At 42.2% G+C, this 72,089-nt stretch overlaps 1 protein-coding gene across 1 annotated transcript; it reads right to left on the reverse strand.

Moving 5' to 3' along the window:
- Positions 1-21,168: 21,168 nt before the first annotated feature.
- On the reverse strand, positions 21,169-22,485 carry LOC145407517 (uncharacterized). The gene has a single exon (XM_080278440.1). The coding sequence runs from the start codon at positions 22,483-22,485 to the stop codon at positions 21,169-21,171; it is 1,317 nt and encodes a 438-aa protein (XP_080134566.1).
- Between the last annotated feature and the right edge of the window lie 49,604 nt (positions 22,486-72,089).

Below are 72,089 nucleotides of genomic sequence, written 5' to 3' on the forward strand. Positions count from 1 at the left end.
CCAGTCCCCATATCCACCTTTGTCACCCACATCCACACTCAGCCTACCCCAATTCCCTTCTGACTGCCCATATCCACACGTGTCACCCAACCCACACCTACACCCACACCCACACTCAGCCTCCCCACCACCCCCAACGTCCATCAGTGTGGGGTCCTAGCCTACCCCAATTCCCTTCTCGCTACCCAGTTCCACACCTTCATCCACACCCACACTCAGCCTCCCCACCATCCCCAATGTCCATCAGTGTGGGGATGGATGGGGTTGGGATGGGGTGGGGTGGGGGCAGTGAACCTAACAGCTCAAGTAATCCCACATTTTATTGGTTTCCGGATGTTGTCGGTAAGGACCCGCCTGGGATCACTGCACAGACGCTCCCACACCAACGACCGTATTCTCGTGGGTTTCGGGAGGGTTGTAGCACCTCCTCCCTTGCTATTTATCTTCTACATCCTCGTATCCTTTTATGTTTATGAATTAAAAAATCATCATCGTACTACACGCATTCAAACTCGTGGTGTCAGGTTTAGTTTTCCTTTATCCCTTCATTATATGGGCCTCTCAAGCTGGAAATCCTCAGGTGCCAAAAGAAATACTCTACATATGACCTCCTTGGGTTGAACAGGTAAATACAAATCCAACTATAAACATTTCACAGCAAAACCAGGGCGAAAATTTACCACCCTGACATCACACCCTGGACATCCTACAATTCTGAAGGTCCTATCTCGGTGACACAGGTGACTTTACATCGTTTCTTCAGCAACTTATCCTGCATATTACACCATTTTATGCTCGTGTACGTTACTGAGGCAAATTACGAAGATTCAAAATATATATAAACAAATAAAAAAGAAAATATAAGGGTGAAAAATATATAAAACAAATTTATAAGAAGCGAGTGCCACAAAGTCTCCTATCTCAACCAGTATGTAGTGTCCTTGAAGATTTCGTAACAACTACTGCAAGGGGATTTATTCTACAATTACATCTGAACATCTCCCTGTGGCTAAGTTATTACCACAGACCATACATTTAATGCTTTATGTTGTTTTTCCTTCCTCGATTCATGTTCTGTAATAATAATAATAATAATAATAATAATAATCGAATAATGTGGTGAAGGATGTAGAAAACTTTAAATATCTGGGAACGATTGTATCATCTAATGGATCATTAAACAATGAAATTGAGGAGAGGATTAGACAGGCTTGGCGAGCTGTTGGAATGTTGAAATCTGTTTGGAATAATAATATGCTTTCGGTACATACTAAAGTGAAAATTTACAAGTCCATGGTTAGACCAATTTTAATTTACGGGCATGAGTCATGGTACAGTACAATTGCAACAGATCAGAAAGTATTAGGATTTGAGAATAAAATACTGAGAAGGATTCTTGGGGTAAAGTGGCAAGACAGAGTTACAAATGAAAGAGTAAGGGATATTACGAGAGTGGAACCAGTTAATGAATATGTGAGACTGTCTCGCTGGAAGTGGCTGGGGCACATATACAGAAAAGAAGGTTGTTTAATACAGGATGTGCCAGAGTGGATTGCTAGAGGAAGAAGAGGTAGAGGTAGGCCGAGGGAAACCTGGTTGAGGACAATGAAAAAAGAAGCAGGAGAGGAGTGTTGGTGGGACCTGAAGGAGATGGCAAGAGACAAATATTGGTGGAGAGAGTTCATTGAGGCCCTATGCATCCCGTGGGGTGCCACAGGAAATGATTGACTGATTGATTGAATCGACCTATTCTCGTCGTTTAAGGAGGCTCCCTAACACCTCTACTTCAGCGACTTATTTTTGGATCAGGCTGGTTAATGTAATTTTGCACCTTACTTATATGCAGAATATGGCGATATTCGAATTATTTAAGCCTCACAAAAGACGAACAGCAACGAATAAGCAAAATAAATAGTTTAGGAAAAGATGTTAGGGAGCTTCCTTAATCGACGAGAATATGGGCCCAAGACTCCCACGTATTCTCGTCGGGTAAGAAAGCTCCCTAATACCTCTTCTCTAGCGATTTATTTTTTGATATGGCTAGATAATAACCTTTTGCACGTTATCTATCTGGAGTATGGCGATATTGGATGGATTTATGTAACACAGAGAAGGACAGTAAGGTGTAATAACGAAAACAAGTCGCTTAGAAAAGGGTGTTAGGGAGCTTCCATAACTGACAAAAGAAATGAAGCCCCTTAACACCTTTTCCTAATCGATTTAGTTTGCTTATTACACCTTACTGTCCTATTCCGTGTTACATAAATCCTTCAAACACAGCCATACTGTGCATAAATAACGTACAAATGAATATTAACCAGCCGTATCAAAAAATAAATCGCTAAGGAAGAGGTGTTAGGGAGCTTCCCGACGAGAATATGGGCCCTAGTGTACCGAGAGCGAGCGAGCGAGCGAGCGAGCGAGAGAGAGAGAGAGAGAGAGAGAGAGAGAGGCTATCTTCCCCTTCCGTCTACAGAAAATTTACAACTGACGAAATACAATGAAAATCCCATCTCTATTCGTGTGTGTTTCAGATGGTTTGATTTTTCCGCTCTGTATCCGTCAAACTTTGGAAAGATTCTCTCTCTCTCTCTCTCTCTCTCTCTCCCTGCGCCCCAAATGACCGTTCAGAGAATACTACTAAAAAGGTACTTGCGGTCTGGGAGACTCATTATACCAACATGTACCGCCATCCACCCAAGGTTCCACTCTTAGCTATCCTATCCTCTCTCTCTCTCTCTCTCTCTCTCACACACACGCACACACACACACTATGACACTTACACTTCCTTAAAATACAGGTACATAATACACAATGAAGTTCAAACACACACACACACACACTTCCCTAAAATAGATACATATATAAACAACGAAGTACACACACACACACTTTCGTATCTTCGCAACATCATCCAGGAATCGCCTATCAGGGAGCTTTACAATTTTGCACATAGGAACAAAAATGATGTAGATCCATAACTGATTCCATTTTACACGTAAGCCCATCACTTAGGTAAACTTCACTGCCAAAGAGGTGTGTGTGTGTGTGTGTGTGTGTGTGTGTGTGTGTGTGTGTGTGTGTGTGTGTGTGTGTGTGTGTGTGTGTGTGTGTGTGTGTGTGTGTGTGTGTGTGTGTGTGTGTGTGTGTGTGTGTGTGTGTGTGTGTGTGTGTGTGTGTGTGTGTGTGTGTGTGTGTGTGTGTGTGTGTGTGTGTGTGTGTGTGTGTGTGTGTGTGTGTGTGTGTGTGTGTGTGTGTGTGTGTGTGTGTGTGTGTGTGTGTGTGTGTGTGTGTGTGTGTGTGTGTGTGTGTGTGTGTGTGTGTGTGTGTGTGTGTGTGTGTGTGTGTGTGTGTGTGTGTGTGTGTGTGTGTGTGTGTGTGTGTGTGTGTGTGTGTGTGTGTGTGTGTGTGTGTGTGTGTGTGTGTGTGTGTGTGTGTGTGTGTGTGTGTGTGTGTGTGTGTGTGTGTGTGTGTGTGTGTGTGTGTGTGTGTGTGTGTGTGTGTGTGTGTGTGTGTGTGTGTGTGTGTGTGTGTGTGTGTGTGTGTGTGTGTGTGTGAGAGGGGGGGGGGTGAACTGTGGCCGCGGTTCGAGGTGTATGACCTGGGTGTGGCCGAGTCTGCAGAGAGAAGGTGAAGAGAGGGAGACAGAGGAAGAGAGAGGGAGGGAGTCAGAGGAGATGGGAGACGGAGACAAGGGAGAGGGAGAGAGGAGAGGGAGACAGAGAAGGGAGAGGGAGAGAGGAAAGAAGGATTGCAGGGAAGAGAAGAGGGTAGAGAGAGGAGGATGGGAAACGATGAGAGGAAGGGGAGGAGTAGAAGATGGTGAGCGAGAGAGCACAGGGGGGATGATAACGGTAGCAAGGCGAAGGGGGGAAGCATGAATAAAGGAAGGATGGAAAGGAGGGGAGAGCAGCAGGGTGGACGGGGATAATGGAAGAGGTGGTTAGGGGGAAGAGGAAAGGGAAGAGGTTCAGTAGGAAGGAAGGGAAGGAGGGACGGCAGGGAGGAAACTGGCGAGGGTTGGCAAGGAAGAGGAACGGTGAGGAGAAACAGGTACAAAAGAAAGCAAACAGCAACAGATCTAATGGTCCTTTCGATTCTGTTTGTGATAGGGAAGATTATAACAAACAAAAATATTCTATGAGTTAAAGGTAAGGACAGAGTAGCAGGAGAGGAGGCTGGGTAACTAGAAGGGGAAGGGGAGAGGAGGCTGGGTGATTAGAGACACTGGGAAGGGGAGAGGAGGCGGGGCGACTAGAGAGAGAGGGGGGAGGGGGGGACGGAGGCTGGGTTGACTGGAGTGAGGGGAGGAGAGAGGAGGGCTGGTGAAGAGAGGGGTGGGGAGAAGTATAACAAGGAAAGGAAATATAATGAGAAAATGGAAGAAGGGGAAGGACGAAAATTGGAAATGGGTGGGGAGAGTGCTCGGAAGATGGAAGGTGGATGAGGGAGAGGTGACAGACGCTAAGAAGGGGGAGGGGAGGGTGGAAGGGGAAGAAACGAGGTACGGTGAAGAAAAGCAAGCTGAGAAAAAATAACGGGGCAATGATGCGTGAAGGAAGGTGGATGGGGGAGAAGGCTGGGAGATTGGGGAGGAAAGAGGTGGACGGACATGAAGGAAGGTGGTGGATGGACGACAAAGATAAATGGGGGACAGTATAAGAGGAAAGGTGGACTGGGAGGGGAAGCAGAGAAGTTAGGTAGGTGGAGGAAAGGAGAATGAAAGGGGGTTAATGGAGAAGGGAAGGTAGTGAATGGATGGGGGAGGGGGGAAATAAAGAAGGGGCGGCACAGGGGGAGAAGCAGAGTTGGAGAGAGAGAGAGAGAGAGAGAGAGAGAGAGAGAGAGAGAGAGAGAAAACAAAATCCATGAAACAGGCGACAAAAATATAGGACAGAGAAAGAGGGAATGTATGAAGGTGAGTAAGAGCGATAAGGTAGAGAGAAACAGGGAGTGACAGCGAAGACAGGAATGCATTTGTCCACTTGCAGATACGGACGGAAATGCAAATGGACTTTCCTGGCGAGGGGAAAGGAGGAGAGAGAGAGAGAGGGAGAGAGAGAGAGAGAGAGAGAGAGAGAGAGAGAGAGAGAGAGGGAGTAGAGCGAGAGAGAGGGAGTAGAGCGAGAGGGAGAGAGTGACTGTGAGGGTGAGGGTCGACATGAGGGTAAAGGTAGAGCTGAAGCCTTAAGACAAATCGTGGGGAGGGTGAGGGTAAGGCTGAGGGAGAGGATAAAGAGATGAGGGTGAGAGTACAGTTGAGGGAGAGTAAATCGGAGGATGTGAGTAAATTTGAGGGTATAGGTAAACTTGAGGGTGAGAATTAGGGCCATATAGTAAGTGGATTATGAGGCTTTGTAAAACCTTTTCCTCAGCTGCATACACTGAATGGGTGAGGAAGAGAAAAAGACAGAATGAGAAGCAGAGACAAAAAGGAAAAAAATTAAGAAAAAATGAAGACTTAACATAAGGTAGGAAAGGAGAAATAGAGAGAAAGCGAGGGAGGGGAGAACTGACTCACAGAAAGAGTGAGAGAGCGTGGGAAGTTAACTGATACAGGGTGAGAAAGATCGTGGAAAGCTGGGAGACAGAGTGAGCGAGAGAGACTGGTGATTAAAAGACAAAGTTAGAAAGTGTGCGAGGCTTAGGTAAACCGAAAGTGAGAAACAGTGTGATAAGTTAATAGAGGGTGGGTAAGATTGTGGTAGGCTGAGACAGAGGGTGAGAAAGTGCGGGAATTCGAAAAGACGGAATGAAAAAGTGTGAAATAAGCAAAGAAACGGAGGGTGAAAAGGTGTGGGAAGCTGAAAAAGAGGGTGCGAATTGGTCGTAAAGGATACCAAGAGGGAGAGACAGAGTGCGAAAAAGTGTGGAAGTTAACGTAGGCACGGTGAGGGAGAGATTAGAAAGCGAAGAGACCCGGGTGCCAAAGTGTGCAGGCAGATAATAGAAAAGACAGAGGGCAATTAAGAAGAAGATGAAGAAGAAGAAGAAATTAACAGACTGAAATAAGAAAGGGGTGGCAAACTGAAGATAAGCAGGAGGAGGTGGGAAGCTGAGGGCAGTGGGAAATTAACCCCTTCAACTTCATGTAATTATATTCAGCTTAGGAAGACTATTCGAACTGGAGGGGTTAGACAGCGGTATACCTTTCCCTAACCAGTCAAAACTAAGAGGCCCTTCCTAAGTTACATGTAAATGGCATTGTCTGGTGGTAGCCTACGTAAAGCGAAAAATATCTCAAAACAGTGAAGGGGCTAAGGAATAAGTGAAGCTGGATGGCAAGGATGAGGAGGCTCGGAGACCTGGAGAAACTAAGGGATGGAGGAAAAGCTGACAGAAGGGGAGGGAAATTAAGGGAAAACTAGGAGAGAGACAGGAGAAACTAAAGGATGAGGGAAGAGCCGACCGAAAGGAAGAGAAACTATGGGAAAACTAAGAGAGACAGGTGACTTGATGGTTCAGTCAGTCTCGAAATTACACTGACTGCCATTGGACCCACCAACATGCTAAGGTCAGTCCACAACAATCAAGTACCCAAATCTATACCATACCATCATCTGCTACGCCTCTTCTGTAACTTATCGTATGTCGTGTAATTTTTCCTACTCTGCTCCTAACCACCATGATTTTTCCTGATGAAAGGATGAAGAAAGGGAAAGGGAAAATATGAGTGAATGGATAAAAAAGGAGAGGAAAAGATGTGGGATAAAACAATTAAAGGATGTGAAAATAAGAAGCACGAGAGAATGTGATGGACAAGGGAGGAGAGTAAGGACTAAGGTGGGGAAAATGAGTGAGGTAGGGTCGGGCTGAGAGGATGTGTGTGTCTGGGTGAAATAAAGGGTACGAGGAGCGTGGGGGAAGCAGGAGGAAGATGATGGAGGGAGAGGGAGGGGAAGGAAGGTGGGGAAGAGAGAGGGGAAGATGTAAAGGGGGTGGAAAAGAATACGAGAATGAAGGAGTAAAAGAGTATATGGAACTGGACTAGGATGAGTGTGGGTATGGTGTAAGTAAAAGTGAGGGAGAGGAAGGAAGGATGAGAGAAGTGAGAAGCAGGGTGAGGGTGAAGGACACGTTGGGAGAGTAAAGGACAGGGAGAGACTGGAAGAGTAAGGGACAAGGAGAGACTGGAAGAGTAAGGGACAGGGAGAGACAGAGTACGGCAGGGGGAGAGACTGGAAGATAAAGGGAGAGGGAGAGACTGGAAGAGTAAGGGAGAGGGAGAGACTGGAAGAGTAAGGGAGAGGGAGAGACTGGAAGAGTAAGGGAGAGGGAGAGACTGGAAGAGTAAGGGACAGGGAGAGACTGGAAGAGTAAGGGACAGGGAGAGACTGGAAGAGTAAGGGAGAGGGACAGACTGGAAGAGTAAGAGAAGTAAATGAGAGAATGGAAGAGAGTGATATACGAGGAGAATGAGATAAGGCATGTGGAAGAATGAAGAAAAATATAGAGAGAGAATGTGGATGGCAAAGATAAAATGTGGGGAACAGGGGAGGGAAAGATGAAGTAGGTAGTGAGACTGGAAATTACAGAGGATATGAAAAAGTATGATAAAATTTGGAAGTTAGAAAGAGAAGGAGTAAGATAAAACGTAAGGAGAGTGGGAAGGACAAGATGGAGTGGTGAGTGGGACTGGTAAGGTGGAGTGGTGGATGGGAAGAGAAAAATGGAGTGGAGATTGGGTAGGTAAGATGGAGTGGAGAGTGGAAGGGTAAGATGGAGTGGAGAGTGGAAGGGTAAAAATGAAGTGGAGAGTGTGGGTGTGTGGGTGAGAGGCGAGACGAGAAAATTGATGACATCAGAGAGAGGGTTCATGGAGCTCACAGCCATCCACCTCGGCTGCCCTGCTCAGGTGAGAATGCAGGTAAGAGGAAGAAGGAAGCAGACAGCAGGTGAGAGTGGGAAGGAGCAGACAGCAGGTAAGGGACAGTGAGGAGTAAGAGGTGAATAGAGAAGGAAGGAGAATAGAGCAAGGAGGCAGACAGCAGGTAAAGGAAGCTGAAGAGTACGAGGAGAAATGAGTAAAAAAGAGTCAGGACGCAAACAGAAGGTAAGGGAAGCTGACACTAAAGGAGTATGAAGCAGGTAAACGAACAGGAGGATGCAGAAAGTCAATATGAGGAGAGGAAAGGGAGCAGACAGCAGGTAAGGGAAGCTGTGACACATGTGAGGAAGGGGAAGGGAACAGAAAGCCGACAGGATGCGGGAGAAGGGGGCAAGAAGCAGGTAACACAAGAGAGGGGGGAGGAAAGCAGACAGCAGGTAGGACAAGAGAGAGAGAGAGAGAGGAAAGCAGACAGAGGTAGGACAAGAGAGGGAGACGAACGCAGACAGCAGGTAGGACAAGAGAGGGAGTGGAAAGCAGACAGAAGGTAGGGCAAGAGAGGGAGAGGAAAGCAGACAGCTGGTAGGACAAGAGAGGGAGTGGAAAGCAGACAGTAGTTAGGACAAGAGAGGGAGAGGAAAGCAGACAGCAAGTAGGAGAAAAGAGGGAGAGGAAAGTAGACAGCAGGTAGGACACGAGAGAGAGAGAGAGAGAGAGAGGAATGCAGACACCAGGTAGGACACGAGAGGGAGAGAAGAGCACACAGCAGACAATACAGGAGAGAAATGATTAGACAGCAGGTAAGACAAGGGAGAAAGAAACAGACAGCAGGTATGACAGGAAAGCGAGAAGGAAGTAGACAGCAGGTACGACAAAGAGAGAGACGGGCGCAAGTAACAAGTACGACAGGAGGATGGATAAAAAATGCAGACAGCAGGTAACACAGAAAGCGAAGGGTAGAAGAGAGCTGTCATTAGGAAGAAGGGAGGAGCAAAAAGCAGACATAATGAAGGAGAAAGGAATAGAAAGACAATAAGAGGAGTGAGAAGGAAGCAGACTGAAAGTATGTGAAGCTGAGGGGAATAAGGGTGGAGAAAACATGAAGACTAAAAGAAAACAGGTGCAGAGAGCAGTTAAGGGACGCCGAGGAGAATAAAGGAGCAGAAAGCAGGTGAGATAGGAGGGAGGAAAATGGAACAGGATGCAGATAAGGACGAAAGCAGGAAACAAATATGAGGGAGAAGGGAGTAGAAAGCAGATGGGGGGAAAGCAGAGCAGAAAGTAGATAAGGAAAAGGGAGCAGACACCAGATATGAGGGGGAGAGATGGGAGCATAAAGCAGATGAGGGGAAAAAGAGGCAGAAAGCAGACACAAGGAGGTGAAGTGAGCAGACGGCAGATATGAGAGAGATGGGAGCAGACAGCAGACATGACGGGGAGAGAAGGGGGCAGACAGCAGATATGAGAGGGAGAGATTGGAGCAGACAGCAGACATGAGGGGGAGAGATGGGGGCAGACAGCAGATATGAAGGGGAGAGAAAGAAGCAGACAACTGATACGAGGGGGAGAGATAGAAGCAGACAGCAGGTATCAGGGGGAGAGATGGGAGCAGACAGCAGATATCAGGGGGAGAGATGGGAGCAGACAGCAGATATCAGGGGGAGAGATGGGAGCAGACAGCAGATATCAGGGGGAGAGATGGGAGCAGACAGTAGATACGAGGGTTAGAGAAGGAAGCAGACAGCAGATATGAGGGGGAGATGGGAGCAGACAGCAGATACGACGGGGAAAGAAGGGAGCGGACAGCAGATATGAGGGGGAGAGATGGGAGCAGGCTGCAGATGAAGAATGGCGAATGAAGAAGAATGCAGACATGAGAGGGAAAAGGGAGCAGAAAGCAGATATGAGAGAAAGAAAGGAGCAAAAAGGGGTAAGAATGAGAGCAAAATAAATCACCTTCATTCCGGTGACGTATATTTACAGGTTAATTACTATCGAACCTTAAGACGATATTTTCAACAAACGAATTAGAGAAAGCATTTATACCTCCTTTATTATTAGAGGTCTGTCCGAAGTTGGAAAAAAAAAAATCGTCCAGTAAGAATAAAATATCAAAAATATCACAGGACTGATGGGGTTACAGGAGAGATGAAGGTGTAGGGAAGACGGAATAATAAGAGTAAAATTAAAAAGAAATGAAAACGATGAGAAATGGAGAAGTACGAGGGAGGCATATGTGCAATTAATATTCAACAGAAAGAATGACAGTCCAAATATCATGCCTATGGACTCTCTCTCTCTCTCTCTCTCTATTTCTCAGGATACAGAAGTTTATAACCCACAGGAACTTTAAAAAATATATATATGCAGCCTCTTAATGAACAACTTCATTATATGGGAATAATTAATATATGCCGAAGGAAAGGAAAAGTACAAGCAAAACATAATGAACCACACCCAATTTTCCAGCGGAGAGAGAGAGAGAGAGAGAGAGAGAGAGAGAGAGACAGACAGAGAGAGAGAGAGAGAGAGAGAGAATCCTGCTAATTTGTGTAACCAGTAATTTCATGAAATCCCTAGGGAATTCGTGAAATGAGTTTAGATTAGGATGGGTTAATTAAGGTTAGGTTAAATTAGGCTGCGGTTAGGTCAGGCTGGGATAATCAAGGTTAAGTTTAGGTAGGTTAGGTTAGGTTAGGTTAGGTTAGTTAGGATAGGTTTGGTTAGGTTAATTTATATGAATGATAAGTTTTGTCAAGCGTTCATATAAATTAACTTAACCTAACCTAACTAATTTTAACCTAGATTATCCCAACCTAACCTAACCACAGCCTAAATTAACCAAACTTTACTTAACCCATCCTAATTTCAACTCATTTCGCGAACTCCAAAGGGATTTCATGACATTACTGATTACATAAATTCCCTGTAACATATACGAACAAAGGAGTCAAAGTTTGCAATATCAAAAACCTGGAAAAAAAAAAGGGGGGGGGGATACGATGCCGAAAACGACTGAAAACACGAAGTAACCCAAGTTGTGAAAAGAGTATAATGGTTTCTGGAGCAAAACTCGTGTCATGCAGTGTCCCAAACTTTTGCAGCTGACTGTACCCAAAACTTTTTTCTGTTTCTGGTCACCAAACTTTTGCAGGCTCTCTACCTGTGTTCCTCCCCCATTAAGGCGAACACGCAACATCGTTTAGCTCTCTCTCTCTCTCTCTCTCTCGAACTGTCTGCCTCAGTTTAACATTCTCATCTCTCTCTCTCTCTCTCTGGAACTGCCTGCCTCAGTTTAACATTCTCACTGGCTAGGATCTCTACTTCAGGCATACCAGAATTAATGGATCTTGTCTTTTTGGGGGTTAGTTTTCTTTAGATGGAAAAAAAAAAATGCAGCTTCAGTCCTGGGTTCCCTCTTTTTTGCAGAGAGAGAGAGAGAGAGAGAGAGAAAGATGGGGGAGGGGGGGAACCGGAACTGTACTCTCCTGATTGTCAATAGAATCTGTGGAATAATAGCAGGTGTGGTCGAGTGTCACCTGTTCTTAGCTGATGAGTAAGGAGGCAGTCATGCATTCTCAATACCCTCGAGATTAAGTCATATTTCGTTATAGTTTTTGCTCTGTGTGTGTGTGTGTGTGTGTGTGTGTGTGTGTGTGTGTGTGTGTGTGTGTGTGTGTGTGTGTGTGTGTGTGTGAACGGTCTGTAAGCGTTCGGCAGGTGTAGGTGTGTGGGTGGGAGGCTGGGTGTATGTGTGGGTGGTCCGGTTCCAAGAGAAGGAGGCGAACAGTGGGTGGGATGTGAAAATGGAAGCTTGGGAAGATGAGAGCGAGCCGCGGATAGAATGTGTGGATGAAATTATGCAATATCACAATAGATGGACTAATAGATGCAATATTATAACAGGTGGATGAAGAGATGCAATAACAGAACAGGTGGGCGGATAAATGCGATAGATGCGATAATGAGGGGTGTGTAGTAGACAGGACAGAGTGCCAAAGGATAATAAAAGGTTAGTGAGTTTAAGAAGTGGCAGATGAAAAATTGTTAGTCACTAGTGTAATGATCTGGCTTTAAAGGCATTTGTGTACGAGTAAAAAAAAAATGTGTGCTCGTCTTTAACACCATCAATACGATGTCTTTCTGCTTTGTTCTTACTAACACCCAACCAGGTACACATTTTATTTTTTAATTTGGGGAGACCTTTTTGCTTTATATACGCACAATAAATTCATATGTACAAACATGTATATACCATATATATACTGCACTAATCAGCTCATAAGTAAATGGTGACAAGCATCTGATTAATAAGATAACTTTATTATCATTTTATTCGTAGTAAACCAGAATTACTTTATTCCAAAGGTGTTTTTATTTCTATATTACTTTTTGCAACTACTATTATTCCCTAACGCTGATCCAAATGCAATAAAAAAGAAATGTGTGAAAATTATGTCTTGCAGGGGTGAGAAATTCAGTTGAAGCGCGAGGGTCTGAGAGCAGAATATGTAGGTAAAGGAGGCCTGTGTGTGTGTGTGTGTGTGTGTGTGTGTGTGTGTGTGTGTGTGTGTGTGTGTGTGTGTGTGTGTGTGTGAGAGAGAGAGAGAGAGAGAGAGAGAGAGAGAGATTGTGCACTCCTGATAGTTTTCTTCTGTACTTCCTGCTCCTACTCTTGAATCCTTTCCACGCCAAATAATCCGCTACCGATGAACCACGTCATATAAAAGGCCACCATGATGATAAAGATTTCTCCAAGAACAAAATGCTAAGCACGCGACGCTCTCACATACTCACCACCTTACAATCGCAGGTAAAAAAGACGTCAGGATTAAAACGCATGGCAGTTCCAGCTCTGAAGAAGCAATGTCATGACTTGTAGCCATTGATGCGGAAATTTTAATGTTCGTATCACTTGGGTTTTACTTCTGCTTGCATTTTATGGAGCTTACTCACCCCATGTAGGAAGATGATGATGATGATGATGATGATGAATGGTGGTGGTGCTTTTGCCTGCGTTTTATGAAGCTTACTCACCCCATGTATGAAGATGATGATGATGATGACGACCACGACGACGATGATAATGATAATGGTGGTGGTGGTGGCGGTGATAACAATGATGATGATGATGATGATGACGATGATGATGATGATAGTGGTAATGACGACGACGACGACGACGACGACGACGACGACGACGACGATGATGATAGCGGTGGGGGTGATAATAACAATGATGATGATGATGGTAGTGGTAATGACGAAGACGATCATGACGAAGATAACACTGGCAAGATGACACGGCAAACAACAACAATGCGGTGTGTAATAACGGTACCACTTGAATCACGAAACTGCAACACATTTTTACCTCGCACATTTCAAAGAGCCCTACGGAAGCGACCTGCGAGTATAGTTGACTCATATAACCCTCAAACGATAGGGACAAATCTAGTATTCTATTCCAGCAGACGATTTTATTCAGCAGAGTCACAGTATCTGAGGCCCTTATACTCGTCATTTATGGAGGCTCGCTAGCACTTCTTCCTTAGCGATTTATCTTTTTTTTTTTAAATTACATATTACTATCCTATTCTGCTACATAAATCCTTTCAGTATCGCCATACTCAGCATAAATATCGTATAACAGGATATTAACCACCCATACCCCAAATTAAATCGCTAAGGAACAGGTGCTACGGAGTCTCCTTGATTGACGAAAATACAGTCCACAGGAGTCTGTCAGTGTTGATACAGCACTTCTTAACTTAAATAGGTCTCTCATGGGATGATTAAAAGCCACATGAAAATAGCAAAAACAAATAAATATAAATAAATACAAGATCGCCTGGAAACAGCAAATAAATAAATAATAATAAAGTAAATAAATGATACTGAACAGGTTAAATCCATGTCCAACCCGTTCACTAAAATGGGCATCTATGAGCTAAATAAAATCGTCTGGTGTTAAATGCAATAAAGTAGTTCTTGAATTTCGACCAGAGAGAGAGAGAGAGAGAGAGAGAGAGACAGACAGACAGACAGAGAGAAAGGGGGGGGGATCGTATATACTGTAGTAAGAATTAACGGAGAAGGAAAATGAGAAAGTGAATGAGAGTAAGACGGCAGGGGGGAGGGATAAGGAGCGTATCCATGAGGGTGAAATGTGGGATGAGTGGCCGAGTGGAGATGAGCGTGAGTGTACCCTGAATACCAATCCTGAGTGGCCGCTTGAGTGGTTGGGGTAGGTCACTCACTCCAACACTGCCAAATCTCCCAGTCATCTCCGAACCAGATCGTCCACGGAATGTCACCAGCTTTCACCAAATTACATCATATACCAATTACTATCTATCTATTGCCAGACACCTTAATCCCGTAAGGGGTGGCCACAAACAAATCGCCTCCATGTAGCCCTGTCCCCCGCCATTTCACTGCCCTGCTCCCAGCTCACACCCCCGTCTCTCATATACCAATTGCGCTGCTGATAAAATGCTTATCTTACTATTAATAAAACGGTATTTTTATATTTCACCAGATTTTAGCAATTTATCTGGTTCCATATTATATATTTTTTTCCCACCAGTTATGAAGCTTTTACCAATTTTCCCTGATATGATGACGAATTTCACCATCTGGCAAGGCTGACTCATTCAACTCTCAACCCTCTACACACAAGCACACACACACACATTCCTGAAACACACTTGCCTATTTTACGTACAGCCAAGGACGGAAATTCGCCTATTTCACCTCTCCTACCCCTTACTTTCCTAATCTTTCTAAGCAGAGACAGACTTGCTATTATAAACTGCCAATAGATGAACTTTGGTTTGGATCTGGGAGGATAATGACGGACAGGAATTAACAGAGAAATGGACGCGGTGAAAGAATAGATAAACTTTTGTCCTTAACTGTACATATACGCACTTATCAATGCTAAAAAATCCACAAACACACACACACATTCATAATACGCATGCTTACACGTACCATGGCTATCCACAGCAACCACACACCACACCCACACACATTCATAATACGCATGCTTACACATACATAGCCATCCACAGGACACACACACACACACACACACACACACACACACACACACACACACACACACACACACACACACACATTTTCATAATACACATGCTTATACATACTTAGCCATCCACAGCACACACACACACATTCATAATACACATGCTTAGACATACATAGCCATCCACAACACAGACACACACACACACACACACACACACACACACACACACACACACACACACACACACACACACACACACACAATTTCCATTCATCTCTCTCATAATGCCTCCAGCTTATGCGGTATCATGTAATAAGCAAATTAAAACGATTATTTACGATTACAAAGAACAAACCACTAGAAGGAAATCGCATCTCTGTAACAGAAGGGCTAATTCGGTATCATAAATTAGTATATATAATTAAGAAGCGGTTACATATATCCAATTAGCCTAATATATAGTCAGGTTAATTATGGTAAGATTAATATTAGCTCGTTAAAATGTTTGTGTAATTGAGTTCAGATACAGAGAATAAATTTTACTTTCAGTGGTGCTCTCTCTCTCTCTCTCTCTCTCTCTCTCTCTCTCTCTCTCTCTCAGGTTAACATTGTATTTGCATCATTAAACAATTCAGGCCGCGACAATATTTACTCTCAGCGGTTTTGAGGCACTGCTTTACTCTGCTACAATTGTTCTTATTAATTTCGAGATTAATGAACTCTCCATGAATACCATTGCCTCCTCACTGCCACTTTTCCACCACTCTGTCCAGAAAATAATATTGCATTGGTGTGGGATCGCTACAGGGTGTTTATTATAAGATGACAAAAATCCCCTATCCGATAACCTGGCAAACATCCCTAATCCGTTTCAAAACAAATTATATCCAAGTAAAGCCAGAAAGTCAATTCGATTAGTGACCAAGAAGACTGATTCCTACCTCATACCACTAGGTATTCACGTTGCAATGACCCAGTTCCGTCATATAAAAACAAACCGACTTCATTAAGTTTATAAGATATTCGATTTTAATCACGTCACACCCTCTCTTGGCCCCAACACTTGTCACCCGCTGTCAAACTGAAGCGCGCATGACGTCGACCAGATGCGGTGCTGTAGTGCCCGGGGTAGAGCACGGTGCGAGAAGTTTATTTGATTTGCGTATACATTAACACACACAGAAGGTTGTGATTCATACGAGGCGGTTCATGTTCTGTGTATGTGTGTTTGTGTGTGTGTGTGTGTGTGTATCTGACATCCGTAACCCTTCTCAGCTAAGTCAATCGTCAAGTGTACTCAGACTGGAGTGTGGATTTGACCAGTAACCAAGGAGACTCATTTCTACCTCACATGGCTAATCGAAATTTATACAACTACGACTTAGTATTGAGGATGACAAGGAGGGCCAGTCCCGTCAAAAATAAATAAATAAATAAATAAAAAGTATATGAAGTTTCCCTGACCTACAAGAACATGACTCTCTTGTTACTCACCTATGACGTCACTGATGCACCTATACGACCCCAGTTACTCACCTGCAAAATAATAAGGAATAACGTTAGTGTTACAGTCATGCACCAAGAAATGTTTGCTGATCAGAAATATCCGGAACAGAACGATATAAAACAAAAACAAAAAAACAAGAAAATATCTTCGCTAGATACAGAAACATTTGAACACCAGCATCATCATTTTCATCATTACCACCACCACCACCACCACCATCATCATCATTTTAATTCAATATTTTCTACGAATATACGGGGTAGACAGAATTCAGAAATAGGACCAGGAGAGCTCAACATTATAAAAAGGTAAAGGTGGTTGATGAGGCCAGGGCTGAGCTGAGAAACAGGTGGATGGTGGGGCAGAGAGGGGACAGTATGTATTATGATGATGAATGTCATAGGTTTGCCTGTATGAACGTGATGATGATTTCAGTCAAACTTCTCTCCAAAAAGAAGATACCGGCAGTAAGTACACAACTCTCTCTCTCTCTCTCTCTCTCTCTCTCTCACACACACACACACACACACACACACACACACACACACACACACGTTCCAGAGGTAATAACCAGTACTCCTATGTTTCGCAAAAATGAAAATAAAACCAAAACTATTAGAGTAAACAGTACAGCGGGTCATGACAAAAGAATCCGTCCTCATACGTTGTTCAGGCTCAATCCTTTACTTGTGTTTGCAGAGAAGAGCATATTAGTGTACAGTGAAGCGTGGCAAGAGTTCATCCATTCCAAGTGTCATTGCTTTTACGGATTATACGTGCGTAACATCTGATTTGGTTTACATTTTTTCAGTTGTTCATTTAACACTTTGGGTTCTCAGCTAAACTCCCCTCGGAACGATGTCTGTATTTTATTCCTCTTTTCACATAGACGATTTTACTGACCTAAGGGGGAGATAGTTTTTTTTTTCTTTTTTTTTCTTTTTTTTTATAATCATTTGACAGCTCAGGTCCTCCCAGCTTAAACAAGCCCCTAAGAACGACGTCCATTTTGTTCCTTTTTTCATATCAGACGATTTTATTCAGCTTTTTTTCAGGGGGGATTTTTTTTTTTTTTTTTAATGTCAGCTCTGGTTCCCTAAGCTAAAACAACATCTAAGAACAGGGTTTGTATTTTACTCCTCCTTTCACAACAGACGATTTTCTTCAGCTAGGGGGGAGATCACACCTGTTTCTGCCAATTATTTGACAGCACAGGTTCTCTCAGCTAAAACAACCCCCTAAGAACGATGTCTGTATTTCATTCCTCCCTTCACATCAGACGATTTTGTTCAGCTGAAGGGGAGATCACATTTGCTTTCCTTTATCATTTGACGGATCAATTTCTCTCACGTAAACAACCCCCTAAGAACGATGTCTCAATTTTATTTCTCCCTTCACATCTCCTGAAGATATTAAAGGGAACCACAACCATAGATCATTCATTTTAACCTGGCCCAAATTTTCACCCTCAGCAGCTCGTAGCTCAGTGGCAGAAAATGACAATACTGTGGTTCTGCACCCTTTCTATTGCACTTCCTCGTGACTAACATCTTTTCTAGTGTTAATCTATTGTTATAACTCTGCATTCACAGATAACAATTTCAGGGCAAGGTAAAATGAACAGAGTATAGCAAAGTGAGAGCCACATATGGTAAGGAACACGGCTGGCAGTAAGTCATAAAATTCGATGACAAAATTGTTTAGTGTATTCTTGCTACCTCCACACGGTTTTATTCAAGCTGTACAGGATGGTTCAGTTTGTTCTTGCTACCTCCACGTGGTTTTATTCAAGCTGACCAGGATCTCAAGTAAATAGAAGGTTATATTTAAACCTTCCAGTGTCAAGCCTCTCCAAAACAGAATAAAACAGGAGACATTGAGTAAAAAAAAAAAAAAAAAAAAAAAAGAATTAAAAAAAAAAATAAAAAAAAAAAAATAAAAAAGAATAAGTCAACGTCCTGAACGATTTAATTATCAAAATAACTATCATACCCTTTATACTCGTAATCTAACGTGGTCTAAAACTGCCCTCACTTCTTGAATACTGAGTTGTAACAACAGATTAGCCTTACAACATGATGCCAGTCATAATGGCGTGCTATGGAAAGAATGTGGAACTACAATGATAGGTTTCTCTGCCACTGAGCTACATGAAATGAGCTGCGAAAGGACGAAAATCGGCGCCAAGTTAGTGTAAGAGAGAGAGAGAGAGAGAGAGAGAGAGAGAGAGAGAGAGAGAGAGAGAGATTATTTAACATTAAACTGTTTGCACCCAGGTGATAAAACACAAACTTGATTTATTGTTTTGCATAATGACACTTAAGCACACTTACTTCCCCCTTTGTATTTGCACACTTCTGCCGGCGCCCTGGTTAACAAAGCCCTTCAGCAATATATACGAGTAGGTAATGATAACGCATAACGGTATATATGGCACAGTTCGTCCTCATTACGATATATACTGCCTTTATTAGCGTTATTTTTTTTTTAAGTGCACAAGAATATCCATCCATTCATTCATAATCCAATCCTATGTCGCCCCACAGAAGAGCGTAGGAACCCGGGGTTAGGCAAGTTGGCCCTGACACTTATGATAACAATAATAATAAAAAAAAAAAAGTTCCATTGCTAGCTATACTGCCAATTCGTCTTTTTCCCCAATTTATAGTACAAATTTACAGGGAAATAATGTTATATTTTGGAACAGTCATCGACATAAATCTAACAAGGATGTGCTGTACTTCATACTATACATCCTTCTTCATCAGTATCATCATAACCAACACCATGCATACTCTATCTCCCAATTAGTATAAACAGGGTGAGTAGTATCCTGAAACAGAAAAGAAATGTACCGTAATCAACCTTCCATATGACAATTCTTTTTATTCCACTCTTCCTAGCACCAGGTGAGTTTATTCAGCTTCGAAACTGAATAAAGAATAATTTAACCTAGAAACTCAGAGCCAGATATTACGGCATGCACGGCTGAAGGATCACAATAATCATTAGCAAACATTTTGATTTAAACTGTCTGCACCCCAGCGATAAAACATAAACAAGGCATATTATTTGGGGCAGCTCAACCATTCAACACAAGCCTTCTTCTTCCTTCGCATGTTTGCACGGTTCTACAGCCCTGAACATGACCTTTCAAAAACCTAATTATACACGCGTACGTACCGGTAATATACGGTACATATGTTTATCTATATATCTAGCCAGACGCCTTAATCCTGTAAGAGGTGGCCAAAAACAGATCGCCTCCATGTTGCCCTGTCCCCAGCCATTTCGATGTTCTCACCCCAGCTTACATCCCTCTCTCATATACTTTTCTACATTCATCATTAACATCATCATCCCATTTTCTTGTAACTAAACAAGTAGCTTAGTAGCCTATATAAGTACTAGACAGAGAGGGAGCTTTCAGGACCCTACTATGAGGGTTCGATATACAGTAATCTACGGACGGAAAACGTAAGCTTCAGGGAGCTAATATGGGACCTCGCAGAAATCGCTAAAGTCTATGGGAATAAGGCACCTTGTTTCCGAAAACTGATAATGAGAGGCAGAAGGATATGACCGCTTCTTGAGATGTTCTTGCGTAAATGATGAGAGAGAGAGAGAGAGAGAGAGAGAGAGAGAGAGAGAGAGAGAGGGAAACATGCGCAACACCCAGTAAGATTATTTATGACATTCTTGATAACGTCTGAAGATTTTATTCATCCTAGGAAAGCAACTATATAAAATCTTAACCCGCATATTGACAGACTGTTGTGCTCCATAAAAACCCAGCTGGCAGCCTCACAATCAAAATATTCATTATATATTTTGTTTTAAGCTGTCTCCACTCCAGTGAATAAATGCAAACTTGGTCTATTGTTTGGGGTAACTGAGCCTTTCAACACAGGTCTCCTCCTTCGTGTATTTACAGTTCTACAACGCTGAACAAGACCTCAACAAAACAGAATCGGGCCGACACACAGACAGACAAAAGCACAGTCAAACGAACGGACAAACAGACAGACTGGGGCAAAAATCTCATGAAAGGCTGACAACCCCTTCAATCTGATGATGTATTACTTTTATTCTTGTGATCGGTGCTGGAGTGGGACGCCTTCTCGCGATGGCACTGATACATCCGGTAGGCTCTACTGTCCTATTACAAAAATGTCCCTCAACTCTATCCCTATCCCCCGAGAGGATGATGGCCGGCTGCATGAGGGCAACTTCAGCCTGCAGTCCACTGAATTCACATTCAGATTAGCCTGGGGCTGCGACTACAACTATACAGGGTTCACTTTATCTTGGCCAAAAATTGACATCCCTCCATCGTGAATGCTAAGTTATAACACCATATTAATACTAGAATAAGATACTATAAAACCAGCCCGCTCTCCATCCTCGCCCCTTACTCGCACTCTCTCTCTCTCTGAAAAATAGTGTACTTCCGAATTTTTTTTCCTCTCTCTCTGAAAAGTAGGTAGGTAGGTAGGTAGGAAGGTAGGTAGGTAAGTTGGTAGGTAGGGAAGTAGGTAGGTAGATAGATAGATAGATAGATAGAGGTAGCAAAACACACACACACACACACACACACACACACACACACACACACACACACACACTTCCGTATTTTTTTTTCCTCTCTCTCTCTCTCTGAAAAGTAGTGTATTTCCGAAATTATTTTGGCTTTTTTTCCATACCACCATTGAGGTAAAAGTCTAGGCGCGTTTTTTTTATAGAGGTTTCCCCATGAGGCATAACCCTCTCTCTGATATTTAGTCCGAAAATTCATCGGAGCTTTCTGAAATGTGTATGATGAATGAATCCACATACATTTCAATTGCTCTGTCTTGCTTCGTGTCGTGTTCCTGAAGTTCTTCGGCATGTCTGACTGCTTGTTTCCAGTTTTCTGGAGTGACGGCACTTATGGCTTCTGTAACCAGAGGTTTGAGGTCAACCATTTTAAAGCTGTTCCTTTTCGCTATGTAGCACTTCACTTGAGCCCAGATCAGCTCTATGGGATTATATTGGCAGTGGTACGGTGGTAATCTCACGACGCGATGGCCTGCTTCTATAGCAATTGTATCTGTCACATATCTTTTCGTGTCCGTACGGTAAGTATTTGTCAGCTCATATAACTCAGCTTTTGACAAAGCAACACTGACTGCAACTCCCTTTTGCATCAGCCAGTTCTTGATGTCGGCTTTTCTCCATGAAGATGTAGGCAATTTCTCCACTTGTCTGCTATGGTACGATGCATTATCCATCACAATGACTGAGTTTGGTGGAATGTTGGGTAGCAGCTGCATACAGAACCATTCTTCAAAAACTGTAGCATTCATCTGATGGTGGTAATCACCATCATTTTTTGCTTGAAACACCAGCTCACCATTATTGATGAAACCGTCTGCTGTTCCAGCATGGAGAATAATCAGTCGTGCTCCTTTTCCTGTGGGCGGCTTAACTCCTGTTGCTCCTTGAGATGAAGTATCAGTCGAGCACTTTCCAACTGTGTAGTTTTGGTTCACCCAAGTTTCATCAAGGTAAACAAAGGTGTGGCCGGACTGTTTAAGCTGCCGCATTTCTCTTAAAAATCTTGACCGAGCTGCAGCGACATCGGTTCTTTCCATAAGGAATCTTCGGCCATCAACCTTTGCAAATCTGAATCCTGTTTTGAGCAGGACCTTGCGAAGGGAAGTTTCGCTACCACAGTGGCCGATTTTTTCACTGAGCTCTTCTTTTATTTTGTACACAGTTGGAATTTCTTTCCTCTCATAAAACCCCAAGACAGTTCTTCTCAATACACACTTGTCAAAGTCATCAAAACCTGTAACAGGTTCAGCACGAATCTTCTTCTTTGGTGAGGTGAACGTGGGTTTCTGTGGTGCAGCTTGAGATGAAGAACAAATTCTTCTGACTGTTGATTCGCTTGTCTTGGTGGCCATAGCTGTGCGTGCAACTGCTTTTGAGAGTGGCATTAAAGGTGCTCCATTTTCCTTTTCTTCTAAGAAGAACCTGCTTACGTTGTAGATAACAGCCTTAGCTTGGCTGTGAAGGTGGCCATATGGCGAGCTTGAAACAGAACGATCCATAGCGAGACTGTACTTGTCTGAGGGCAGGTCAGTTCTGGCGAGTGTATACTGTAATTATAGGTCAGGCGGAGGTATCGGCAAGGCCGCACTCCCCCGCTCATATGCCACATTTAGGAGGGGGGGGGGAACCTTTATACAGAAAACTCTCCTTGATTTTTACCTCAGTGGTGGTGTGGAACAAAAGTCATAATAATTTCATAATTAGTTTCGGAAATACACCAGTTTATATAGAAACCGAGAAAGAGAAAGCCAGAGACACAGGGTAAGGATCATGGAGCGGGGCTGCAGCGGTGGCCGATGGTCGGTGACATGTGGATATGGCTACAGTGGGGGAATCCCCGGTCATCCCGCCTGCCCCACCACAGCGTTCATTTCTCGCTGCGGCTACTATAGCCACGAAGAAGTGATATGAGAAGGAAGGAAAGACAAAGGATTCCCTTTTTCTGCCACACAGCTACGTGAAATGAGCTGCAAAAGAATGAAAATTTGGGTCAGGTTAAGGTGCTTGAACCATATTATTGTTGCAAGCTTCCTAACAACTATCTCATATGGGAATCAACCTTCGCCCCTACTAGAATCACAATAAATAAATAAATAAATAAATAAAAAGTCACCTCCATTTCTAACCCATTCATGTGAGGCAAGGGCGTCACTCCGACCGGCGCACTCTAACCACTATACCACAGCATGTCTAACAGTAAAACATGTCATAAAACCAGTGACACTCTATTTAGGGCCGGGTGAACATGTGTAACTGCAAGACCTTCCCAGCGCTTATGAGGGAACCTGACCCACAAAGCTCTCTCTCTCTCTCTCTCTCTCTCCCTCTCTCTCTCACACACACACACACACACACACACACACACACACACACACACACACACACACACACACACATCGACAGCCTACAGAAATGAGGTACCAACGGGCAAACATACGCACGTACGTTCAAACACATAAACATGCACAAATGCAAACACGTACACACATGCATGAGTACGCATTCATCTTTAAGTACGAAGACTAATTCCTGCTACCGTAAACGATTTTATTCAATTCAGAAAAGATCTAACATACTGTGGAAGACATAAATAATATCTATAAACATCTTCGGTACGACAAAAGGATACCGCCTGTTTACACCTTCCTATTTTCATCAACTAAAGTCACAAAGTTCCTCCCTTCTTCCTCCCCCTTTTGAAAAGTACAGCAAAAAAAGTTATCCTCTTCTCCCTCCCCCCGTGAAAAAAAGGGGGGGGGCACGTGCCAGCCTAATATTCCCCCTTGGTGATGATTCACACTCCATTTTCCTACCAACGCTACCTCTCGAGCCCCCTCCTTCCACCCCTCCCGCCTCTGTGTGTGTGTGTGTGTGTGTGTGTGTGTGTGTGTGTGTGTGTGTGTGTGTGTGTATCACTTCCTCACTCACTTCACCCAATGTCCTCCCCTCTCCCTTCTTATTCATCCCATCCCTCATTCCCTCTCCTCCCTCCCATTCTCATTCCTTGTCTTTACGTCGTTCATCCCCTCCCCCCTCCAACCTCTCTCACTCTCCTTCCCTCCTAGCTCATTTTCTCTCCCTCCCTCCCTCTACAGTGAGCAACTGGAGCGTGGCGTAGACAAACAAAAGATAACCACGTGAGCCTCCCCGTCTCTCTCTCTCTCTCTCTCGCGCACACACACACACACACACACACACACCGCTAGCTGGTGCAGTGGTAACGTTCTCGCTTGCCAACTGGTGGACGGGAGTTCGCGCCTCGCTCAGGTTGCGAAAAGTTTCACTGACGAAGTAGGTGGTTACTGTCCCCGCTGAGCAAGGGGACGGGTGTGTGCGTATGTGAAGGTCACAGCCTTGCCCTTAGATCGAACTATATGAGCTCTCAGCTCCTTTCCGGGAGGGTAAAAGCTGACGATCACGACCATCAAGTGATCCTGACCGACCCGGTGAATTACACACACAGATCCACTTACACCTACCTACCTTCTTACCAATTCACACACAGACACACACACACACACACACACACACACACACACACACACACACACACACTCCAGGCCACAAAACTGAGCAGCAAACGATTACAGGTATCCATAAGCGAACCGTAAATTACTCTGAGCTCCAAGACACTGAACTGAACCGATAATTACTAAGGCAATTTATCTCCCGCATGTCATTAACGTCTTTAATAATATGACGTCTTTTTATTTTATTTTATTATTTACATTTTATTATTGGTACCTCCAGGCTACTCTACTCAGCTTACGCGAGACTCTTATGAACAGAAGGGGTAAGATTTTTCCTTCATTAATCCTTTCACAGCCACATGTCCTCCCAAAACTGAGTGAAATTATCGGAAGGCAACAATAAATAAATAAATATCACTGGATTCAAGGGGTTAACTATCTAATTATGGTGACGTCTTAAGTTTCATACTTTTCTTTACTGCCAAATGATAACATCCACCTAAGGAAATTATCTGCATTAGCATCTTCAGTAATGTGTCATCTTTCATACTAATCTCTCTAATCCAGGTCAAATTATTCAGTTATGGAAAAACCTCTGCTGTTGTAATAGTTTTAAAAATCAATATCACTTAACTCATTCTGTGGGTGGACGTGGTATATATTTATTCTTGCTATCACCAGGTGGCTTTATTCACTTCAGAAGCCTCTATACTTGTTTCACTATCACAACTGGCAAATCTCCATCTCGAAAGATGAGTATAACGACAGATTAAAAAAAACTTATGATGCTAATAACGAAGACGTGTTATGGAATGGATGCACAGCCCGCGTCCATTTCTGTCACTGAGCTACGTAAAATATGCTGCGATTGTGCGTAAAGATAAGCCAAGTTACGGTGAAAGAGCTACAGCAGTGAAATGATCAAAATACAAGTTCTATGAAGTCTTTCATAACCAGAATGTATTTTGTTCTTGTCACCAACAGCCTGCTTTTCTCAGCTCACGTATTAGAAACAACTTCCATTCCTTTCGTAGCACAACGGGGCAAATCCGACCGCTGGAGGCAACTCCAACCGGTAGTGAAAAAAAAAATGAATAAATATATTCTTTTTAAAGTGATCTCAATTTTCAATGCTTTTTATATTTATTCTTTATACAGTACTCTTAAATTTTTCAAATCGTTAAGGGTTGCCCCCAGTAGTCAGATTTGCCTCATTCTACGGTGCCAAGACTTCTTATTTTTACAAATGAGTCGACCAACAACTGTGTTGGGATTTCAATTTACAGTGAGAGACATAGAACAGTAAGGCTTGGATCGGTTTTAACACGATTCTGGAATATTTAAATTATATACAGTCACTCTCTCTCTCTCTCTCTCTCTCTCTCTCTCTCTCTCTAAACACACACACACACACACACACACACACACACACACACACACACACACACACACACACACACACGAGGGTGTTTTACGGTACGATGTTTTTTAACCTGTCGTTAATATGTAAACACTCCTCGTACTGTTGCTGTTGTTTCCCCCCAGCTCATATGGACAGGAACCCGGTCGTCTGCAGGCTGAAGATGCCTTTGCCCTGAAGTCCACCATTCTCCTTACGGGGAATAGGGAGGGAGTACGTGAGGGACATTTGTAAAACGTGGAGGGTCCATTTGTCTGATCATTTTTGTGCCACCACGCGAAGATGTCCCTCTCCACCACCGACCCGTCGTATTAAGGAGGATTAACGCATCCATTAGCGACCCATCAATTACCTCGGCTCAAAAGACATTAGACTGCATCGATAATTATGATGCCAATTTATCCTCCAAGTAATTAAGGAGTGAATTACTACAATTTGAGAGAGAGAGAGAGAGAGAGAGAGAGAGAGAGAGAGAGAGAGAGAGAGAGAGAGAGGAATGGAAATGAATGGAAGTCTAGGAAAAGAATGTGAAGGAAACGTGAAATAAAAATAGGGTGATTTAATGAAAGAATGGTTTGCCAGAAGGACGAACCAGACAACAAAAGGGATGGAATAGAGGAATGGGATAAACAGAATAAACTTCGGATGATGGATGTAAGGCTGGATGGATGGTTGAATGGAATGTGTAAGGCTGGATGATACTGGATAAATGAATGAATGGATGGATGGATGGACAGATAGACAGACAGAAAGATGGGTGGATGGACTGATAGATGGATGGATGGATGGACAAACTGGCTGATAGACGGAAAGATGGATGAACGATAACAGACGGACTGGCTGACATTAAAGATTAAACAGATGAGGGGACAGAGAAAAGAACTGCATAGAAAGACGCAAAGGAAGGATGGGCAGTCTGACAGAAACGAACTATGATAAAAAGCGGTTGGATGGATGAACAGATATACTGACAAGTGTAAAGACGTCATGCAGTGGAATTTTAAGGGATGATGGTGATATATAGAGTGACAAAATGATTCATAGATATACTGCAGACAGACGAATGGCCCGTAAGGACAGAAGCGAAAGAAGGATGGATAGTTTGGCAAATAGATGAACTACACAAGATGGATGGATGGCAATGGGGTGAGACTGAAGAAATGGATATAAGGCTTGGAAAATAAATGATCTGTTGAGTAAAGATAAATGGATCACAGGATAAGAGAAAGATATGGAGGGAAGGTGACGTGAGAAGAGAGGAGACAAAAAGAGAGGGAAAGACAGGAGAGGAGTAGAGGAGAGGGAAGGGAGAACTGAATTAGAGAGGAACAAAGGGAAGGCAAATAAAAGAGAGGAATGGGTACTGAGGAAAGACTGGGTGATGGGAGGAGAGGAAGAAATGAGGGTGAGAGGGAAAGTTAATGAAGTTTCAAAGCACCAGGGAGGGAGGGAAATGAAAGAGAAGAAAAGTGAAAGAGTTAAGGAAGGAAAGGTCAGGAAAAGAATGTGGACGGAAGTAAAAGGGAAGAATTGGTGAGGGGCGAAGGAGGAGATGAAGGAAGGGAAAAGTGAAGAAGGCATCAAAGTGTGAAAGATGGAGGGAAGCAAGAAAATAAAATAAAGGATAGTAAGGGAAGGATACAGGAAAATGAAGGAAAGCATGGGAAAAGACTGGGCGCAAGAAGGGAAGAAGGAAGAAGGTTGGGAGGGAAACTGACGGAGGTAACAAAGTATGAAGGATGGAAGGAGAGAAGAGAGGGGAAAGAAAAAGGAGAAAGGAAGGCAGGACGGAAAGTAAAAAAACGATAGACACGGAATGCGAAGGGAAGCATGAGGAAATACTGGCTCCAGGCAGAAAGAGAGCAAAGTAGGAGTTAGGGAGTGAAAGTGACGAGGAGACTAGGGGAATGGAAGGATGGGCGGGATGAAAAGCAGTGATGGGAACGGAGGGGAAAGGAAGGGAAGGATGTACGAGATGAAAAACAGAAGGGATGGAAAGGAAAGAAAGGGGGAGTAGGAGAAGAATTGGGAAAGTATGAAGAGAGAAGACGTGAATGGAAGGATAAACAGCAGACAACGAAGAACATGGTCTGGTTCGTTCCTTTGGCAATATGTGAACAATAAACCCAAACCAACCCTTGGATTCAAACCTTTTACGGACCACATCCAGCTGGAGAGCCTTAACCCACAAAACCACCACTACCCACCTGGCATTTCTTTCTTATAGTTATATGGTTACTACCCAACGTAAAAATGGCATCCTGCAACTTTTCACTAAGCGCTGCGTCACCTGAAGATGGCACTATACATCGAGCAAGCAGCAGACGCCCCCACGTACGTAAGAGTTATTGTTATTTCCTAGTCAATAAAGAATCGCCTTGTTCTATACAGTCCTTGAATTAAAACCGGTACTTTTCAATATTTCTGGTATTCGGATTGACAGGGGGAATGTCCTTAGAGGAAGATCGAAATGGGGGAAACCTGGTTATATGTTCACAAAACCCCGTGAGAAAGTGTCATTTATACGCGGTCTACAATATCGAAGAAAAACGCTGGAAGAAAATAAATAAATAAATAAATATGGGTGGAAGAAAAGCAATGGTGTGGAACGGGATGGAGAGGAGATTTTGATGGATGACTGAATTCAAGAGAAGGTGTGAGGATCGAGAGGAAAAAGAGTAAGCAGCATGCAAGGAGTGAAGGAAGGAAGGAAGGAGAAAATAGAGAAATTAAAAAATGAAAGGATGGAAGAAGCACACGAGAGAGACCAGATGGATGAACAGTTGACTGGAAAGAAGACAAGGATGAAAGAAAATGAGAGGTATGAGACGAAGGAGGAAGTAAGCATGGATGACAGATGGATGGACTGACGATTATAAAGAAAAGGAACGAAGAAAAATGGAAAAAAATATGAAACAACAAAGGAAGCAACGAAAGACTGATGCATGTAGGCTATGTATGATAAGAAAGAAAGAATGGAAGGAAGAGGAGAAGACGGGAAGATGCTGACAGACTACTGAATGCAAAGAGGAGAGGGATGAAAGGAAACAATGACAGCGGCATGAGAGAGATGGAGGAAAGGAAGGAAGGAAGGAAGGAGGAAAGAAAACAGGGAGATGGAAGAATAAGAGGAATAGATGGATCAAAGGTACAAGACTGGAAGGAAAGAAGAGAGGAGGAAAGATCGTGATGGATGGCTGAATGCAAGAAGAGAAAGGGTGAGGGATGAGGGGAAATGAGAAGCATGTGAGGGGTACAGCAGAGGGAACGAGGAAGGAAGGAAGGAAGGAAGGAAGGAACGAACGAACGAACGAAGATAAAGAAAGACGGACAGAAGGAAGGAAGGAGGGAGGGAATGGAGAGAAGAAAGGAGAAACGGAAGGAAGCGAAATAAAAAAATAAAATGAAAGGATGGAAAAAAGGAGGTCCAAAAGACGGAAAGAATGATGAGCGAAAGATAAAAACGGTAGGAAATATAGACTGACAAGATATTCAGGAATTAGTAGTAGAAAACTGCGTAAATGAGACACTGAAAAAGATATTAATACCACTATAAACAGGAACAAAATATGAAAAGATGATTGAATGAGTGGTCAACAGTAAGGAACATCGGTAGAGAAATGTAGGGGGAAAAAAAACTGCCAAAATGTTCAATAAAATAGCAAGAAAAGGATAGAAAATTAGCTGGAGGGAAGGAAAAACATGAACTACCAAAAAAAAAAAAAAAAAAAAGGTGGCTACATCAATAAAGAATAGTTACTGAAATAATAAAAGTGAAGTATGATGGGAAAACACCAAAGATACACGGAAGAAAATGAAGGAGGGCAGAAAAAAAGGGAAAGGAGTGGGGAAAAAATACAAGCTAGCCCAAACCAAGAGAGTAGGTTAAATGAGGGAAAGGAAAGGAAAAAAAAAAATGAACAGAAAGGCAGCAGGTAGGGAGCGAGGGAGGGAAAGCAGCAAAGAGGTAGCTAAGGAAGAACGGAGGAAAGGATGGAGGGAAAGGAGGAGGAGGAGGAGGGAGGGAAAATGCAGATGGAGGGCCGAACACATGACTTGAATAAAAATGGGGTGAAGAAAGCCGACGAAAGAAGAAAATGTTAAAGAAAAAACAAGAAAAAAAAAAAAAGACAAATACTCAAATGAATACCAGAAAGACAGATTTATTGATTTTTGCGAGGACGAAACGGGAGGGATGGACAGAAAGAAAATGAAATATAGAATGGACTGAGAAAGACATAAAGAAAATAAGGAACGAGAGGTAAGGATAACAGGAAATGGAGGATGGTTAGAAAGATACATATACTGACAGCGAGAGAGAGAGAGAGAGAGAGAGAGAGAGAGAGAGAGAGAGAGAGAGAGAGAGAGAGAGTGTGTGTGTGTGTGTGTGTGTGTGTGTGTGTGTGTGTGTGTGTGTGTGTGTGTGTGTGTGTGTGTGTGTGTGTGTGTGTGTGTGTGTGTGTGTGTGTGTGTGTGTGTGTGTGTGTGTGTGTGTGTGTGTGTGTGTGTGTGTGTGTGTGTGTGTGTGTGCCAGCAATGTAATTATTTGGGTATTAGTACTAAACTCATATAATCCTATGTAACTATCTACTTATCTACTGTGCAATTATCTGGGTATTAGACTTCACATGCTGGTGTTCATCCCCCTCCCTCTTCAGCCACACTTCCATATACCACTCCCCTTCCAAACCCCTCGACCCCTTCCACTCCTTACCTCCCTAACCCCCTTCTCCCTCCAAACCTCTTCAGATGTCTCCCTCTATACTCCCATCCCCTTCCAACCATCTCTCTCTAACCCCTCCTAACCATTCTTACCTTGTTCCTCTAAGTCTAAATTCTCCCAATCTTCTCCAACCTCCTCCCTCCAAACCCCTCCACCCCTCTCTCTCTAAACCACCTCCATCTAAGCTCTCCAACCTTCTCCCTCCAAACCCCCACTCTCTCTAACCCCACCTTTTCCATCTAACCCCTCCAATCTTCCCCCGCCAAACCCCTCCGCCCACTCGCTCTAACCCATCTCCTCCATCTAACCTTTCCAACCTTCTCCCTCCAAACCCCTCCCCCCCATCTCTAACCCCCACGCTCCTAGCCTCTCAGTCCATTACCTCGCTCAGCCACTCCTCACACCCTTTTTACCCCCAGCAAGTAAGCTCTAAAGTAAAGTAAAAGGAAAGAGGCGCTTCCATCAGCATGAGTGTAAACGTAACAGAAAATAAAAAAAGACTGAATATATAAGTAAAATGAATGATATACCTGAAAATAAAGAACATACCCCCATTGAAACCCGTAACGCATTTTATCAGTTTATTCTTATCTCCAGTCGATTTTATTCAGCTAAAGAAAAGATACCACATAATGGACTGATGAAAGTTGTATTCAACGTTGGCTCCAACAGTTTCTCCTACATTTAATAATATTCTGTAATGGTAGCTAGAATGAAATATAGAAACCTCACCGCATTGAAGGAGTTTATAGCAAGAACACAGAACTTAAATAATAATAATAATAATAATATAACAATAATAATAAATAATAATAATGACGATAACAGCAACTATAATAATAATAATAATAATAAACACATGGTCTTTCCTGAGCTAAATTAAATCGTCTGTAGCTGGCAAGAATAAAACAGAAAAAAAAAAATTGGAGTGAAGTGTTTAAAGGCAAGAATGATCAGTCGCCAATCCCTGAGTGGCATTGTGTGACCAATATCTCATATCCTTAAAAAGAAAAGGATATGGGGATCTATTTTTGTTTTGCATGCGTGAGTGCTGGGAGGTGTGGGGGTGAGGCGAGGGTGTAGTAAACATGAGTGTTAGTGTAAGGTGGTGTGGGGTGAGACGGTATGGGAGTGGGAAGATGACGGTGTTGTGAGCATCTGTGTTGGAAGGTGAAGGGTGGGAAGGTATGGGTGTGTGGAGGTGAGGGTGTAGTGAACATGAGTGTTAGGCGATGTGGGATGAGAAGGTATGGGGGTGGGAAGGTGAGGGTGTTGTAAGCATGAGTGCTGGAAGGTGTAGGGTGGGAAGGTATGAGGGTGGGAAGGTGAGGGTGTAGTGAGCATAAGTATTGGGAGGTAGGGGGTGGGAAGGTATGAGGGTGGGGAGATGAGGATAAGAGCATGACTGTTGGAAGGTGTGGGGTGGGAAGGTAGGGAGGTGGAGAGGTGAGGGTGTCGTGTGTATGAGTGTTGGGAGGTGGGGAGTGGGGAGGCGAGGGTGTAGTAAGCATTTTTTTTTTTTAATAACAGAACGGAGGAAGGAAAAATAAATTATTAAAAAAAATAATCCATACACCATATTACTGGTGTCCTCTGTTCATAAAATATCTGTAACAATTAGACTTGAACAGCTGTGGGTTGAAATTTGAATTTTGGGTTGGGAGGGAAACAACTCTAGGGAAGCGAGAGATGCAGTTCGGGGAATGAAAGAATTCTGATAGGCAGAAGTTCTGCAATATGGCTGAGTGACATTCCAGTCATGAGCGCTACCAGATGCCCGTGCAGCACGAGGGAAGGCATGGAGAGGTGGCACCATGGACGCAACTTCGTCTAAGCATTTGCCATAAAAATATCTGTAAAATAATGCAAGGGGGGCAACAATCCTACTTACTTGCAGGGGAGGTAGTTTATTTGTAATGGAAGGTAGTTAATAATTCTAACAGCTTTGTTCTGAACTTTGTCTAGTTGTTTTAATGCAACCTCTCCACATCCATCCCACAAGGGTGGGCAATATTCAAGCTGAGAGCGCACATGACTCTTATAAATCATAGCTAACTGCTCATCAGCGAAGAAGTTACGGACTCTGTGCAATAATCCAAGTTTTTTTTAGGCGGTTTTAGCAAGTGACCTAACATGAGAGGTCCAACTGAGGCCATTGTTAAGTGAGACGCCAAAAATTTCAATACTTTTGGAGATGGGAATATTAGTAGCACCGAAGGTAATGTACGAATCTGGCAATATCTGTCTATTAGTAAATTGTATATATTTAATTTTACTAGCATTAAAAGAGACAAGGTTGTTTTGTCCCCATTCACTGATCGTAGATAGGTCTTGATATATGGAGATGGCTGTACTGAGTTGAGAGGTAGAGATATTAGACTTTGTAAATGGGTGTCTGAGTGTGAATGAACTATGTTTTTGTTGAGTCATTTGCGTATAAATGGATGGGACTGTGGGTGACATATAAGAGATCATTAATATGAACCAGGAATAGGGTTGGCGCCAGAACTGACCCCTGCGGCACGCCGGCGTTAATTGAGTGACAATTGGAATATACATCATCTACTTTTATTTTCCTGTCACTAAGATATGAAGAAATCAAAGGAACAAAAGACGTTAGTCCACAGCAAGGGAGTTTGGACAGCAGGGAGGCGAAGTGAGTGCCGTATGTCGGAGTACCTAATCAATTTTGCCTCAAGATGAGTAAATTTTGCACACCTCATTTCAACTCCAGGAACCCCAGTCAGTAACTAGAAACATTACTGTGAGTGAAATATGCCTGATTCTACTGTATATAGCATTGTCTCAGGCAGCAAATCAACTTTCCATTACAAAAAAAAATATAAAAGTTTAATTATGGCAAATAATAATATATCCATCTTGCTGGGTTAGTATCCCAAGTTGGGGTATGGGTGTGGGTATATGCGTGGGTGTCGTGAGCATATGCAGGTGAGTGGGTGTCGTGAGCATGTGCAGGTGTGTAGGTGTCGCGAGCATGTGCAGGTGTGTAGGTGTCGCGAGCACGTGCAGGTGTGTAGGTGTCGCAAGCATGTGTGGGTGTAGTGAGAATGTGTTGGCGTAATAGCTTGTATGGGTGTAGTAAGTATGTGTGGGTGTAGTGAGCATGTGGGAGTAGGCGTGGTGACCATCTAAAGTGTATGGGCGTGGACATGTGGCAGTGGAGTTTACGAGTTCTACTTAACACAGGAATGTAAGGGGGGAAGGGCGTGGTGAGCATGTGTGAAAGTGTAGTGTGTTTGTGAGAGAAGGTGAAGCCAACATTCGCTTATACTGATATGGGTGTTGGTAAACGTGGATGTAATTAGCAAGTCTGGGCGTAAATCTGGGCGTATGGCGTACATTTGGGCGTACACATGTGGCACCAGCGTCTGTGAATTCTTAGGTCCCTTGTTAGCTGTGGTGCTTCAGTGGCGATGGTAGAGTCCACATCCCGGGGCGCCTGACCAGCCTGACCCATATTCCCACCACCACCACCTCTCTCTCTCTCTCACTCTACCATTCCCCAGACCTATCGATTCTTCCACCGCTATTCTCCAATCACATTCCATTTTTTCCCTCCATTTTTCTCCTTAATATCTTCCCTCCACATCCTCACTCTCTTTTTTTACCCCCATCTTCCTTCTCTCCATTTCGACCCTCACTCTCATCCGTCTCTCAGATTTCTTGATTTGTCCATCCTTTTTTCTCCCTCCCGTCTCTCACCTCTTCCTTCCATCCTCCACTCCCTTGTTTTTCTTTTTTTTTACCTCCACCCTTCATTCCCTCCACTCCATTTTCACCCTGACCCTTATCCGTCCCTCTGACCTCTCGATTCTCCCACCCCTCTTCTTCCTCGTCGCTTTCCTCCCTCTCCATCCTTCTCATTTTTTTCTTATTTCCTTCTTCTTTCCCTCTCACCCCTCCATTTCCCCACCTTCCCTCTCCTCGACTCCTTCATCACCCTGACTCTCAACATCCCATCTCGTCTTTCGATTTTGCTATCCCTTTTCTCCAAGCCTTCCTCCATTCTCCTTCCTTTTTCCCTCTCCCTCCTCCTCATCCTTTTCACCTCCTTCCCCTCCCTTCTACTCCCGCTTCATCCTAACTCCCACCTTTCCCTCGTTATTCTGCCTCCCCTTTCTCTCCCAGTTTCCTTCCTCCATCCTATTCCCTCTTATTTCTCCTCTTCCTCCTACCCATCATTTTCCTCACTTCCCCACCCCTCTACACCCCCTTCATCCTAACTCCCACTTCTCCCTCTTTATTCTACTACCCCTTTTCTTTCCAGTCTCTTTCCTCCATCCTATTCCCTCATGTTTCCTTCCTTCCCTCCCTCTCTCGCCCTGTATGCCATCCCCTGTGTCCACTACCCATTATTTTCATCTACTCTTCTGGACTCCTCTGAGGTGCGTTGAATAACCTGTACCGCTTTTATTTTAACTTGGTCTAAACTTGCTTTATCTCCATCTTGAATGCTGAGCTATATCGACAGAGTAAAACAAGAATATGGTAGTCACGAAGGGGCGTTTTGTAAAGGATGTAGAGCCGAAATATTGTTTTTCTGCCACTAAGTTACATGAAACTGCTTGAAAAGGGCGAAAATCAGGGCCAAGTTAAGGTGAAAGAACTATAGCCTCGAAAAGAGACAAAATAATACCTGCAGAATCTGATGAATTCTTTTGGTTTATTCTTGCTATTTCTAGATGATTTTATTCATCTTTGGGAAGTGAAAGCTATATACAGTATAACCCTTCTAGGAAAAAAAAAAAATCCTTAAATTTCTCTCCTAAACTGAATAAAATCGTCTGCAGGTAAAACGAATGAAATAAAAACTACGAACGAAATAAAAAACTGTCATCGGATGTGAAGATGTTAAAGCATTATGATCTCTCTCCTTCACCGCTCCCAAACTATCACCAATCCCTCCACTTCACACATCATTCTTCTTCAGTCTCTTCAGTCTCTCTCTCTCTCTCTCTCTCTCTCTCTCTCTCTCTCTCTCTCTCTCTCTCTCTCTCACCTCGCTGGGTCTCGGGTGGAAGCGTTTTTACGACCAGTCATCCTTTTTCTGACATCCGTGATCGCAGGGCAGGTAGGTGGGGAAGGGGAGAGGAAAGGGGGAAAAGGAGTGAGAAGGGAGGGAAAATGAAGAGAAGAGAAAAAGGGGAGAATGAGAGGGACAGGAAAGGGGGAGAATGGAGGAGAGAGGAGAGGAGAGGTGAGGAGAGGAGAGGGACAGGAAAGGGGGAGAATGGAGGAGAGAGGAGAGGAGAGGTGAGGAGAGGAGAGGGAGGTGAGATGGGGAGAGGGTGTGCGGAGGCAGAGCAAATGGAGACAAGGGGGAAAACGGAGGGAGATGTGGAGGGAGATGGGGGAGGAGGTGAGAGAAGGACAGAAGGATGGGAGAGGGGGCAGAGGAGATGGAGGGGTGAGGGGAAACGGAGGGAGGGGGTTGGAGGGTGGAGGTGAGGGAAGGTGTAGGAGGATGGAGGTGAAGAGGAGTAAACTGAGGAATGCAAGGGGTCGAGGGAGGCAGATAAGTGAAAGAAAATACTGGATGGATGGGTGGTTGGGGTGAATGTGAGGGGGAAGAGGAGGCAGAGAAGGGGAACACAGGAAAAGGGAGAGAAGGGGAGAGCAACGGAGATGACGGGGAGGAAATTGGGAGATGAAGTGGAGGGAGGAGTAAGCGGGGATGAAGGGTTAGAGGAAGATGGACGGAAATGGAGGGGAGAAGGGGCGGAGATGAAGAGGAAAGTAAGAGGAGGGAGAAGATTGAGGGAGGGGACGGGGGAAGCGGATATGAAGTGAGAGAAGATTATGGAGGATTGGGAGGAGGAGAAGCAGGTACCGGGAGGGGGGAGGGCGAGGTGGAAGGTGGAATATGGTGGAAGGGAGGGGGAGAGATGGGGGAGGGCAAGAGGGGTGGTGGACAGGGGGGTGGAGGGAGGGGAGTTGCGGATATGAAGAAAACTGGAGGGAAAATAAGAGTCTTAAGAGAAATAGGAGGAGGAAGAGGAGGAGGAGGAAATCGCCGAAAAGGAGTAAGAATATACATGAAAGAACAAGGGAGGAATAGGAGGTGAAGGGGAGAGGAGAGGAAAGACGCGTGGGAAAAGGGGAGGTAATAGGCAGATATGAAGTGGGAGGAAAAAAAAAGATGACATAATGAAGGGAGGAAAGGGAGAGGTGATGTAAGGAAGAAGCAGAATGGATTGGGAAGAAATCGGGAGGAACGGGAGGGAAGTGAAGACTTAGATTAATGAAATTGGAAGGTAAAAATATTTAATTATGTTCAGCTTAAGAGAGATTTCTCATACTGATGATTCCTTAGTTTTGTTTACTATTTACTTTTTTTTTTAATTTATATATATATTTATATATATATATATATATATATATATATATATATATATATATATATTTTTGCCAGTGACGGGGTTTGAAACAGACCATGTATTTGGTGACCGAGTTAGAAACAGACCATTTTTGCAGTGTGGGGGTTATAAACAGACCATTTTATAGATGCGCGGTTAGAAACAGACCATTTTTTGTAGTGACGGCTCTAAACAGGCCAATTTTTGTAGTGACGACTCTTAACAGACCAATTTTTGTAGTGACGGCTCTAAACAGACCATTTTTTGTAGTGACGGGGTTACAAACAGAACATTTTGTATTGACGGGGTTAAAAACAGACCATTTTTGTGGTCGGAGTTAGAAACAGATCGTTTTGCAGTGATGGGGTTAGAAAAAGTCTCCATTTATGTCTTTGTAACCTCACTTCTCTCCCTAAACTGAACACAACCGTCTGGAGGCAGCAAAATAAATAATTACGTGAAATAAAACAATGTTACCAGATTCAAGAGGTTTAATCAGCTCACTTACTGCAAGAGTTAAAGTCGAAATTAAATCGTCTGGAGACAGCACGATACGAGAAATGCGCCACCGGGCTAAGGGGTCAAGATGCCAAGTGGTAAGTGGCTTATGGCGTCAGTTGGGGTGGAGGCAGGCATCAGTGTCACCCTTAAGTGGCAGGTTTCTCAATTATGTAACACCTGTGCAGGGGGCGTATGTTGGACCCTTAACGTCAAAAATTCCGGACTATATTAGCCATAGCCCTTAAACCTGCCATTGGGTAATATAAATCTGAATGTTACAGTTATCAATGTATTTCTTATTTTCTGTGATGTAGAGCCAGGATTCCGGGGGACTGGTTGATTGTGTGGCATTCACTATGGTCAGGTGGCTTAAAGTTCTCCCCCTCGTGCTTTATTATTAATCTGTTTATAAAACCAACCTCACCTCATCTTCAGGTGAGAGTCTGGGTGGTGGTGATGGAGGCGGTGACAATGATGGTAGTGGTGGTGGCGGTACAGGCTAAATTATTTCCACTATTCGCTCCACACACAATCTGAACACACTATAGCCTAACCCTGGACTCCTCAACTCCACAAAAGAATTACCATTTTATTTTTAACTTTCTTTGTTTCCCAACCCGCACATCCAAAAGTAAAAGAGGGAGCAATAATTTTTGAAGCTGATAAGCGTCCGAGGTCGTAAAGGGTAAGGAGAGGTGTGATGGGGGTCTTGTGAGCAAAGATTGGACGTGGATCTCTCTCTCTCTCTCTCTCTCTCTAAAGTAAATCAATAAAACATAAAAAGATACAGTAACTTCCTATTATGGAAGACTTTCTCTAGCTCACCTACGCATCTATTCTATCTACCGCGTACCCTGGACCCCCCCCAAGACGCAAGAACAAATAGTGTGTATGAATCAATTACACACACACACAATTTCTTCTTTTATAACTCAAGCAATACAACAGTCTCCAATTTCTAATCCGTATAAACACACCAAAGCTTAGCGGTGCAACCTTTAGCTTCCTGCTCCCAATGCTTTAATATTAAATGTATGCCAGGTAGACCAGCTTGGGTCCTCCACGGTGATCAATAGAAGCAAGCTCTTGACACAACCTTCTAGCCCTCACCCGTGCACACCCAAACCCATTTACTGGTGAGAAAAAGCAATCTCCTTAGCACCTTTCATAAATTATCTACAGTATATTAACCCTAGGCTATTACCACCTTTCATAAATTATCTACATTAACCCTAGGCTATTATCTATCTCTCAGTCATGAAATTTTACTAAGGCATAATTATACTGCCTTAACGTTTACTGATGCACAGAGCTGTCGAAAAAAGACTACCAATCCCTCTCTGTGTTACCTGTTTTGAAGCACCAGAGGGAATCGTAACACAGATAATTTACAACATAAAGAGACATCCTGCCGTCACTGCCACTAGTTTACAGCTAAATATCCGGATGGCCCTTGAATTCGAATCATGTCAGGCGAGAATTAGTCCAGACACCTATCCCACCTACATCACCCAGTCATCCACCTCCATACCCCATCACCCACCTCCATACCACATCACCCACCTCCATACCCCATCACCCACCTCCATACCCCATCACCCACCTCCATACCCCATCACCCACCTCCATACCACATCACCCACCTCCGTACCCCATCACCCACCTCCATACCACATTACCCAATCACCCACCTCCGTACCCCATCACCCACCTCCATACCACATCACCCACCTCCGTACCCCATCACCCTCCTCCATACCCCATCACCCACCTCCATACCCCATCACCCACCTCCATACCCCATCACCCACCTCCGTACCCCATCACCCACCTCCATACCACATCACCCAATCACCCACCTCCATACCACATCACCCAATCACCCACCTCCATACCACATCACCCAATCACCCACCTCCATACCACATCACCCAATCACCCACCTCCATACCCCATCATCTACCTCCATACCACATCACCCAATCAGCTACCTCCATATCCCATCACCCACCTCCATACCACATCACCCACCTCCACATCCCATCACCCAATTACCCACCTCCATATCCAATCGCCCACTACCATACCACATCATCCACCTCCATACCACATCATCCAATCATCCGCCTCCATACCACATCATCCAATCATCCACCTCCATACCACATCATCCAATCATCCACCTCCATACCACATCATCCAATCATCCACCTCCATACCACAACGTCCATCTACACACCGCATCACCCATCCATATTCATCACCTATACATCACAATTCTCTCTCTCTCTCTCTCTCTCTCTCTCTCTCTCTCTCTCTCTCTCTCGCATACCTCACCCAACTGCATATGACACTCATTTGCATACAAGTTCTCCCTCTCTCACTCTCTCCTGCATACCTTACCCAACTGCATATGGCATTTGCATACAAACTCTCTCTTTCTCTCATTCATACACACACACACACACACACACACACACACACTTGCCCTTTTAGACTTTTCACACTCAATTTGTTGCCACGTCTGAGGAGTATGGGATATTTGCCAAACGAAAATGAAAGAACGCAAAGTAAAGCACAGAATGTTTGTCTCTTCCTAATACCGATAAGTGATCTGTCAACTTAAACTGGTTCAGATTTTCAACCTTTTCTGGCTTATTTCACGTAGCTCAGTGGCAGAAAAAGGCAGTGCTTCGGCTCTATATATATCCTTTCCATAGCACTTCTTCGTGGCTAGTATCATAATCTATTGTTAATCTCTTCTTACAACTCATTCTGACGGAGCTGGAAGACTTAGGCCAAGTAAGAGAGAGAGAGAGAGAGAGAGGATAACACGAATGAATGTCAGTCAGTCTGCTTTGATCATGTTTAACACCTAGAATTAAATCATATATTTTTTATTCGTACAATGTCCAGACGATTTAATTCACCTTGGGAAAGACCTCTCTTAGTGAAGGGGTTAATGACGACTACATCTAACCCCTATAATTCGATAAATAACTTGGAAGCTAAATAAAAATTGTCCATCGGTAGCAAGAATAAAGCAAGCACGATATCCCAAAGTTAAAGCCTCCCCAAAGACGATTCCATTTGCACTAACGTAGGTCATTCACTCTCCTAAACTGAAAGAGAGAGAGAGAGAGAGAGAGAGAGAAAATACGTCAGAGGAATGAAGGAGCTACCACGAAGCAGGTAATGCTGACTGATCAACACCTCCAAGAACTGGGGTCGGTGAACGCAGCCAGCGAACCCATTCCTCACATTATATGGCCTCAAACTCATATCCTGCCCACACCACACGTACTTAACTTTACACTTACTATGAACTACATGTATTTATCATATTAATGTATAAATCCCATCAGACATAATAACTATACACACACACACACACACACACACACACACACACACACACTTTTTTTCCCCCCCCCTTTCAAACTCACGTTGTTCAAAGACAGTTTGAGAAGAACGACCTCTGGTTTCAGTAACCATATAATTTTTCACAGTGCGAGCTCACAACAATGAAGGGAACATGTTGCTGAAAGCAAGACAGGGTAGTTTAACCACTCCAGTACGAAGCTGTCTTATTATTTCCTTTCATTCAGCCACTCCAGTACGAAGCTGTCTTTTTATTTCCTTTCATTCAGCCACTCCAGTACGAAGCTGTCTTTTTATTTCCTTTCATTCAGCCACTCCAGTACGAAGCTGTCTTTTTATTTCCTTTCATTCAGCCACTCCAGTACGAAGCTGTCTTTTTATTTCCTTTCATTCAGCCACTCCAGTACGAAGCTGTCTTTTTATTTCCTTTCATTCAGCCACTCCAGTACGAAGCTGTCTTTTTATTTCCTTTCATTCAGCCACTCCAGTACGAAGCAGTCTTTTTATTTCCTTTCATTCAGCCACTCCAGTACGAAGCTGTCTTTTTATTTCCTTTCATTCAGCCACTCCAGTACGAAGCTGTCTTTTTATTTCCTTTCATTCAGCCACTCCAGTACGAAGCTGTCTTTTTATTTCCTTTCATTCAGCCACTCCAGTACGAAGCTGTCTTTTTATTTCCTTTCATTCAGCCACTCCAGTACGAAGCTGTCTTTTTATTTCCTTTCATTCACCCACTCCAATACGAAGCTGTCTTTTTATTTCCTTTCATTCAGCCACTCCAGTACGAAGGTGTCTTATTATTTCATTTCATCTGTTGACTGTACACAGCACAGGAGAGCCCTCTATTTGTGACGTGGTTATTGAAAGTTATATTGAATCCTTCCAGTGTGTCTAAGTAAACTAGTCCGGAAAAAAAAAAAAAAAAAAAAAGATAAATACATACATCATCGTAGGAAATAGTTAAATTATTCTGAATGACGTTGTCCGTATGGGGTAGGTTAGGTTTAGGAATATGCTAAGTATTAACTATTTTCTCTACATGAAGAGCGTAGAACTAAACCCAAACTTGAGTAACATTTTAGTAAACCTAATCTAACTAACTTTCAGAAGCGGCGATCCTGGATAATATCTACATAACAAACGCTAGTTTCCACACAAATACAAGGACGGACGTATTGAAGTGAAACCAGTACGACTTAGACATGAAAGTAATGCTTAGGAATGGAAGAAGGCATGGCTGATGGCAAAAACTTTATAGTCTTACCTAGAAATACCCGTTTTCTGCCACGGGAAACACACTCGATTTCTTCGTTACAGTCGAGCAGTAGCTTACCTGTTCAGGGAAAAACAGAAAAACATTTAAAATATTCATCTTACGGGTATAACTGTGCCACAAATACTGTAACCATTTAACTTTTTTGGATTACGAACAACACTGGTAAATTATCTGAAATACTGCCCTTTTGGGTTTGGCCAGGTTTAGTTAGGTTAGGATGGGTAAGATTATCAACTATAAAAAAAAAAAGCAGTACAGAACCTAGCACAGCCTATACTACATACCAGCATCCCCAACCTACCTTATCCTAGTCTAACTGTTGGGGGCAGCGCTGTTAATTACCAATACCAGCACACTAAACAAATAATTTACGGTTATAAGTAACACTATGGACTGTCAGGAGAGTGGTATCTGGTATTATCTCTTTCACAACAATATTCACACTTGGCCATTTCATTCTCAAAACAGCACACTCACCTAACAAGACTTCCAACTCCTTTTTATCTGGCTAATGGTCAAGAGTTTGTTAGACTGAGGGGATGAATTTATTACGGTATTCAAGAAGACCGATTCCTACTACATAATTATGATTCACTTTCACGCATCCACAAATTAATATTCAAATGGCTGGGGTGCCCTAAATCCGACAGATGAACACAAACTGACTACCTATAATCGCGGATGATTAAAACCTTTCCACGGCGCTGTTGGAAATTTGGCAGTTTATTCTGGGTAACGCCTGATGATTCTACTCAGCACAAAGGAAGCCTTAGTCAGTTATTAATACTCGTATATTTTACTAGTACTTCTGCTAGGGTACTACATCAGCGGCAACAGAAGCAGCAACTATAAAAGGTGTAGGTGAGTTCCAGAAATCAATCTATCTATCTATTGCCAGACGCCTTAATCCTCCAAGGGGTGGCCTCCATGTCGCCCTGCCCCTGCCATTTCGCTGCCCTCCACCCAGAAAATCAGAGCTATCATCTGAGAGCGAATGCACAGCCAGATATGTAAATTAACAGTAAAACATACATTTGGTGAGTGGTAATTAGGACTGCAAAGGATTAACATCTTTACTACAAGACGCGTCTCCGAAACTGAATAATTATATTTATCTCTGGGAGCGGGGGGAGGGGGGGGAACTATAAATATTACTAAATGGGGAGCTTCAGGACCACCCCTTCAATCCGATGACTTCTTTTGTACTTTATTCTTGCTAGCACCAGACGATTTCATTCCGCTTGGGAACTACTTCTATTAGTGAACTGAATGAAGATGGCTTTATCTAACCCCTCTGGTTCAAAAAGTCTACCCTTTAATAATAATAATAATAATAATAATCTGGAGAAAGCATGAACAAGCCAAAAATGTCAGCAGGTTCAAGTTGACGGTATGGTGTGGCATGTACTGTGGCGTCGCTAAAGTCTACAGGAATAAACCACCTCGCATCCGAAAACCGTTAGCGAGAGACAGGATGACAGAGCCGCTCCTGTAGATTCTCCTGTACCTTAAGGGCGAAAAAATCTGAAGGCTATCGCTCCCTGCATTCATGTTCACTCGACCATATTCTTTATGATGGAAAACACGGATGAAAGGACTTCCATTTTCCTCCCGTGAGCTGTCTCTTTTTGCATTCGGAATGGTCGGATTGTCACTTCTGATCACACACACACACACACACACACACACACACACACACACACACACACACACACACCTTACTTCCACGACGCGATTTCCATTTAGTCTTACTCCTTCCAGACGACTTTACGTAATTTACAGTGCTGTCGAGCTGGGGAGGGGGGGGGGGTTACTGTAGACAGCCTTCATTCACCTGTCCAATACAAGAAATCCTTCCTATGCTGAATAAAACCGTCTGTGGGATGCAAGAACAAACTGTCAGAACGAGGGCAACGTACTGACGCGGCTAATGTCAATTCCCTGCAATAACTCGATATCTTCCCCTACAAAGAACAAGGAAAATAATTGTCCCTCCAACTAACATGCATAAAAAAGACGTCTTATATACTGTACATACGATTATATTCGGTCTAAATGAGATCTTTGGTAGCTTAAGTATTCACTGTAAAATAGGCGCCGTGAACCGAAGTGGTTACAATACTCCTAGTGTTGTGTCGCTGTGGAGTGAGGGTAGCTTATTTAATTTTAGGAAAGCAGTGTAGTGAGGTGTAGAGCAGTGGTATTGCGGTGTAGTGTAGTGTAGTTTAGTTTAGGGTAGCAGTGTAGTGTAGTGCGATGTTGCAGTGTAGTGTTGTGTTGGTTATGTTGTAGTGTAGTGCAGAGTTGTAGTGTAATAGTTTCGTTTAGTGTAGTGTTGCAACGTAGCTTAGTATAATGTAGTTTCGTGCAGTGTTACAGTGTTGTCTAGTGCATCAGTGTAGTATACTCGTAGCAGTGTAGTGGTGATGCTGGTTCGTGAGTCAAGCCACCCACAGTCACGCCTCATTCTCCCTTCACTTAACTTTCCCCACACCGAGCACTCGCCGCCATAAAACCACAAAGGAATTTCCGACAAGGCTACATTAGTGTTAGAAGTTGGAAGATTTTACCCTTTCAATCGGATGACGTATTCTGTATTTTATTAATTACTACCATATTATTATGTTCATCTTAGGAGAGATTTTTCAAGCTGGAGAAGTTAAGTATTGCTTTCATTAAGCCTTCACCACCTGAGGCCTGTCCTAAGCTCAGTGAAATCGTTAACTGATAAATGATGATAACAGAAATAACAGTAGTAGTAGTATGAAGAAAAGAAAATAAGCTGATAATAATACTACCATTATTATTACTATTATTATTATTATTATCATTTAGTCATCCGATTGAAGTCTTAACCCGTTCAATGCAATGTCGTCTAAAATTGGGTTTATTCCAGGATCCTCTAGAGTATAAACGATATTATTCTGTTCAGGGATGACTTAAGTGAAGATTATTATGATGGTTATATCTATCTGTTATGAAGGCTAGCGAAGGTTATAATGAAGGCTATATCTATCTGTTATGAAGGCTAGCGAAGGTTATTATGAAGGCTATATCTATCTGTTATGAAGGCTAGCGAAGGTTATTATAAAGGCTATATCTATCTGTTACGAAGGCTAGTGAAGGTTATTATAAAGGCTATATCTATCTGTTATGAAGGCAAGTGAAGGTTATTATGAAGGCTATATCTATCTGTTATGAAGGCAAGTGAAGGTTATTATGAAGGCTATATCTATCTGTTATGAAGGCAAGTGAAGGTTATTATGAAGGCTATATCTATCTGTTATGAAGGCTAGTGAAGGTTATTATGAAGGCTATATCTATCTATTATGAAGGCTAGTGCAGGTTATTATGAAGGCTATATCTATCTGTTATGAAGGCTAGCGAAGGTTATTATAAAGGCTGTATCTATCTGTTACGAAGGCTAGTGAAGGTTATTATGAAGGCTAGCGAAGGTTATTATGAAGGCTATATCTATCTGTTATGAAGGCAAGTGATGGTTATTATGAAGGCTATATCTACCTGTTATGAAGGCTAGTGAAGGTTATTATGAAGGCTGTATCTATCTATTATGAAGGCTAGCGAAGGTTATTATGAAGGCTGTATCTATCTGTTATGAAGGCTAGTGAAGGTTATTATGAAGGCTATATCTATCTGTTATGAAGGCTAGTGAAGGTTATTATGAAGGCTATATCTATCTATTATGAAGGCTATATCTATCTATTATGAAGGTTAGTGTAGATTAATATTAAGACTATATCTATCATAAAGACTGTATCTTTCTCCTCAGCTGATAAAAAATCGTCTGAGGAGAGAGTAAAATCGTCAACGTATTATTACCCTTTCTCTACTGCCCTACTCTGACAATACGGACTCTTTTGTATGTTATTTATGTAATTTTAATATCGACACAGTTTGTATCAATGGCATAAAGGAAGGTACTGAGGCTTACTGCGAAAAATAAATCGTTAAGGAAGATATGTTACGAAATGTTCGAAGACGCCATTTAGAATACCGTCCTTTCCTAATAAATAAATAAATAATAAAACAATTTCTATCAACCAGTACAACTTCCATGGCAGGACCAGACCATATTCTTAGAGGGAGTTAGGCCTGTATTCTCGTCGGTTACGGAACTCCCTCCTAATACCTATTCCTAAGCGATTTATTTTGCACTTCACATTGCTGTCCTCCTCTACATGCGTTATGCAAATCATTCAGATACCAACATACTCTTCCTACACAACGTACAAAATTCAATTAACCGTAAGTATCCAAAAATAAATCATTATGGAAGAGGCGTTACGGAGCCTCTTCAAGCGACGAGAATACAGACCTTAGCCTTTAAAACCACCGATGTCAAAAAACACCATTGCTAATACAGTTACCCCATTCCTAAAAGAATCACTCCTCGTAAGAATTCGGAACTAACTGTATCATTATTTTTTCTTTATGCTAAGAAGAAGGAACCAAAGGCCGCGAGCCCGCAATGATCGTTCCCTCCAAGAGAAAAACAAAATACAAGAGAGAGCCAAATTCAAAATCCGATCATTTCGAGATGCCTGGACACACTGCGTTTGAAAGACTGGAGATCATAGCTAGCAGGAAATACAGACAGAAGGAGACAGTTCCAGAGAAGTGGCAAAGTGTGAATGTGTGTGGCAAGGTACGGGAACGTCTGAAACTGAAGGGCAGACTTGTCAATGCAAACTGATGAAAATAAAATACAATAAAAAAAAAAAATAACCCTTACAAACGTGGTAAAGTACCAACAGGGATTGTGTCTTTGGTGAGATTAGAATGTGAAAACCGGTATGTCGATATGTTGTACTGGCTGTCTGTTCGACTCTGTACAGGTCATCAGTAGGCACCAAAAGGGTGTGAACATAAACATACAAAACGAACCATAAACTACCAGCACTGACTTTGAAAATGGTGAACACGAAACAAATAAAATAAATAAATAAATAAATAAATAAACAAACTACCGTGCTGAAGGAGTAAGATGCATTTCTGACCCCTGAACTACGAGAAAGATCTCCCCAAGGCCAAATGATTCTGCTTGTGTGCGGCAAGAACAATATCGAAAAGGTGTCAACATACTAAAGAAGTTAACATTCCACAAGACCACGAACATAACAGCATATTATAGCACAGGAATTTCTGAGCGGACAATAACACGGGAATTTGAGTGAACAATAACGCAGGAATTTCTGACAGGACAATAACGCAGGAATTTCTTAGAGGACAATAACACAGGAATTTCTGAGAACAATAATACAGGAATTTAAGTGAACAATAACAAAGGAATTTCTGAGGACAACAACAGGAATTTCTGAGACAATAACACAGGAATTTCGGAAAGGACAATAACACAGGAACTTGAGAGGACAATAACACAGGAATTTCTAAGGACAATAACACAGGAATTTCTGAGAGGACAATAACAAGAATTTATGAGGACAATAACACAGGAATTAATTTCTGGGAGGATAATAACACAGGAATTTCCGAGGACAATAACACAGGAATATCTGAGAGGACAGGTTTATATCCAAGGGGTGGTTGGGGTCTATTGCGCACGTAATGCCACTCAGGGATGAATGAGGGTCACTCTCGTCTTAAATGTCAGGACCAACTGCCTAGCCCCGGGCTTCTACGCTCAAGGGGCAACGTAGGATTGGATGATGGATGAATGACAATAACACCAGACTTTCAGAAAACAAAAGCAAAGGAATTTATGGGTACAAAATCCAGTGGTAACCTGGATGCTTAACCGCGTTCATTTATAAACAATAACCACCTACAGTATCTTAGTTACGGTACGGATATCATCGTAGGGAAATAATCGTAAATGTGTTTATGAATTCTAGCTCTGGTACAATGCATCCAAATAATTAACACAAACACACACACACACACACACACACACACACACACACACACACACAGGGGAGGGGGTAGGATAGGCGACAGGGCTTCTGATGCAGACTGTATATGAAGGAGGGCAGCTTAGTATGACAGGAAGTCATGTAGAATCACTAATATACTCTTCACTCTAACCTGGTCTAAAACAGCCATCTCCAGCCTGAACGTTTGAGCTGTAACAAGAGATTACCACTAAATCATAAATTACCGTATAATGCTAGTCAGGAAGATCTGATATGTAAATAATGTACCGTATGGCTTTTCTCTCTCTCTCTACCAGTGCCACGTGAAATAATTCGCAAGATAAAATTTTTTGGCCAAACCAAAGATAAATAGGGTTAAGATAATTTCGTGGATGAATTTTTGGACTTTGTTTAGCAATGAAAATTCTGCCGGCACCACATTTGGCTAGGAAACAACAAAACGCACCTAACAACCAAAACGGTCATACACGGATATCGCAACCATATCGTGACCAGAGTAAGTTTAATCTGACCACACACAGATAATCAGTTGCACTATCTTTACGTCACAAAAACTAGGATTGTTACTTTTAACTCTTCTGTGCCCATAGCCGTAGAGGATGGCGTTGGGTATTGTCGAATGTAAAACTAGTTAAGGGGGGAACTGTAAAGTATGGACCGACGAACTTCGAGACCATAAGCCAGCAGGCAAAGGGCAGTACGCCTAATACTTTCCTAACAACATCCCTCCAGCCGCAACCCTAGAATGTAATATGTTGAGGGTGCATGAAAAAGCAATTGGAAATATTAAATCAAGAAAATATAAACCTCACTCAGAAAAATACGTTTCGATAATCATACAGATATGACTACACTTGGTACAGTCTGTTTTCATCTGATGGAACTGGGCCACTTCCACTTCAATATTAAGTCAACGTTGCACAAAATCAATCAGCCTTTGTGAAGCAGGTGTGAGTCTCCTAGGTTACTAAACAACCTTCCATTCTGACTACATCTAGACTGAAAAGAGTTAAGGACCATTGTCAGATTAGAATAAGCACGCAATAGTAACCATCATCACTCCCTAAACCCCTTTCACTATGAATACCACTTTATATTTTATTATGACGAGTCCTAAACTATTTACGCTCGACTCAGATCTCTAAACGAAGGAGTTAGCAGTTCTCCACTAACCACCTCGATAGGATGGAGGTTTTATGTTAATGGATAGAACAAATTATTTTACTCATTTTAGGAAACAACTTCGTATAAAAGGGGTTAAAGCAAAATAAACACCAATACCCAAAGCTGCACACTACGTCTACCTGCTCTCATAAATCACCACTCAACCCGGCGTTATGACTCCCAACGCTCTTGTTAAGGTTTAAGGACCTCTTAGGAGGAACGTAAATCACAGAAACATTAATTAGTTCAAAGGGCCCATCCAGGTGCCTCCCCTTCCTTCAAATAATAATAATAATAATAATAATAGTAATAATAATGGGGTGGCGAAGTAATAATGAAGATGATGATGGATGATGATGATAATAAGAAGAAGAACAAGAACATAATCATTCTAACCACATTGCCCTCTTGTTTAGTAACTGGATTTAAAAAAAAAAAAAAAAAAAAAACTAAGGAAGAGCACAATTAGCTATCATAAACGTATCGCGAAAAGAACATTCACAGAGTGCACACCTTAGCCAAGGCCTTGAGCTTTGAACTTCTTCACCCAAAACTTTATCACCTGTTCTTCTGATAGTCGTCAATCGCTGTTTCAAATCTGTTGCAATTCCATCCAATATTTTTCCATAATACTGCAAATAAAGACAGACACAAACCGGAAAAAAAAAAAAAAAAAAAACTGCGGACATAACTACAGTCTTTACTTCTAATTTGACCTCGATTTTCCTTTTGCAGTTAATTCACGTAGATCACCTGCAGTACAAAGGCTACGGCACTACACCCTTTCCATAGCACTTATTCGTGACTAGCATCACATTCTAGTGTTATTACTGCTACAACTCAGAACTCAACATGGAGTGATGGCAATATTAGGCCAAGCTAGAGTAAAGGGAACAATGAAATGGAGTCAAATATCCACTCACTCCCCAGTAAGCCCTTAGTTTTCGGCTGCACTCCGTAACACTTCTTCGTGACTAGCATCGTATTCTGGTGTTACCCTTATGTTACAATTCAAAACTCAAGACATATGGCAATTTTACGCCAAGTTATAGTGAAACGGGTATAGAGAAACGGGGTTAAACATCTCCTCAATAAACTCTCAAATTTCTCAGCTTCATTCCACAGCTTAAATCATTCAGTTATTGTAAGAATTCTGTACTTATGGGCAGTTCGTCTAGTGTGTTCGGCAATGACAAGAGACGGCGCCTCTAGTTCATTTAATATTGATATGCGTGTGCGTGTGTGTGTGTGTGTGTGTGTGTGTGTGTGTGTGTGTGTGTGTGTGTGTGTGTGTGTGTGTGTGTGTGTGTGTGTGTGTGTGTGTGTGTGTGTGTGTGTGTGTGTGTGAGAGAGAGAGAGAGAGAGAGAGAGCGGGGGGGAATGCAATGTGTACAGGCTATTTATATTTATTACTCGACTGCCAAATGTAAAGCAAAGAACGAGCAAACATTGAGAGGTCAGTGTGCTATCGCCTTTAGTTCATTCAGTATATATAACGCAGCAAATAAATAAATAATGTAATAATAAATAGTAGTAGTAGTAGTAGCAGCAGTAATAGTAGTAGTTGCAGTTACAGTAATAATAATAATAATAATAATAATAATAATAATAATAATAATAATAATATAGTAGGAATGTTAAGAAAGACGGAAGCATGTTACGTGTTTCCAAAGTGAAAGGCTGAGAAAATGTGCGAGGGGTTGAACTGCCATCAGTTTTAAATTACAGAAAAATGAGGCAGCAAGGCAGGCGAGGAGCTGGGAAAGGGGAGGAGCAGTGGAACGAGGTGAGTAAAGTGACGTGGAGAATGGCAAATGGGATGGAACGGTGGAACGTGGAGAGTAAGGTGGCACAGATGAGAAATAAAGTTGAGTAAAAACGGGTTGCAACGGCGGAACGTGGAGAGTAAGGTGACGTAGAGAAACTTAAATGATGTAAATTGAAGGGGAACAGTGGAAAAAGGCAAGTATAGTTGCAGGGAGGGAAAGGCAAAATGTGATGGAGGGAATAATGGGACGAAGCAGGTATAGTGGCGTATAGGAGAATGCTAAATGACGTGAAATGGAGAGGAATAGTGGAATGAGGCGAGTACAGTGACGCAGAAGAGAAAGGTAAATGACGTGAAACGGAGGGCAACTGTGATGCAAGGAAAGTATTGTGACGCAGAGAAGAGAACGCGGACTGACAGGTAAGAACAGAAGAACGAGGATAATATTGTGACGCAGACAACAAAAATGGCCTGAAAACAAAGGGAAATTATTTACACTTTTCGACCGTTTGGATGACTCTCAGATGAGCAAAATTAGTTTGGTGTTCATCTCATTTTAAGATCATACAACAGCAGACAGTCATATCCAAGTGGGAGTATGCGTGTGAAAATTTAAGGAACAGTTTAGTGGATGTACGCAAGTGTGCAAATTTAAGGAACTGTAAAGAGTGGATGTACGTAAGTGTGATAATTTAAGGAAAAGTTTAGTGGATGTACGCAAGTGTGAAAATTTAAGGAACACTGAAGTGGATGTATGCAAGCGTGAGAATTTAAGGAACAGTGAAGTGGATGTATACGAGTGTGAAAATATACAGAACGCTACTGAGAATGTAAAGAACGGTGTGAAAAGGTAAGAAATTGTCTGAATGGTGTTGGGGGCAGTAGGAAGTTGAACAGTATGAAGTAAGGCAGTGTAGGTGATAATGTATGGAACAATGTGGATGTTGAGCAGTATTAAGTATGGAACTGTGTAAATGTTGAACAGTATGAAGTAAGGAGCAGTATAGATGCTGCAGAGTACGAAGTAAGGCACAGTGTAGATATTGAACAGTATGACGTAAGGAGCAGGGCAAATGTTGAACAGTATGAAGTAAGGAACAGTGTAGATGTTGAACAGTATGAAGTAAGGAACAGTATAAATGTTGAACAGTATGAAGGAACAGTTTGCAAATGTAGTAACCTTTTCCGAATGATGCTGGAGTATGATGGAGGATGGATGCTGAATAGGTTTGTAGAACTTGAGGAGTAGCATAAAGGATGTATATAATAGTATGAAGGACGAAAGAAGTGAAGAAGATGCAAGGAGGTGTTAAAGATGCTAAGTGGTGTGTAGGATGTGGGAAGTGTGTAGGATGCAACGAACTGTGCTAAGGATGTTAGGTGGTGTGTAGGATGTGGGAAGTGTGTAGGATGCAGGGAACAGTGTGCAGGACGTAGGTGTGTAGATTGTAAAGGTATGTGGGTTATAAAGTGCTGGGTGGAGGATGTAAAAAGTGTGCAGCATGTTAAGGAGAATGTGTAAGAAGTAGGAAGTGTGGAGAATAAGGTAACAGTGCTGACGACATACAGAACAATGTGGAGAATTTAAGAATGGCAAAATGAAAGAAGTGTGAAGGATGTAAGGAACACTGTGGAAGATAAAGAACTGCAGAAGACGTAGGAGCAGTGAGGAGGATGTAGGAGGAGTGCTGAGGAGGTAGGCAGCTCAAGAGTGGGGGATGTATGTCTAGCGTGGAGGAAGTAAGTTCTCTGAAGAATGTTGTGACAGTGTAAAGCATGTGAAGGAAGCAGGGAACAGCATGCAGTATGTAAGGAGCAATATGAAGTCCCAAGAGAGAGCTTGGAACGTTAAAGGGCATTGTGGAAGTGCAAAGGGAAATGTGGGAGTGCAAAGGGCAGTGTGGAAGTGCAAAAGGCAGTATGGAAGTGCAAAAGGCAGTATGGAAGTCCAAAAAGCAATGTGGATATGCAAAGGGCAGTGTGGAACTGTAAAGGGCAGTGAGAAAGTGCAAAGGGTAGTGTGAAAATCCTAATGAGTAGTGTGAAAGTCCAAAGGATAGTGTAGAAGTGCAAAGGGCTGCATGGAAGTTCAAAGGGCAGTGTAGTGACCCTGCATGAACTGGTGTGGGTGGAGGAGCCTGCAGGAATCAATACCAGACACATACTGTACGCACATGGGGGGAGGGGGGGGGACAGTAGCAAGCACACAGGATATCATGCAAACACACACGTACACAGACGGGCCGGGGGTAATAACACCAGCACATCAGATATGACGCAAGCACACGCGCTCACACACACATACACAACAGGTAAAACCAGTAAAACGCCTTTGTTGGCGAGGTACGAGCAAGACCATTTAATCAGAAAGCACTGAAATGTCGCCTTATACTCCAAGGATGTCTAGAGTATACTGATGGCTATCTACCAACCAAGCTTCATGCCTTTACGCAAACTGTCCAGCCTGTGGCCCTCTTTTGAAGATTTTCGACATGCTGCACTTGGCGCGTGTCACGTGCCACGTGCACCACCGGGGTGTTATGAAACTTGTCAAACACAAATCTTAAAGAATTGGGCTATCATACGGTGTAAACCACGCAGTGATCAGCACTGTGGTTGCTGCGATATAAGCTTCTCAAAAAACGTTACGGTCGGGCCGGGCCGGGCCACTCATATGTGAGAAAAGGCCACTACTCGACGAGACTCCAGAGGGCTTCGCCCTTGCTCGTAAACGAATTACAACGCGCGCGCGCACATGGTTTATTACAAGACGGAGCAATAAAAAGCACTAAGATGTTACGCGAGCACACACACACACATGGTGTAACGATGCATATGTATGTATGTATGTATATATATATATATATATATATATATATATATATATATATACACACACACACACACACACACACACACACAGAAAGGGGGGGGGACAAGACACGGCAACACGCACGTCTTAAAAATCACACACACACACACACACAAACACACACATCGTGCAAGCGCCATCCCACACACAAGCGTAAAAATAAAAATAGCCCCAGTCAAACATAAAGCATGCTACTCCAGCAATCTTGGAAGAACACACGAGACAGCAACACACAAATTACGGGAATAAACCAGGCAAGCACTACCATTATTACACACACACACACACACACACACATAAGTAAACACAAGCATACTGAGGAGCAACACAAACACACATACATAAACCTAGACACATACAATGAGGGGTCACACACACATACACACACAAGTAAACACAAGCATACTGAGCAGCAACACACACACACACACACACACACACACACACACACACACACACACACACACACACACACACACATAAACATAAGCCTACACAGACTCATACAATGAGGGGACAAAACGCGCGAGCGCGAAATGCTTCGGCAGAAAGACGCCTTCTTTATATTCTTGCTACCGTCAGAATTTTTGGTGAGGTTTTGAGATCCCTCACTAAGAAATGTTTGAACTATTTTGTACTTAGCCTTCAGCACTGTTGACTCTGTGTGTGTGTGTGTGTGTGTGTGTGTGTGTGTGTGTGTGTGTGTGTTTCTAGCTACCGTCAGATGATTTTCTGCAGCATAAGTGACTTTCCTGTGAAAGGGTTAACATACATACACATGAAGTTAAAGAAAACGAACCAGAAAAGGGAACGAAAAAATGACAAAGAAAATCAAAAAACTAACTAGAGCCCCCCTCCCTCTCAAGGAGGGAATCACACCAGCCGCGAGCCCATACATATCTAGCGCGGCTCGGAATATGATCTTGACCCTGACCTACTTTCACCAATTTCGAACTCGTACAAGATTTTCATTTCTACTACACACCTGTAAAATTTTGTGATATCTTGAACGGTTACGAAGCTATCGTGGTAAGACACACAGACCCTGGCCTACTTTCACCAATTTCGAAGTCGTAGATTTTCATCCCCACTACACACCTGTAAAATTTTGTGATGACATCTTGAGCGGCTGCGAAGTTATAGCGGTAACAAGACACACACACCTTGACCTACTTCCACCATTTTCGAACTCGTGATCGATTTTTCCCCCACTACACACTAAAATTTTGGAATGATAGCTCGAGCGGTTGCAATGTTATCGAGTTAACAGACACACAGACAGACGGACAAACTGTAAACAATAGCAGCTTCACTCACGCGTCTAGTAAAAACGATAACAGCTCATATTTCGATCCGCAGCTAATTTACAAGCACATACCTACCTACCTTCCTACACACATACATACTATACATACATACTGGTATATATTGGAATGAAGAAATTTTATTATACATGGAAATACATACTGTACAATCATACATAACAAGCGGCACTAATTCCTTAATCCTTAGGCAAAATATACGTAACCTACATACACGTAAATATCGGAATAAATTTATACATAAGAATACATACTGTACAATCATAACAAAAGGCACTAATTTTCTCTATCCCAGGACAAAATATACGTAACCAACAAAGCTTTCCGTACGTACATACATACATATACACATGCATATTCCGTGCATGAATCACACCAAGCCAGAGCGAATGCAAGGAAGTAACCATGCAGGACTACCATGTTCATTAATAATACACACACACACACACACACACACACACACTGAGCCAATTCTAAACACCATTTTTAACCCCTTCAGTAGGGCGAAGTTTTCCTGTTGTTTATTCTAGCGGCTATCCTACGATTTTCTTCAGTTTACCCTACTTCAGATAAGTCATAATACCACAGGAACAGACACTATAAAACTCCTTCAGTTCAGTCTACCCTCGGCCGAATTCAATAATCTGGAGCTGGCATGAAAATACAAAAGTAAACGCGCTGATGGGGTTGTCACACGCAAATTTCACGTATAGTTTAAAGTATTTCCACTCGACTCGTTGGTAGAAAGCTTTAAATACTAAATGCACCATAGAAGTCAGGGAACAAATTTGCTTTCGAAGTGTGTGCGGTACTTCTTTTTCGATACATAATACAGACTAAGACAAGTAACGCCAAATATATATAAAACAGATAACTAAGTGCAACGGTTAGCAAGAAAACTAACTCAAATCACTGTGTACTCGTCAAAACTAGTACAGCAGGGAGATAGAACGCTTACAGGAACAAGTTTGAGGGGTAACTCGCTGACAATTTTGGCGACATACAATTTTGAACGTTTATTTATTAGACAACTGATACTAGTTTATCACCCTGGTTTTTTTTTTTTTTTTTCTGGTTACATATTCTGCAGTTAGGAAAGTCTGATTCAGCTATACGATTCCTAAAATCTTAGAATGAACAAAATTTCCTCGACACAAGCACAAATATCAAAATCAGCTTCTCTATACAAACACGTAAAAGGTATGCAAAACTTGCTGTTCAATGCTATGCAATAAAATTAAGCCTATACTGTCAGTCAGAAAGATGTCACGCAATGCTCTACTTAGTCACATTAAAACAGGCATATACAGTATGTCGGCATTATTTTTAAACTGCACATAATAGTATCAAATCAGACAAAAATAAAGTTGCCTTGAAATTACCTACAAATGAGAACCATTAAATGCGTAGGCGTCGTACTAGAGGAACAATAGTACCGAATCCCATACACTGAAACTGTCTGAAAGTTCCCGCCATGATCTTGGGCTGTTCCTCCGTGCGCACCACCTCCCTCTACTGGTCTATATCCAAGTTTAGCCAATATACTATGTTTTCAGGTACTTCCTATCATTAATAACTGTAGACTTATATGTTGTACTGAATACGTTCGGAAACACGAACTCACAGCACTGTATAATCGCTAAAAATCTGTGTATGAAAGGGGGGAGGGGGGGAATATCCTATTTTCTTGGCGGGACCTCCGCGACAATATCCTGACACTGATAGAACGGCGTCTATTAATGAGACTTTATGAATTACTGTAAGCTCATCCTCACAACTTTTAAACTGAAGGTGCTTGTTTAGGCGGCGGTATGAAATGTGTTAGTCTGATTATAAAGCAGTCACTATTCAAAACCAAATAAAATGCATTCCCTACCGTAGAATGAACAAACACTCACAAGTGTAAACAAATTCAATTTCTGTGGCCAACTACCTATAATGTGAAAATATTATTATCCATTATTATGTGAAGAAATTTAGCCATGGATATACTGCATACTGGGTGTGAAGGGGTAACACTGAACCCTCTACCTGGCACACCAATCATATACGTTGCTATTGTTGTTAAACTGCACATACTACAATCCGATCAGACAAAAATATTTACCTTAAAATGGTGCAGATGAGACCTAGGAAATGCAAAGCCGTAGTACTGTATAGACGCAACAATGACAACACACTTGCACTGAAACTCCGTGCGTTTGTAAGATCCCGCCACGAGCCGTGGCTGTTCCCTCAAGCGCACTACCTCCCTCCTTACTCTTCGTCTATATCCAATTTTCTCGAATATATCATGTTTTGGGTTCAATCCTACCATTAGCAGTTGTAAAAACTAATATGATGTACATTTACTTTCCGAAATATTAGCTCAAAGCACTGTATATTAGCTGAGTACCTTATATATAGAAGGGAGGGAGGAGGAACAGCCTATGTTCTTGGCGGGAAATCCGTGACAGATATAGGCAATCATCTATGACATACAAAACGATGTCCGTCAATAAGACTTTCTTAATTAGTATTAATTTCATCATCCTAAATTTTAAACTGACGTTGGTTATACTATCTGCGATAAGAAATCAATCACTGATTACACGACTGATGAAAATCGGGAAAAAATCCACCCTCAACGGTAGAATGAACAGACTCACTACTGCAAACAAAATCGATTTCTGTACACCACTACTTACAATAGGATACCGTAAGTTTTATTAATTACTGTGATAAAATGCATCCTTGGTTACCCAGCGTACTGAATGTGAAGGCTGACAGACTGCCTGGCACATCATAAACCTGCCATATCCGTTGCTAATGCTGTTAAACTGCATATCATACTATCAAATTTAAAAAAAAAAAAAAAAATACCTTGACATGAAGTGCCGATGGAACTGACAAATGCGTAGCCGCAGTGCCGTACAGATGCAACAATGACGAAACACTTGCACTGACACTCCGCGCGTTTGTAAGCTCCCGCCATGAGCCTTGGCTGTTCCCATGGACGGACCACCTCCCTCTTTACTGTTCGTCTATACCTAATTATATCGAATATATTACATTTTGAGTTAATTTCTATCGTTAATAACGGTAGATACATACTTGCTGTACATTAAATGTTAGGAAACACGAACTAATGGAGCTATATAATCCCTTTATGAGGGGGCAAGCATTTGGAGGGACAGCCTACGTTTTTGGCGGGAACTCCGTGACATCTAGACAAACATCCTGTGACTTAAAATTTTATTGATATCCGTCAGTGAGTCTTTTCAGAGTGACTCAATTTCATGGCCATAACTTTTATAATGGAATATCCCTATTTTTGCCCAAGGAAATAAAAAAATTCTGGCTCATTATACAATTGCTGGACCAAGTAAAAGAATTCCTAAAGTAGAATTTGTCATTACTACTAATTGCAAAATCAACTTCTGTAACCCCACCACCTTTAATGCGTTATTATAGCTTTGTTCACTGCTTTACGATAAAATTTGAGCCTTAGCTACGCTGTGTACTGAGAGATCACACAGAACCCTTTACCTGGTTACTTCAAACACACCACTCATACTGTACCGGCATATGTTGGTGCTACTGTTAAACTGCACATACTGCCATCAAATCAGACATACAGACAGTTACCTTACAGAGAACTGCAAATGAAGACCAACGACGCATAGTCGTAGGGCTGTACAAAAGCTGAGATGAACACACTTGCAATGAAACTCCGCGCGTTTGCTAGTTCCTCCATAAAGCTTGGCTCTTCCTCCATGCGCGATACATCCCTCAATTATTCATCTATACGATAACTTTAGTGATTACATGATGGTTTAATTCCTATCAATTATTAGTGTGGATAAATAACTATTGCATATGTTATCAGCTCAAAGCACTGTGTATTCGCTAAAACTCGCTATGTAAAGGTGAAGGGCGAGGTTACAGTACCCTGAGAGGAACAGACCAAGTTCTTAGCGGAAACATACAAACAGGCAGCTAACAAAGGATAATGCAATATCACATTCACACTAACAAGTCACACACACACACACACACACACACACACGTGGGTACCAGTCTGTTCCAACAGTTTCCCCAACTTTACGGTGTCTTCCTCCCTCGTAGACTCAATCATACTGCCTCCTTCCATATCACTGACACACACACACACACACACACACACACACACACACACACACACACACACACACACACAGGAAAATGCAGCTATAAAGGAAACAACACTATAACACCTTAAAATTCCAAGCCCATAACGCACCCACAATCCTCTAAACCAACTTATTTGTCTTTTCCCACCCACACTCAAATGATATCCACAAGGCTAGATCACACCCACATTCTTCTTCATCAATCTCTTCACACCCACACCTCCTCCACAGTGAGTGTCGAACTAGTCCCTAACTTTACGGTGTCTTCCTGTCTTGTAAATGTAATCTTAGAACACACACACACACACACACACACACACACACACACACACACACACACACACACATTCAATCACACCCACAACTCCTCCACAGTGAGTCTCAATCCGTTCCAACTTTACGGTGTCTTTCTCCCTCGTAAACTTAAACTGCCTCCTCCCACACCAATCCCCGACACCAACTCAACCCACCCACACACCTACCACCTCCATCCAACCCGCCCACCACTCCCACCGCAACACAACCCAGTCACTCACCCCCATCCAACCCTAACCCAATCATCAAAACACCCCAGCCTACCACCCATCAACCATCCCACACACACACCCTAAGCTGACCCACTAAGCAATCATTCCACCCACACCCCATCCCCACTTCCAAACTCTACACACACACACACACACACACACACACACACACACACACACACGAAAGGATGGATTTTTAAATCTGATATTGGTAGCATGCGCTTTCATGTGCTTGCATATAATCACACCCTGTTGGTTTGCTCTCTCTCTCTCTCTCTCTCTCTCTCTCTCTCGTACTGAAAGGGTTTAAGGGGATATCTAACCCATTCAGTTCTACCAGTGTATCCTAAGCTGAATAAGAGCATCCGATGTCAAAAACAAAGAAATAACCTCACCAGACTCAATATACAAACTAATACACACAAACAGAGCCATTACAACACCTCGGATTTCACATGCATCATTCGTACCTGACCAGCATGTGGAAGAGTTAGTTTTGGCCATCACTCTCCCGCCAATCAGAAAGTCCGGACCTGCAGTGGATCTCATAGGGACTTATCCGGATACAGACGTCCCTCCCAATGTCAAAAGTCATGCTTCAGATACATCAATAAAAAATGCTGGTTCGTGCGAATGGCATACCGATACATGAAGCAAAAATATCCCACAAATCCATTATTGGAAAGATGATCAATAGAAAAGCTAGTGTTCATATCGCTGGAAGTATAGAAATAAAGCCAGATAACTAAAGAAACAGCTACTCCCACTGTATTCTTTGACCACTCCTGATGGGTATCGTTCTTCAGGGATGAATATAATCGTCTGGCATTAAGAAAAAAATCGTCTGACGTTACCCTGAATAAAATAAATGCGTGTTTGGCTTGACCCCTGACTACTGTATTATCTTGGGATCCTGACGACTTTATTCAGTTTAAGAAATATAAACAACAAAAGACAAACAAATAAATACAGGCTAAACAATATAATACATAAAGAAAGACAAACACATAAATAAATAAATAAGTTTGTGAGGGCAGGGTTGGCGAGGGAGTAGGTAAGGAGAAATTCAAGTGCCCTGGCGCTCATCCACTGTCCTGCAGACTGTTACGCGCCCACACACACACGCAAAACCCTACCCACACCCACCAAACCTCTCCAAAACTACTGTCATCTCTCCACACCTGCTAGACTATACTCACATCCACCAAACCTCTCCAAACCCATCATCATCTCTCCACACCTGCTAGACTCTACCCACACCCACCAAACCTCTCCAAAACTACTGTCATCTCTCCATACCTGCTAGACTATACCCATAGCTACTAAAACTTCTCCCAAAATACTGTGCATAGATATCTCACACATGCTATATTTTCCCTACTACTAATACTAAAACCCCACACACACACACACACACACACACACACACACACACACACTCAGGGACGTGGAGAGAAACAAGTTCAGGACAGGTGGTGAAGGCATAAAAGAAAAAAAAAGAGGAGGAGGCGGTGGGGTGGCACCTAATTATTGCTGAATGAATTAACTTACAAACATTTTAAAAAGTTCATATTGTTTCAAATTATGCAAAAACAAACTAATTAATATTCCTTCCGCTCTCCTGACATCAAATAAACATACACAGATTGAGTTCCAGCAAATGTGGCACTTAAATGGGGTAAATGAGGCAGGAACTCAGGCACTCCCCAACACCCCACCCCTGTACATATCTGCCAACAGTTACCAAATTTCCCCACAACTACCCTACACAGACTTGCCCATACTTGCCAAAATCTCCCCACAAGCTGTAATCTCCCCACAACTATTAAGATCTCCCCATACCTGTTAAGTCCTCCTCCCTAATTCAAGTATCAAACTCTCCCACAAATGCCCACCCCTCCTTTCACTTGTTTCTGTTAAGTCCTCCTCCCTAATTCAAGTATCAAACTCTCCCACAAATGCCCACCCCTCCTTTCACTTGTTTTCTACCCACACCTAATACCCTACACCTGCTAAATTCTACCCATATCTACCAAATTTCCCCACAAAACCCGTGCACAGACCTCCCCACACCTGCTTAACCCTCCTCACAGCTACATAATTCCCAATAATTACCGTACAAAGCTTTCCACGTCCACCATAACCTCCCAGCAACTAAATTGGCCACACGCCTACAAAAACCTCCCTCAACTACCTACATATCCCAAACCTAAGCAGTAAAATCAAACCCTAAAGCAGCTAATAACATTCAGGCATCTTTCCACTATCCTTCGATCCGTAGAAAAGAAAATAATCAGGCAGCTTCGCAATATCCTTCCATCACTTCAAAACAAAACACCTTTCCTACCAAACTGCTCCAACCCTAATTTCTCAAGTTAGTCAGAACTTTGTAACAGCCTGACAACTTCCTGGGATGGACCAACTCGTGCCCAGTCACTTATTTATAAAGAAATATATCGCCCAGTGACCAGTTATGCTGACAGAACGAGACAGGAGGATGATAGAACACACCAGTGGTCTGTATGGCGTGAAGGGCTTCGATGTACTTCTCTCCTCAGCGGTTTACTACTACTACTACTACTACTATTATTATTATTATTATTATTATTATTATCACCACCACCCATCATCATCACCTACACCACCACCACCCATCATCATCACCACCACCACCAATCATCATCATCATTACACCTTCATATTTATCCTACGTCACTCAGGGCTATATTTTCTTGTCAACAAGATTTGTATCAGTAACAAAAATCGAAAATAACTCCTTCAGCCCGATGACCTATTCTCTATCTCATTCTTGCTACCTCCTGACGATTTCGTGAGACCATTTCCTAGGCGATTTATTCTGGGTTTAACGTCTTCATATCTCCCGTTATTTTATTTCGACATGGTTTGCATTAGTAACATACAAAAGGAAATTAAATAGGTGTGAAGACAAATAAATCGCTAAGAAAGAAATGTTACAAAAGTTCAAAAGCCAGCGAAAATACGGTACAGCTGTTTCTGGTACGTTAAAATAGTCTTGCATATATATATATATATATATATATATATATATATATATATATATATATATATATATATATATATATATATATATTAGAAGAGAGGGATCAAAACTTGTCCTTTTTTATGGATGCCTATACGAGTATAAGAAAGAACCAATAACACCGCTGAGAATAAGGAGTATAATGAAAAATTAATCGGTAAGGAAAAAGTTCAAGAAATATAATACAATGATAAGGTGTAATATGCAAAATAAATCGCTATGGAAAAGGTTTGAGATAATATACAATACAGTGATCAAGTGTAATACCGTATGTAAAATAAATCGGTACGGAAAATGTTCAAGAAATATACTACAATGATAAGGTGTAATATGCAAAATAAATCGGTGTAGAAAAGGTTCAAGAAATATAATACAATGATAAGGTGTAATATGCAAAATAAATCGGTAAGGAACAGGTGAGAGAAATATAATACAATGGTAAGGTGTAATATGCAAAATAAATCGGTAAGGAAAAGGAGAGAGAAATATAATACAATGATAAGGTGTAATATGCAAAATAAATCGGTAAGGGAAAGGTGAGAGCAATATAATACAATGATAAGGTGAAATACGCAAAATAAATCGGTAAGGGAAAGGTGAGAGAAATATAATACAATGGTAAGGTGTAATATGCAAAATAAATAAGTATGGAAAAGGTTGAAGAAATATACAGTAATACAATGATAAGGTGTAATATGTAAAATAAATCCGTAAGGAAAAGGTTCAAGGGTTTACAATAATACAATGATACGGTGTAATATGTAAAATAAATCGGTAAGGAAAGGGTTCAAGAAATAATATATAGCCTAATACAATACGGTGTAATACCCAAATAAGTCGCTAAGGAAATTGTTTGAGAAATAATGTATAATACAATGATAGGGTGTAATATGCTAAATAAATCGCTAAGGAAAAGGTGAGAGAAATAATATACAGGAGAGAATGATATGAGCCCGTATTCTCGTCTGGTAAGGAGGCTCCCTAGCACCTCTTCCTGAGCGATTTGATTTTTGGATATGGGTGGTTAATATCCTTTTGTACGTCATTTATACAGCGTATGGCGATACTGGAAGGATTTATGTAACAGAAATGGACAGTAAGGTGTAATAAACAAAATAAATCGCTTAGGAAAAGGTGTTAGGGAGCTTCCTTACCCAACTAGAATACAGACCATGGTGTAATATGCAAAATAAATCGTTACGGATGAGGTAAAAGAAGCACTCTCAAGCCAAGCATATGACCCCAACACCGTCTCCCTCGCTAAAGGAAGATGAAGTCAGGAGTACACTTTACAATGATGTCTCGACTAAATGATGTCAAGGTTTGTTTGCCTACCGGTACAGTAAATTCTTGTCATACTGGACACCATCACTACCTGAAAAGAGAAAGACGCTGTTAGTTATCCTTTATAAGAAAAAAAAATCGAGTTACTCTTTCATAAGTTACTCCTTTATATACGGTATATACTTAACATAAAGATAGATATATAGATAGATAAAGGAGTGATAGATGAATGGATGGACAGACGGCTAGGTGGACAGACATAAATAAGGACAGATAAATTTATGTAACTCAATATGTTAAGCCAATTACACGCAATAAATTTTTACAAACCCAGCACGACTTCGTGGACACCTTTTATACAGAGGTGTTCCAAATTACCACACCTTTTCATACAATCAGTACTGTACTATTGGGAAATTGGTGTCAGTCATATACATGCGGTAGCAGTGGTACTTTTTTTTTTTTTTTTTTTTTTTTTTTGTCATTTACTGTGGATTTAACTGAAAAAAATAGGGACAAAAAGGCAACATATAATGAGGGCTAATAAACTGCACCTTAATCATCTGCAAGTTAGGAGAGAACTGTACAGCTGCAATAAGTATCGTAGCTTCTTTATATTTCCGTTTGCCTAATTCATTCTTCTTCCTTTTCCGGAAAAAGGGAGACTCAAAACTTGTCCCTTCCGATGTAAACTAAAAAGGAAAGGAAAAAACAGAATCAAGCTTTTCGAGGACCCTTGACACATCCACCAGAAATGGATAGGCAATATAATGGTAATCTTTCAGCATTTTTACCAGTTAAATCAATGACATACAATATACTTTAATCAGTCCCCCATAAGACCACTTTATTCAACAAAGGAAGGATCTCCAGCAGTGAAAGGGCTAATTAGGGGTACGTTAAGCATGCCAGCTGTAAAAGTCACGACTAAGCTGAATAAAATAAATAGCAAAACAAAGCACCGTACGTCACTGCATTACATGGGTTAGGTACAAAGCGACTATGTCAGTGGATATTTTTATACACATGATAGGACAGTATTTCAGTATCACGCACATAAAATATACTGTAATGTCAAGCCAAACTCAGTCATACAGCACAGTATCCTAAGTGTGTTCTCACCTGTGCCAAGGAAGGGAATGGGAAATGCACAAGTACCGTCACGGGGAATTCCACTTCCACAACAAAACAGACTCATTGTTATGGTGTCACCGTAGTTTTTTTTCCACACTTAACTCATTTATTTATGTTTACTTATGCATGTGTTTATCTATTTATTTCACTTTATTTCCAGTACTTCCCGACAGCAACAGGAGTTCAAATGTTTGATGGTAATTAATCGTAATCTGCTAGTACCCTCAACTGCATTTATAATTTTTCATGTCAGGTGCTACTCATGATCTTCACACACGATTAACACGTTCTTCTTCACGTACTACCTGTTAGACCGGTATGTATAAGTTCAAATTAATATGGCATATATCATAATCTCACACAGTTGATACATTTTATCTGCCTCTGGCGCTTCCACGTATATCTAGAGACCACAGGAGTGTCAGTAAACGTGTCATACAAAATAAAAACATTACTATCCACAATGTCACTATTAACCACACTCATAATACAAACGTTACTTACCACAATAAAATTTCACTACGAACCACAATCACAAAATATTCATCACGAACTTCTCACTCGTCTCACATTTCCAGTTTGAGTTCATTTACATTGCAGTACGTCATTTGCAAGCTACATAGGCACCATTCTTCACACACACACTCGTAAATGTATGATCGCTAAAAAAATATGCTCGTACCTTCCTAACAGGAGTAACAGGATCTCTCAGGATCTTTTTTTTTTTTTTTTTCTTTTTTATGCAAGGAAGAAAGAACCAAAGGAGAAAAAACATGACAGTTCAATGACACTGAAGTATTTATCGTTTCCAAGATCAACATCACTGTTCCATATTAGCAACATAACTCAAGCCGAGATACTATTACCCCAACTCAAGTACAGACAGAAATCCCAGACGTTCTTTTGTCCCAATATGAATAATAAAAAAAAAAATGTCGGCAGATTGAATAGGTTGACATTTTACACTAAAAAGTTCGTGGCAGATTAACAAGAGTTCAGTGCTCCCGTAAAACAGTAGTAAATGCAGCATGACAATAGCTATAGTCTTAATACAGACCAGCGTATAGATCGAGGACGAAGCAAAACTGTCACCAGATGGAACAGATTGATCAAAGACACCAAAAAGATCTTGGCAGCATAACAACAGAGGTCACGCCGTTGTAGAACAGGAGTAAAAGCAGAACAAGAACAGCCAAAGTGTTAATACAGACCAAAGTTAAAACGAAGCAAACATACCATCAGATGGAATGGGTTGACTGATCACTCCAAAACATAGTGCCAGCGTAACAACAGAGGTCACTGCTCCCGTACAACAGTAGTAAATGCAGAACAACTTAGCAAAGGTGGCTAGTGTTAATACAGACCAGTGTTATAGAAAAGTGGATTGTGACGGGAGGTATACTGCTCTAAAGCAAAATAAAATGTGCCAAGTACAAAGCTAATCTAGATAAGTAACCAAATACAAGAAATTACAGCCAAAGTTACAGCTGTGTGTGGCGAGTTGAAAGGTACACAGCGGTCGTCCCCTTCTTATATGAAAAAAATTGCTTAAAGGCATCAACAACAAAACACAGGAATAAAAGACGTCACACAACACAAGAGATTAATACAGGTCAACGTCATGCTAGAGGTATGCGGCGCGGTGGAAAGTATATTAGCGCTCGACTCCTGATGTAAATAAAATCGTCTAATATATATATATATATATATATATATATATATATATATATATATATATATATATATATATATATATATATATATATATATATAACAATAAAGGGCACCTAATACAAGTCAATAAACATCAATGTTAGGAAGTGTGAGGCGCGGCGGGAGGTATACAGTATATGCAGCAGGTGGTCCCCTCTCCCTACCCTTGTTCAGCATGAATAGAATCTTCTATACAGGTAGGTGCAATGTCAAAAATAATCCAATAAATGTCACTAGAAAGAGTTAATACCAATCAACGTTATGCTGGAAGTGTGCGAAGCAGCGGAGGTAGCCTATACAAGTCTCCTCTCCACAGGAATAAAATAGTTTGTGGCGTGGAGGAAATATACAGCAGTCTCCTCGTCCCGTGGATAAAATCTTGTGTAGGTACGGTATGAACATCAATCCAATAAGAGATGTCACCAAAAAGAACTAATACAGATCGTTATCATAGAAGTTTCCGGAGCGGCGGAGAAATACACACGTCTCCTCGGCCCATGAATAAAATCTTCTATAGGTACAGTAACAAGAACAATCCAAATAGCGATGTCACCAGAGTTAACACAAGCCAAAATTATCCTAGAAGTTTGTGGCGCGGCGGAGAAATATAGCGATCGTCACCTCGCCCCGCCCGCGGTTCGGCGACTGTCTGGCTAAAGTGTGCGCTGCCCTGACTCACCCCCTCCTACCCCTATTGATCTACACCTTGCCTTCATCATGCCCCGTATTTTAGGCACCATGAGGGGATTCCTGACACCTTTTCCTTAGCGATTTATTATGGATATTACACCTTGACCTTCACCACTATCAACTGTATTCTTGATGGCAAAGAAGGCTACGTAGCACCTCTTCCCTGGTGATTTGTTTACCATATTACACCAGCACTGTCGTGTAATTTATATCCCTTTAATACATACATATCATGCAAAAATAACACGCAAGAGAGTGTTAGGTGTAATATGCAGAATAAATCACTAATGAAGAAGTGTTACAAATAATGTGTGTGTGTGTGTGTGTGTGTGTGTGTGTGTGTGTGTGTGTGTGTGTGTGTGTGTGTGTGTGTGTGTGTGTGTGTGTGTGTGTGTGTGTGTGTGTGTGTGTGTGTGTGTGTGTGTGTGTGTGTGTGTGTGTGTGTGTGTGTGTGTGTGTGTGTGTGTGTGTGTGTGTGTGTGTGTGTGTGTGTGTGTGTGTGTGTGTGTGTGTGTGTGTGTGTGTGTGTGTGTGTGTGTGTGTGTGTGTGTGTGTGTGTGTGTGTGTGTGTGTGTGTGTGTGTGTGTGTGTGTGTGTGTGTGTGTGTGTGTGTGTGTGTGTGTGTGTGTGTGTGTGTGTGTGTGTGTGTGTGTGTGTGTGTGTGTGTGTGTGTGTGTGTGTGTGTGTGTGTGTGTGTGTGTGTGTGTGTGTGTGTGTGTGTGTGTGTGTGTGTGTGTGTGTGTGTGTGTGTGTGTGTGTGTGTGTGTGTGTGTGTGTGTCCCTTGCCCTGAGGGTAAGCTAGGGGCAAAAAAATTCAGTGACAATATGCATAACTGCTATGAACAACCAAGCACCTAGGTCCAGCTGCAAATTCCCTTTCCCAAACAGGAATGGAAACTGTTTAGAGCTTGTGGAGCTAACGTGAGTTCTACTGGCCCGCAGAATTTCAAGTTTGCAGAAAGCTCAAGAGAGCACATGAGTGGGGAGATTCTGTGATGCAAGGCCACCGGACTGCCACAACAATACAGTATATCCTCTTGTCCTCCACTTGTGGCTATGCATAATGTTTATCTCCCCTACCAACCTACTAACTGTCCAAGGCAATCATGATGGCTGACAAGCCCAGTAAGCTGAAGAAAATAAGGGACAACAATCTAACCATTACCCCTTCGTTACTAAAGCACATTTTGTTAACTGAAAGGACAAATTACCGTCATATGATTCCCTATTACAGCAAAGATATAATGAACTGGTTCATCTTTTTCCTGGATATCCAATCCAATAGAACAACTCTAATTAAATCAACTCAATTTCTGCTCTACAGAGGGAAAAGGAAGCAGAAGTGAATAATAATTACTTAACATTAGCATTCAAAGTCTACCAACTGGATCGTTAAACAGGTTACAACAGACTTCATTCAGGTACTGTAATCATTTCTGATCTTAGATAACAACCCATGGTAGGTCATGAGGGTAACCTCTCTTAATTACCAATAGTTCAAAGTCACTGGGCAAAGGGAAAGTAACTACCCTAGCCTTGCAGTGACATAAAGTACTGTAAATTATAATGTCTGTAACATGTCAGACTGACAACTGATGGCCCTAAACTCACCCACACAGCATAGCACAAGCTGTGCTATAAGTCAAGAGGGAGTGGGTGCAAAAAGAAATACAAAACTGTAGCTCAGTACAATAACAGGTCTAAAATGTGAATCTCATACAGTAAATCCATGCCAAGGCATTGAAACCCTGGACACTGATGTAAAGATGGTACCCTTGTTGCCTGTAGTCGGGGAAAGTCTCCACAAGAGCATGGACCAGAAATTTATACTATGATCAGTTGTGAGGCAGATCAGTTGCCACCAACCCAGAAAACATGAAGAACCATTGTCCATCACTCAGCATCAGTAACCTGGTTCAGCAACAGGCTGGTGATCAGGGAGAGCCCTAACATCAACCCATTATCTGTTCACTGGACAAGATCTCCCTCAAATGGGCATCCCTGTTCAATCTTTTTAATTACTAAATTATTTTCAGTGATGATACTGAGTACAAGCACTTCTCAACTTACGAAATAAATTGGTTCCTGCAGCTCCTTTGTAAATCTAATTTACACGTAAGTCAGCTAGACCAAACACAAGTACCACATCACTTTTTCTCATCTCTCTCCACACTCCTAATGAAGTCAACTTTCATTTCCATCGCTAAAGTGTGTCATTTTTTGCTGCTGCTCTCACCACCACCACTACTCTTCCGTTTTTGAGACATGCTGAGGTTCAAAAATAACGAAAAACACAACCATGTACTTCCTGCTACAACAATAACCACGTGTAGTAAAAACAAACTGAGAGGCGGGAAACGCACAGATCCCACCTGGTGTCTGACTAATGAAGTAGGGCTTGGTACACATTTTAAACAGGTAGAATACGTATTTTTATTTTTTATCTTTGAAATTAGCTTTTATGTATCTCTCAATTTACATAACTCGAATTAACGTATGTAGAGGAGTGTCTGTATACCCATCCAGCATATTTCTAACTGCCGATCCCTTCCTGGCCTTCTTTCTGGATAAACTACAGTGGAATATCCTAAATTGCTGATTAATAATACACAGCAACATCATGCAACAGTTTGCAACATCAGTAAATCGCAGAAATTACACAAAATTTGCGGATGCAGCCTTGAAAGTGAAGGTTTTCTGATGCCTCGTGTAATACACACCACCATCACCTTAAGTCCGCATGTGCAGCCAGCCAATAATTACTAAACCAATCATATTTAAACATGGTTCTGTCACTTTAAACATGGTCCTGTCACTTCTTATTGCTCTTCTTTCCTTTACAGGTGGCTTTACATTGAGTGACAAACCAAATGGTTTCCTGTAAGCCAAGAAACCATTTACAACGCTGGGTGGTAACCATATAACCAACCCATACATGCTTCCTACGTGTCAACAAGTGGGTTGATGGAGGGTTAGTGCCCCTCCCCATAAAACCAATAACTCAAAGTCAAATGGCCACCCCTTACGGGATTATGGCGTCTGGCAACAGACAGATAGATAGATAGACTTTCTCTAAGCCAATCACAGTGCTTCCCTCCTACACCAAGCATGAAGGGCGCACGCACATGAGCCCAGGCACCCGCCCGACTCAGTACATTGTCTCCTCTCTGCTGACCCCGGGCGCCCGCCTGACTCAGTACATTGTCTCCTCTCTATTGACCCCGGGCGCCCGCCCAACTCAGTACATTGTCTCTCTGTTGACCCCGGGCGCCCGCCCGACTCAGTACATTGTCTCCTCTCTGTTGACAGCGTATGGTTCTGGTGTGGTGAACAAGAGGGTTTTTTTCTTCCCCTGTGCTTCCTCTGCCTGCCAACTGTTACCATGGCCAATCATAATCCTCCTTAGCCTACAACTTCTTTGAGGAAGGGGATGTAGAAGACAACATTAACTTACACCCAAAAGTTTGATGTAATAAAGAGGATTGCAGACAGTGAAAAGATAGCCAAAGTTGCCCACCATTACGGACTCACTGAGGACAATCTATCAAACTGGTCGCGTTGGTTAAAGAACATACTCCGACTGGATGCGTCAATGTATCACGCATTCTAAATCCTCATTAACAGCTTTCAGAGGTATGTTTACAAAAATGTCCAGTAGCTGTGGTAATCCAGGAATAATAACAAGTAATCTGTGAAAGACATTTCAACAGAAAAAGGAAAAGGTCATGCCCAACTGGTAAAGAATGAATCACATGGAGTAATTCTTCTTAAGACGGGCATGACAATTCCACCTATAAAAACAAACTCACGATCTCAAGGAGAAAAATTTTGGTACATATGTAACACATATACTTAACTGTTGAATTGTAACTGCAAGAAGTGACCGGAAGGAAACAAAAACAAAAACTTTGAGGTATTCAAAGAAGCGGGCAAGTCGCCATCAGCAGTGTTTACAAACGATCTCTCCAACTGGCCGCATTATTTACCAACCACCACATAGACTGGAAGCATCCGTGTATCACGCATTCTAAATCCTCATTTACAGCTTTCAGAGGTATGTTTATAAAAATGCCCAGTATCTGTGGTAATCCAAAAATAATAAGTAACCTGTGAAAGAACAACAGAAAATATGGAAAGGCTGCACCCATTTGCTAAAAAGAATGCTGCTCAACGAATCAGTGACTATTAAGACGACACGAAGGCAGCTGAGGGCAATGACGACACCGCTTTCATTGCCTCCACACTGGGTTTTGAGAGGTTCCTCTGGGAGGTTGATGAGGAAGAAGCGGCACAGAGGCAGCAGCACGCTTGCCTTGTACTGAGAGGCCGTAGTCCACCTCAAGCCTCAGGATTCCTC

The sequence above is a fragment of the Coenobita brevimanus genome, chromosome 73, assembly GCF_032717465.1.
Source record: "Coenobita brevimanus isolate Jiangsu-jjx chromosome 73, ASM3271746v2, whole genome shotgun sequence".
Lineage (NCBI taxonomy): Eukaryota > Metazoa > Arthropoda > Malacostraca > Decapoda > Coenobitidae > Coenobita > Coenobita brevimanus.

Coding starts and splice junctions, on each gene's coding strand:
- LOC145407517 (XM_080278440.1), bottom strand. CDS start 22,485: ATGGATCGTTCTGTTTCAAGCTCGCCATATGGCCACCTTCACAGCCAA.